Source organism: Alosa pseudoharengus, unplaced genomic scaffold (genome assembly GCF_046254945.1).
Source record: "Alosa pseudoharengus isolate Yale_2024_CS ecotype anadromous, Long Island Sound unplaced genomic scaffold, YU_APseudo_1.1 YU_APseudo_1.1_scf_4, whole genome shotgun sequence".
Lineage (NCBI taxonomy): Eukaryota > Metazoa > Chordata > Actinopteri > Clupeiformes > Clupeidae > Alosa > Alosa pseudoharengus.
In genome coordinates, this window is record NW_027468774.1 from 21,911,621 (window position 1) to 21,972,568 (window position 60,948).

General features: G+C 41.4%; 1 protein-coding gene across 1 annotated transcript; it reads left to right on the top strand.

The window, feature by feature from the left end:
- Positions 1-35,725: 35,725 nt before the first annotated feature.
- Positions 35,726-54,291, top strand: LOC143103054 (cation channel sperm-associated auxiliary subunit gamma-like). The gene is made up of 10 exons (XM_076266839.1): positions 35,726-36,111; positions 36,355-36,411; positions 42,875-43,031; positions 43,294-43,357; positions 43,459-43,557; positions 44,119-44,220; positions 45,079-45,171; positions 48,053-48,152; positions 48,403-48,529; positions 54,018-54,291. The coding sequence occupies exons 1-10, from the start codon at positions 36,079-36,081 to the stop codon at positions 54,074-54,076; spliced, it is 891 nt and encodes a 296-aa protein (XP_076122954.1). The 5' UTR covers positions 35,726-36,078; the 3' UTR covers positions 54,077-54,291.
- The last annotated feature ends 6,657 nt before the right edge of the window (positions 54,292-60,948 follow it).

The following is a 60,948-nucleotide window of genomic DNA, read 5'->3' on the forward strand; positions in this document are numbered from 1 at the left end:
CTCGTCTACCCGCAGGAGGAGCTGTACAGGACAGACACTCCTTCAGTGCAAAGCGCGTTGGATCTATTATCTTAAAACATTACATCCACATGGGTTAAATGATGACTTTGACTTGACTTGCTTCCTTTGAGCTGGTTTTATCTGAGAATGTTAAATCTGCTGATTATATATCTGAATATCCATCTATTTTTTAATATTCACTTGATTATTGTTAATCTTGTTTCCTTTTATTTTATTCATTATCTTGGGTCAGACTGTCTACTGTACTAATGAGCCTGAGGGCCATCTTAAATCATGATTCTTTGAGTCTACACTTCAACCTACCTAGCTAGGGGTCAGGTTTGATTGACAGAGCTGCCACCAAGTAGACGCAGACTATAAATAGGCGTCATGTCTTTGTGTATGGTTTGCACTGATGAGGACCGAAACGGTCTGAGGACCGAAACGTTTGTACATCACCTCACTTGGTAGCACCTTGGTTTGATGGATTAAACACTTTGTTTATTTATTTTTCAACGGCAAAAAATGGTGTGCGAGTTTTTTCCTTGATTGACTGTTACGTTGCCTAAAACTAACGCACCCGCATGGCCTTGATTAATTGGCGCGAGACCCTACCTGTCTAACCTAAATTGTTTAACAGTGAATTATTGTGGTGAGGAACTTTTATTTTGAAACAGTTGTGGACAGAGGAAGCAGTGGAACAGGATCTGTAGTCTTAACCCTCTAGGCGCCAGGGTCGAGTTTACTCGACAAGATGCGGCACTGAATAAAACGGCCGATTTTGTCAAATAGGGTTTCACATTTCGTTCGACCTCCACTAGATGGCAGACATGTCATACGTCATCCCCGAGTCCGAATAACGTCCAGCTTTAAACAAAACCTTCGAGCTACAGCGCATTGAATCAGTGCGTGCAATACCGGAGCTAGTGTGCGTGTGAGCCATTTTATCAGAGTGATATTGTCAACGTCAGCGAGTATTTGCATTAGATTATCGTCTAATGGCATCAAAAAAAGCAGGCGTGTTAGCAGGCGTGTTAGTGGTGTGGCGAACGAGGCTGGAGGTAATGTCCATGTAGCGCTAGATCTGGCCATGCTGCTCGCAGCAGGAGCAGAGGTGGTGTGACACAGGGCAGGGGAGCCATTAGGCTATGCATAGTCCAGGGTTTCCATTCCGGACATTGGCCGGAAAAAAAATGAAATGAAATTAAATCTCTCCGGTCAAATTGTCCGATTGAAATTGGCTAATAATCCCGTCCCCTAACGCAATCTGAATATGAGAATAAGCCGTAATATGTAAGCCTATATTATACGTCCTCTGGCTATGTTTTTAAATGAACAGGCTCTACCGTTTGAAAAGTAAGCTATTAAACAACACGCATAGCCTATGCTGCATTTCAAATAGGAAACGCACGCTTAAAACGTCCATGTTAAACAACGAACAAATGAGTGAGGCGGTTCAAACATGGCCAGGCCCAGGCAGACTAGCCTTAAAAGTTTTTTCAGAGGCCAGATGCGATGGATGATGATAAATTGGTAACGTCTGAAGCCTCAGATGTCCGGTCAACTTCACCACCACCAGATAAAAAGCAGAAGTGTCGGGCGTATCTGTCGGAATCAGTGACATTGGAAGTGGAGTTGCGGGGGGTGCGGCCGATCCAAGACACTGTCATTCTCCGTGTACACTGGACATGCAAAGTGTTCTTTACCCAAAGCATACAGTAGGCCTATGCGTTCTCTGTCTATGATCTGCAGGGTTAGGGCCTCCTCGACGAGGCGATTACTGGTCCGCGGATAATTTCTGGCACAATTAAACGGTATCATTGAACCGCGGCCGAAAGAAAAAGAAACTAAACATTTCCCAGAATAGGAAACATTTCTTAATTTATTGTTATCAAATAAAGAGGCATAGCATTAGGGGGTAGTGGTGTGAGCGCTCATTGTTGTGTGTGCGGATCTGTGTAAGTTAAACAGTCACCACTGGAGATAACGTGGGTAGCAGCAACAAACAACGTAGCCTTTTTAAAACCACGAACGAAGCGTACTGAGCGTACATGAAAAGATACTGGCTAGATCTTGTTAGGCATGTTTAAGTTAGGCTAATGAACATGTTGCATTCTATACAGCCTGATTATGTCATTCTTTAAGCTACATAGCCTGTCTCCAGTTTTCCTCAATTTGACTAATTAAGAAGGGATAATAGTGTAATAAGTATTTGCTCTAGGTATGTTTTAGGTGCTGCCACCACCTTTGTTAATCCGGTATGGTCCGGTGTAATGTAAATGGAGAGGCACAGGGATGCAGGATGTACAGTATCAAAGAGAATATTTATTAACCCCCAACCCACAACACTGCAAATAAGTTACTGCACGACACCGAATGAACAGGAGCATTCCCCTCTACATACTAAACATCTCCACATTCAGCATGCAAAACATGACACACAGCACACCACATAGGACCGGCTCCTACTGGAGTGGTCAAAACCAATAGAAGAGAGGGAAAATATTTGCTTAGTTCTAATGGCTATACTTGCAGATCGGGCAATCCGGTCACAGGCTTTAAAGGGGTGGTTCAGGATTTTGGACATAAGACCTCATTTCCAAGTAAGCAAGTGTGATATTTATCAGTGGAGACCGTTTTCAACACCTTTCATCCAGTCCTTCTAATTGCAGAGTTCGCAGGTGCTAGGCTAGCGCAAGTCAACGGTATGTGCTAGCCTGCCACTAAAGACAGTCTTACCCACTCCAAAGTACACCCGAGGCAAATTCCAGACAATCGATGTAAATGTCTGTGTTGATAGAATAGTGTGAGAAATACAACTACCCTCGCATCGCGTTGCAATAGTTATACTTTGATCCCTGAAGTTGGTAGTAGTCATTTTGCATCTCAGCGGCGGACTGATATTACCAAGGCTACTACTAGGTATCCCCATTGGAGTGCGCTTTACTGTTTACTTTTCGGCGCAGTACTACTAACCGGAGCAAGTATAATTCCGCCGCTGCTAAGAAACTAGTCCCTCAAAATGTAATGCGATCGTTGATACTTTGGAGTGGGTAAGACTGTTTTTAGTGGCAGGCTAGCACATACCGTTGACTTGCGCTAGCCTAGCACCTGCGAACTCTGCAATTAGAAGGACTGGATGAAACGTGTTGAAAACGGTCTCCACTGATAAATATCACACTTGCTTACTTGGAAATGAGGTCCTATGTCCAAAATCCTGAACCACCCCTTTAATCCAAAAATGAAGTAGAAAAGAGCTTTCATTCCCACACACACACACTCAATGTCTTTATAAAAATAGACTTCCCCCTTCTGATGACAAGACCCCCCTGTAGGGTCTGGCTTTGGTAGGTCCCGCCAAGGGAGTGTTCCGCTGAGCAGCCCGGAACGAGCAGACGTCCACCAGAGTCTCTTTGGTAGAGGAGTAGCCAATAGCAAGCGGAGCGCCACAGTCTTTGGCCCAGGAAGTAGCAGATAGCGAGCGGAGCAACAGTCTTTGGCCGGGGAAGTAGGCCTAGCAGATAACAAGCGGAGCAAAATAGTCCTTATAGCAGTAGCAAATATTCCTTGTAGCAATAGCAGATAACAAGCGGAGCAAAATAGTCCTTATAGCAGTAGCGAATATTCCTTGTAGCAATAGCAGATAACAAGCGGAGCAAAATAGTCCTTATAGCAGTAGCAAATATTCCTTGTAGCAATAGCAGATAGCAAGCGGAGCAACAGTCTTTGTCGGAGGAGGTAGCAGATAACAAACGGAGCAAAAGCTGAGAAAGTAGCAGATAGCCGCGGAGCAAAGGCCCAGTCTTTGGCCACGGAGACCAGAACCCAGTATGACCGTAAGGCACTTATTAAATCCCACGTCCCCTTGCTTCACTGCCGGTGACACTAAAAGCCACGAACAGCACCCACCCCGAGTGCCAGTCACAAACAGTCTCCCCGCGTGCCACTGTCCGCACGTCTTCCATCCCTTCTTGTCCCCTCGCTCACAGGTGAGCGCAATTACATCCAGCACATGTCAATCAAACAGTCAATCATTCCACAGCAGTCAATCATTCAATAATCCGATAATCCCTTCGGGTCAGTTTCACCACAATAGGATAATTGACCGGCATATCATCAAAATGTCCGGAAAACTAAAGCTCTTTTATTCCATTTTTTTCTAGCGGAAACTCTGGCATAGTCTATCACAAGATGATGGGAATGCCGGCCCTGTATGAACAGGGATAGGGAGTCATTATCTCTACAGCAAAAGGCCTGCTTATTTTTTGTTAGCCATTTATTAGTAATGATTTACACTGTTGATTTACTATCTATTTCCCTGACCATTTAGTACATACAATATGTGTTCTTTTTTGTGTGTTCATGTCCTTGTGATGTGTGTGTGTCTTTGTCAGCTAAGAAAAAAACAACCAAAAAACATCAACAAAAACAACAAAAAGAAAAAAAAATACTAACATTGTCTCTTGTCTTGTCTCGTCATCTCACTCCTGATCTGTGCCTTGCCGTGGCAAGTGAGCTTTTGAACTAAACAGGTCTTGTCTACTTGTGTTTGTGTGTCATATGAATAATATATATGTGCTAGGGCTGGGACAACGCGTCGACGTAAAAAAATACGTCGACGCAAAATATGCGCGTCGATTTGTCAGACCCAAAACGCGTGCTGCCAAATATTTTGAATTTTACACCTTCAGTGTTTCCCATACGTTGACTAATCTGTGGTGGGGCGCCTCGAAATCAAAACCGGCCGTCACACATTGATGTTCTATGTTGTACTATTTAAATTAAAGATAAGATAAAATCCTTTCATTGAGCTGCACTTTTTATGCACGCAGCCTTTCCCTGCCCCGCCCGCTCTCGTAACGAGCCCGCTGCCCCTCCTCTGCATGTGCATTCAACACAAAATATTCACGATTATTGAAGGATTGTTGTTGCCACATAGAAGCATTGCATAGAACACGGCTGGCTAAATTGATATTAAATCCGCTTAGCATCATGACCATGCTGTGCAAATTTGTTCAAAACTGCTGCAGTCAAGTTAACTCTGCTAAGGTCTTATCACAACATAGTACATTGAGGAGACTAAACTTAGTTAAAGGAGAATTCCGGTGTGATTTTGACCTAAAGTGTTTTGAAACATGATACCGAGTGTGAACGTATGTCTCATAGCCCATCTCGGCTTGTCCCCTGCACTCCGAAATCTGGCGCTAGTTAGCCGATGCTACCAACAAGGCGGTCAATGGTGGTGCCTCGGCATCGGCATAGCCATGCAAATAAATCACTGTTTTACACCATTTACGAGGCTCAATGTATCTCCACACTTCATTGGTAGACTTCCAAGGGCCCTGACATTTAAAACGAGACATTGAGAACTTTGAAAAAGCACTGGTAGTTTACTTACAAGACGATTTATACAGACAGTATCTTCTCGAAGTTTAGCGTTTGCGTTTGCAGCCATCTTGAATTTAGTCACGATAAGTCGAGCGACGAGTAAGAATGAACAGGTATGATAAGGGATCAGATTCCAAAAATAATTCCGTGGAAATGCATGGATTCCAGTTGCTGCTACTGGAGGAAACTGTAATCCATGCATTTCCACAGAATTATTTTTGGAATCTGATCCCTTATCATACCTGTTCATTCTTACTCGTCGCTCGACTTATCGTGACTAAATTCAAGATGGCTGCAAACGCTAAACTTCGAGAAGATACTGTCTGTATAAATCGTCTTGTAAGTAAACTACCAGTGCTTTTTCAAAGTTCTCAATGTCTCGTTTTAAATGTCAGGGCCCTTGGAAGTCTACCAATGAAGTGTGGAGATACATTGAGCCTCGTAAATGGTGTAAAACAGTGATTTATTTGCATGGCTATGCCGATGCCGAGGCACCACCATTGACCGCCTTGTTGGTAGCATCGGCTAACTAGCGCCAGATTTCGGAGTGCAGGGGACAAGCCGAGATGGGCTATGAGACATACGTTCACACTCGGTATCATGTTTCAAAACACTTTAGGTCAAAATCACACCGGAATTCTCCTTTAAGTTATGCAATGAAGCAGTATCTCAAAGCTAACGTTAGAATACTGTTTGGATGTTGAGTTTAGCATGCTTACTCGTTACCCAGGGCTCATTTTATTGACTCTGACACTGAATGTTTGCAAAATCCCGATGTAAATGGAGAAGTGTTTTCCAAGACTCAAAAGTGCTTGTCCCAAGGAGAAGTACAAACTGTTATTTGAACTAACTACTTTATGAATTGCTTCCACACATCAGCAGCCTTTTAACTGCGTTAGTGTTACAATTGCAAAGGAACGAACGTCTTAAAGTGACAGGCACTCAATTAGACCTATACACTACTGAACTACTGAACTGACTAAGAATGCATTACTTTGCACTTGTATAGTCTTTTATTTTGGAATTTTAAGAGCAATAAACATATATTGCAATGTTAAGGAATTCATGTTTTTTTTATTCAGATATATAAATCAACATGTATAAATTGCTATTAGTCAATTAATGGGGAGATAATCGAATCGAAATCGAATCGGACTGAAAAAATGAATCGTTAGATTAATCGATGCATCGAAAAAATAATCGCTAGATTAATCGTTTAAAAAATAATCGTTTATCCCAGCCCTAATATGTGCCTCATACATGGAATCAGAGTGCCTACTGTATGTAGTAAATGGAAAATCTCTACAGAAAAAGGCCAGCCTAACGCTACATGCATTCGGTTTGTTTCTGCCATTTATTAGTAATGACTTACACAGTTTGTTTACTACTTACTATTTACCTGAGCATTCAGTATTGTGCAATATACTGTAGTATACAAAAGGTGAGGGTCATTTTGGGGGGAAAGAAGTGGTGCATTTTATTATTCAAACATGCGACTTTTCATGAAAATTATATAATCCAATATGGCCGCCACCATGTGACATCATGATATGCAAATTAGATATGACAATTTAATCCCTACATAAACTTTAAGTCATCCTTAATATTTCTCTAATTTACAGAAAGCTGAGAACGGAATCTCATTGGCTGTCTTTTTTTTGGGGGGGGGGGGCAGCCGTGGCCTACTTGTTAGCACTTCGGACCTGTAACCGGAGGGTTGCCGGTTCAAACCCCGACCAGTAGGCATGGCTGAAGTGCCCTCGAGCAAGGCACCTAACCCCTCACTGCTCCCCGAGCACCGCTGTTGATGCAGGCAGCTCACTGCGCCGGGATTAGTGTGTGCTTCACCACACTGTGTGCTGTGTGTGTTTCACTAATTCACAGATTGGGATTAATGCAGAGACCAAATTTCCCTCACGGGATCAAAAGAGTATATACTTATATATTATTCCTAGCCTGACTTACATGACATTTTATGCCTAAAAACATAGCAAAAATCGTTTGTTTAAGGCTATTGACAGCATATCTGATTTACAGGATAACAAAAGCGCCGCTTTTGTTGCAGGCAGCTCACTGTGCCGGGATTAGTGTGTGCTTCACCTCACTGTGTGTTGTTACGACCCTGCCAGGTCTCCACTGGCCCCGCCCACTTGCGCTCATGTTTGTCTGTCTCTGTGTGAAGCAGGTTGCCCGAGATGTGCAGGTGTTTGGTGTTGCCCTGATGAGCACCTGTATTTGAAGGCCTGGGTTCCAAGTGCAGATGGGCTTCCTCTCCTTTCGACCGTCGTCTTTTTGTTTTGTTTGAACACATCCCTAGACATACACTCGCACTACACCTTGCTTTTATTCACTACACTGACTTTTTCGTATATTACTTTAATAAATATTCTTTATTTACACATTCTGGCGTGGAACTCCCTTATGTAGCTCATGCGTGAGCCAGCATGCGTTACATGTGGGGGCTCGTCCGGGATTTGAATTTGGAAATCGTGCCTAGGTCGGTAAGATTTTTTTTCCCTTCTTAGACGCACAATAACAAAAACATTTTTTTTCCAAAAACTCCGGTTTTGTGTGATTTACATGTGCCTTATGCACAGGGAATTTTTGGGGAGTTCCATGTTTTGTTTTGTTAACGAGCTTAATTGATTACCTGTTTTCCAGTGTACGACGGGAGAGGGAGTTCCGCTGGCATCCGCTGCTTACCTGCAGGATTAATCTTTCCGTGCGCTTTTATCTCGATGTTTCGAGTTCCGCAGGTATCCTGTGCTTAGCTGTAGGATTAATCTTTTCGTGCGCTTTTTCCTCGATGTTTCGAGTTCCGCTGGTATCCTGTGCTTAGTTGCAGGGTTAATCCTTTCGTGCGCTTTGTCCTCGCTGTTTCTTGGTGTCGGGAGACCTGGCGGAACCTAATAGGGTAAGTTATTTTTGAGCTACGTGCAAACCCGGTCTTAGGTGAGACGCCTAAAACTTTTTTGTGTTGGTTAACTTGTAGCTTAAGTGGTGTGTCGAACGTGGGGGAACTGCTTATCGGTTCAATCATAGGTGGGCACACTGAAGACGTAGGGGGTGGAAATATTCAGGGCTTTTGTGGCGAGATAGATGCCGGGCAGCTCACTCTCTGTATAAGTAGGCCAAAGTGTTCCGCTGTGCTTTCAGGCGCCGAGTGACTGGTGGGGGGGATGTGTACGATTGGGTATTGTTATTTGAATGGAGAATGTTAGTGTGTTTTTTGCTGCTCCGACGAAAAAGGAATTGTTTGGTCTAACGAAAGACCAGTTGCGTAAAGTCGCTGAACACTATTGTTTTGAATCTCAACTTCCGAAGTCGGCCAAAAAGGCAACATTGCAAAAATTGGTATTAGAGAGACTTAATGAGATGGACGTCGTTTCGATGAATGAGTTATCGGAGCAGCCTGCCCCTCTAAGTACATCGACTCCTCAGGCTGTTCATTTAACTTTTGAGCAACAAAAGGTACTTATTGAATTACAAATCGAACGTGATAGATTGGCAGCAAGAGAATTGGCCGAAAGGGCTAAAGAGAGGGAACGAGGACTGAAATTGGAAGCGGCTGAGCGAGAAATGGAGCGTAAATCAGAGGCCGAGGAAAAGGAAAAAGAGCGTCCTTTGGAATATGAGAGATTAAAAATACGGCAGCGCAAATTGGAAAAAGAAAGTGAGCTTGAGCGCATCAAGTTAGAGAATGAGACTGAGAGACTTCGGTTGATGGCAGCAGGTAAATGGCCAGCCCAACCAGCTAATACATCTGAGTCAAACTTGTCTACTATGATAACATTTCTGCCGAAATTCAACGAACGCGACCCCGATGTATTTTTTGCGTTATTTGAAAATGTTGCCAGTGAGCGAGGTTGGGGAGACGCTGAACGAACTCTGTTGTTACAGGCCGTGATAACAGGGCGCGCTCAGGAGGCCTTTATTGCGCTTGGTGCGTCGGAACGGAAGAATTATGAAGCTGTAAAGGGGGCTATTTTGAAGGCTTTTGAGCTTATTCCTGAAGCTTACAGACAGAAATGTAGAAATTGGAAGAAGGGGGAGAGACAAACACATACTGAACTTGCCCGTGAGCTGACTAGTTTGTTCATGCGTTGGCGTACGTCTGAAGGAGTGAAGACGTTTGAGGAACTGCAATTTGGTTGTACTAGAGCAGTTTAAAAACGTAATTCCAGACAGACTTGCTACTTACATAAACGAACATAAAATTAAAACAGCTGCAGAAGCCGCGGTTCTAGCGGATGGGTTTGTTTTGACCCATAAGAGTACATTCAGAGATCATGCGCCTCAGTGTTTTAGTCCTGACGATTGGCCTCGAGGTTTCAGTCGCGAAGATTCTCGCCCCAGAAGTTTTAATGCTTTTAAACGAGATCAGGGTGGCCAAAATAAAGCTGGTGAGAGCAGTTGCCATTATTGTATGGAAAAAGGTCATTGGAAAAAAGTGTCCTGTTTTGCGTGGTGGCGTCATTGCAGATGCGTTGTCCCGTTCAGTGGATGATGTCCTGTCATTTTGTCTCACGCATCTTCTCTCTCCTATGTCTTCTCTCCAGTATGTCCTTAATGTGCTTTTTCCAGGCGCCGGGAAATTGCTGGTTCTACTGGACATGGAGGTTTGGGGGGGGAACGGGGTGCTAGTGGGATAGTTTAGACTGGGGGATGGATGGTGATGTATTTAGAACCTACTTGTTACAACTGTTGGTGATGGTTGGTGGGTCTGTGACCTTTATGCCCTAGTAATTTTATATGGAGGAAAAGATTGATTGTTTTTGATGTTTGTTTACTCCTGTCAGACGGCTCACTTTGTGGTCGTCTGTCTTAAGAGGGGGGGTGTTACGACCCTGCCAGGTCTCCACTGGCCCCGCCCACTTGCGCTCATGTTTGTCTGTCTCTGTGTGAAGCAGGTTGCCCGAGATGTGCAGGTGTTTGGTGTTGCCCTGATGAGCACCTGTATTTGAAGGCCTGGGTTCCAAGTGCAGATGGGCTTCTTCTCCTCTCGACCGTCGTCTTTTTGTTTTGTTTGAACACATCCCTAGACATTACGGAGCCCTCCGGGTGACATGGGGGAAAAAAACATGGGTTAGAAAAAAAAAAAAAAAAGTTGTGGGGAAAAAAAAACATGAAGAAGAAAAAAAAAAACGATGCACTTTTGCGGGATCTCATTGCGAGATCTCGCAAAACTTTTTCGAGATCCCGCAAAACTTTTGCGAGATCCCGCAAAACTTTTGCGAGATCTCGCAAAACTTTTTTTCTACTTTTGGAACTTGCTGGGCTTCCTACTTGACCCCAATAGGCCCACAAATCACTACCGCCAGATGGCAATCGTATCATGATACTCTGATTGCTCTATCACTGTTGCGTGTTGTGGGTTTTCTGGACACATTACATAGGCCTATGACAAGGGAGGGAGAGGGAGACACCTGCGTGCAGACACGCACACACAGCAGGCTACAATAAATTGCCTAACAGACAGCAGCCTAATTTCGAGGCATCACCAGGGTGCGATTTGTAGGGGGGGATGGTGAGGATTTCCCCAACTCTGGTTTTCCTATCCCTACCTCTGCTAAATAATTTTTATCTCCGGTGGGGACAAGGATTAAACCCCTTGATATCGATGAATGCAACTTAACTGCTAGCCTACTTAAACTCTTGAAATCTAGCGATATTCAGTGTCAATACATCAGAGTAGGCTATTCAGTAGCCTTCTGGCAGACGGCGCATATTTCTGAACGTCATCGAACACAAAAACATTGTAACATTTTCAGTCCCTCTCAACATTTTAGTGCGGGAACTTCCGCAGGGAAAACAGCGCTGAACCAAACATGAAACGCGCTCAGAGCAGCATATCGTCTTACTTTAACCCATTTACTCCTAAAATGTCTGCTAAAAACGCCTATAGAATCCTATGGCATTCTAGACTAAATAACCTTATTTCCTGAGGGTTTTCTGAAAACATACTAAATATTGTCAACGTCTACCAAAATTTAATATCTAAGCCTCTGTAGCACCTAGAAACATGAAATAAAAAGCATGCTGCGCTACGCAGCATCCAGCGGGAGGGTCAATGTTGCGCTACGCAGCATCCAGCGGGAGGGTCCATGTTGCGTCATGCAGCATCCAGCACGAATGGGTTAAACACCTAGTAGTTTGCGGAGGACGAACGAGAAAGCACTCGTTTGATAAATCAGCCAGTAGGCTAGGCCTAGTAGACAAATAACTTACAGAAATAATCTGTACAGCAAAAACAAATGTTGGTGGCGGGTATTTAAACTATCTAGCGGGTGTTTTAACAGCTGCAAGAAATAGAAGCTTATGGCCCATATGTTCTGGTTCGTAAATTATTTTCATAAAACTTCAAGTTGCCCTATAACTTCTCTCCAAACTCTTCACTGCACTGTAGCCAATTAACTGACAGTATGATAGTAAGCTATTTATTTTCTGTAGGCTTCAATAAACACATTTATTTTTTCAACTTTTACAATATTACGCACTTGGCTACTGAACGCAAATCTGCAGGAGAGAGAATGCACGCAGCCTACGCGGCGTGTAGCGCAATGTGTAGGCTATTTGTATACCAACTAACACTGTTAGCCAATTCACTAACTCAAGACTTCAGTGTCATCATATACAACATTTTACATAACAAATACAGAAAGGATGGAGGCAGCAAAGGTAGAGGAGTCATTTCAGATGGGTCAAGAACAAGGTGAATTTGTATGTTTCTCAAAACGTAGTTCAACCCTGCATTAGAGGAGCTGAGCACACTCGCTGTTTAAAGTCACACACAATGGTAAACTAAAACTAAGCTAAAGGTAAATGTTACAAAGTTGGCAAAATTAATATAGGCTATTATTAGCTATGAAATTACTAGGCTATGAATCGTTTGTTCATTTTTGTTTTTTGGGGGGGGGGGGGTTAAACATATTCAAAATCCCCCCCCCTCTGTTTTTTACACAAATCGCACCCTGGGTATCACTAATACCTATTAAATAAATGTAAAGGACACAGAACATGTCTACCCAAACATATGCAAAGGGAATATATATAAATTGTGTTGCATATAGCCAGCTTAATTAATGTCAATTTAAAGATTATGATTAGCAGTTTCTATGCATTTTTTCCATTGATAGTTACAGGAAGCCACGTTGTTGTTTAAACTATTGTTGCTTCTAGCCCACGTTACCTCCAGTTTCACTTGCTGCAGGGACGCACACATTGCATGATCGATCATAAGCGTTCTATCTCCGATGTTGAACTCAAAATGTGTCTTGACGCCGCCGTTTGTAAGATCAGATCAAATAAAACGTTCTAAATGGAACGCGATGTAATTAAGCTGTTCCTTTCCAAGCGTCTTGGAGACGTACTGTGTGTGTGCTGACTGGATGTCTATATAGTTGATGACACCAAATGAATAAGTATTGTAATTATGTTATTGGTAGTCGGAGGAGAAGTTACACACACACACACACACAACTCGGGATTTACTTTTCACAGTTTATTCACAAGAATTAATTAATACACCACTACCTCCCACACACAACCACCCCGCATTCATACAACCCGCTTAAACTAGCCCTCTCTATGGCCGAGTTAAACTAGGGGAAGGGACTGGCCATTAACCACGGCCGGGGGCTAAACTCAAAGCGCGCACACACACACACGCGCGCACACACACACACAGTAGGCCACACTAGACTGCAATAACAAGGCAATGACTGAGCTAGATCACAGGGTCCTATGACCGGCTTTGAGAAAGTACTGGTTTAGTCCATACAGCAGCTCCAGCCTGGAGCGTTATGAGACTGACCGTAAGTGTCCAGAGATAATTCAGAGTCCGCAAGTAGCCTAATCCACAGTGTTCGCAAGTATCCACAGTGTTCACAAGTAATCCACAATGTTCGCAAGTAATCCACAACGTTCGCAAGTAATTCACAACGTCTGGCGTGCTGCGGAATGCCCCCCGTCCAGCCGCACTAATCAACACGCCGAGAGTCCTGTCGTGTCCAAATTCAGCCTCTCTTTATCTCCCCTTTACCAGCAACAATCACACGCCCCTAAGCCACAGGTGTCCCACCTCACCTGCAGCCTACTGCAATTAATCCACAAGGTGGGGGCGTAGCCGTCGTGGCCAATAAACGCCATTCACTACAGTATGCTGCAAATGAGCAGATGTGTGAAGCACCGGGCATAACTTAATTTCGCGGCTACGTGGAGCAGTAGTAGGTTCATTGTTGAGGAGGCCCATAGTTTGAGAAAAGCTGCAGATCATAGGCAGAGAAAGCATAATGCTCTGAGAACAGTAGCCAAAGGTTTTCCTGCAGAAACAGGTGCCTTGGTGCACGCACCCCGCTTTCACTTTGACTCATTGTGGCAAAAACTGTCAGTCAGACAGTGAATTTTGGTTTACTAAATTAGCATAATGCGGTAACAATTATCATTTCAATTCTATCTGAAATCTGCTCACTGCAGACGTTACAATGCAGACCTAAGCAACAGCCTTGAAAGACGTACACTTTGAATTTGATCAGAGCGGCTCTGGTTCTTCACCTAACTTGGTGTGATTGGCTGGATGACCGTTCAATCAAATCAACAGACCTATTTGTGTCTCTGTGTGTTCGTTATAGATACGGTTCCAACTCTTTACGGGAGCGTTTATTTCCATATTTTACTTTCAATTTAATCTGACAAAAAATGTGGGGGATATAATCGTGTTCCAGCAAAACTGTGTACATTATAACACCCACATCCCCCACGCTTGCTACGCGCCTGCGTGTGTGCGTGTCTGCACGCAGGTGTCTCCCTCTCCCTCCCGTGTCATAGGCCTATGTAATGTGTCCAGAAAACCCACAACACGCAACAGTGATAAAGCAATCATAGTATCATGATACGATTGCCATCTGGCGGTAGTGGTTTGTGGGCCTATTGGGGTCAAGTAAGAAGCCCAGCAAGTTCCAAAAGTAGAAAAAAAGTTTTGCGTTTTATCAAACGAGTGCTTTCTCGTTCGTCCTCCTCAAACTACTAGGTGTTTAAGTAAGACGATATGCTGCTCTGAGCGCGTTTCATGTTTGGTTCAGCGCTGTTTTCCCTGCGGAAGTTCCCGCACTAAAATGTTGAGAGGGACTGAAAATGTTACAATGTTTTTGTGTTCGATGACGTTCAGAAATATGCGCCGTCTGCCAGAAGGCTACTGAATAGCCTACTCTGATGTATTGACACTGAAGATCGCTAGATTTCAAGAGTTTAAGTAGGCTAGCAGTTAAGTTGCATTCATCGCTATCAAGGGGTTTAATCCTTGTCCCCACCGGAGATAAAAATAATTTAGTAGAGGTAGGGATAGGAAAACCAGAGTTGGGGAAATCCTCACCATCCCCCCCTACAAATCGCACCCTGGTGATACCTCGAAATTAGGCTGCTGTCTGTTAGGCGATTTATTGTAGCCTGCTGTGTGTGCGTGTCTGCACGCAGGTGTCTCCCTCTCCCTCCCTTGTCATAGGCCTATGTAATGTGTCCAGAAAACCCACAACACGCAACAGTGATAGAGCAATCAGAGTATCATGATACGATTGCCATCTGGCGGTAGTGATTTGTGGGCCTATTGGGGTCAAGTAGGAAGCCCAGCAAGTTCCAAAAGTAGAAAAAAAGTTTTGCGGGATCTCGCAAAACTTTTGCGGGATCTCGCAAAACTTTGCAATGAGATCCCGCAAAAGTCCATCGTTTTTTTTTTTCTTCCTCATGTTTTTTTTTTTCCCCCATCTAATATCTGAACACAATGAAAACATCATTTTGAACCTGGCTGTATCCAATGCTCAGTTTTCGTGTTTTAAAATGTATGCAAATTAGCGCATATTTAATTAGATAATGCCTAATTTGCACATGTAAACATTAAATTACAGAAAACTTGTAATACATTTTTTCTCATATTAATGTAAGTAATCAACTGGGGAAGTTTAATAGTGATATCTGCTTGTTGAAAATGTTACCCTATTCACCTGTAGTGTCTCCTTAATGGCCCTGTTGTTATGTCATCAGCCCAATGTTAAGTCTATAGGGAAATTTTGAATAGTTTTTAATTAATAGTTTAAAAAGTATAAAAGTTACAAAGATGAAGAATAATAATAAAATGTCTAGGAAGAACAGTACAGTGCATTTTCATGCACTGTAATAAAGAAAACTTAAAAAGAACAATAGTGGTCTTGCTGGATCAAACCCACTAATAAAGATATTACGCAATACATCTCACAATGCATTTGCAAATTGGCGGTTAAAAGTGATTAGTCGAGAGCACAGCTGAAGACGCACTATCACGAGATATAAGCAACTCCTCAGCAGGATAAACAGTTTTAAAAATTAATTTAAAAAATTAACAGTTAGGTCTGCTCAAACTATTTATTGATATGGGATTGGATTGGACTCTTTACCACTAGTAATTACTCCACATTTCGTATTAAATAGTCCATGTTTCGCTGGGATTGTTTTGGGCTTGGTGAGAGTCACCATGGTAAGATATTTATCTACTGACCCTGGACGGTGCACAAACAATAGATTGGTGAATTAGAATTGTAGAGTCTTTATTGTAGACATTAATCTGGCTGGCTTTTTTTTCTTTAGGGACATTGATCTTGTAAGGGAGACTCCCTCAGGAACTTTCAATTTATTACATGCATTAAATACACTTAATAATAAACTTTATTAAAGAGAAACGATGCAGTTTTGGCCATTTCTTCGCTGTTTTCTCGCTCCCCCTACAGCTTCAGAGCTTCATGATTTACAACACTCAATCAGTCAGTCAGACATTTTCCTCTTTCCCTGTTCCTCCAACAATGTTTTACTCGCTTTCTGCTTCTTTTTGCTGGCTCTGCCATGACGAATGTCTGAGAAACTCCATCTCTACCTTGTTCTAGCCGGTGCCTGGCGTGTATGTGTGTAGTGCAGTAAAGCAATTTGTTACATCGCGAGGCTGCGAGACTTTCTGTCTCTGAGGCCGTCAGCCTGCCAGCCCAAAGTTGCAAGGGTGGTTTTTCCACTCACAGGCGCTAGGGAGAAGCGAGTCGGCCACCATTCAACCCGAAAAAAGTCATATAACCATTCCAATGACTTTAAAGCTGTTCAGTTAAGGTAAATTAAGCTAAAAAACCTGCATAGTTCCCCTTTAAATACATTTGATGTATTTCTCATAGGACTATTTCTTCTACATGTCCAGCAATGGAATATCCTCATCTGGATACAGTGTTGAGATGGACAGTTTTTCACGGATGTACACAAATCCAGAGATCTACCTTCCAGATAAAGTGTACCTCGATCTCCACGCATCTTACTCTTTTTCAGTCTATATCAACGCTGGAAACCCGGCAGTATCACGAGGTGGGTAACATACTGGGGTTTCACTGAACTTCTTCACTTTCATTATTCAAAGAAATTGCTCTATCAACCCAAACTCTCATCCAAATCTCTTCAAATGATATCTGTTGTGTTTCCATTATGGCAAAATAATGACAAAAAGCTGCATGCCGTTTTAAAAATGTCTCGATGCAGATCTATACCCTTCATTGTCATAGCCTGGAAGGGTGGGGTGATACCTAGGTATTACACATGCTCCTGAAAATTTGTCTGTCTTGAACTGTAAAATGCTTCTGATGTGTGTGGTCAGTGAATACACGCAAACGTGGATAAATACAAGTGTCATGTGTTTTTTAGATGAGATTAAGAACATCTGGATTTCGGCAGAGGTTTCGGACAATGACTTTTTTCACGCAATTGTCACGAGGCATGAGTTCTTCAATCGAGCATCCATAGTTTATAAGGTAGCTCACATATTTACAGGCATTACATTGCCAACTCTCTTTTCTGTGTTGCTAAATGGTATCTGAAGGATGACAGTTAACACATGTGTAACAAACTCTCTCTAATACTTTCAAAAAGAGAGGGCTATGAGACGCATTAAAAGGGTCGGGGAGACTATTTAATCTATTATGCTGGCAATCAATGTAGTGGACATGAGTTAAATGGCAAATAAAGTAACATGCAAAATTCAGGCAATAAACCCAGGTTGTAGATCAAAATTACCAGCATCATCAGCAACAGTTGCGTTAAGCTCACATGGTTTATATAAGTAACAAGCTAGGCGAGCTCCAGTCATTCTTTCTTTTAAAAAAAAAAAAGTATGAGCTTCTCATTCAACCCAGCTTTCCCCAAAACAACACACAAAACAATTGCAAACAAACCACTCAATAATTCAATACGCTATGATAACTAAAAGTCCAAGCACCGCAGTGCAAATAATATACAGTAATTTCCTGTGAATTAAACACATTGTGTATAAGCCACAGGGCAGTGTTTTATGCAAGTTAAAAGAAACAAAACCATATTACTGTAATACCATATTAACTGTCCTCGTGTATTAACCTCATAGCTGAAGCTCATTTGCAAAATCAATGTATAAGCCGCAGCTAATAGTTGGGAAATTACGGTAATGTCCTTTAGGAAGTGAAAGCTCTTCCGCGAACGCAAAAGGGACTCGGCGGTCCTGTTTTAAAACCCCTGTGTCTCACCAGCCTGTCCTTTGTTGGCAAACATTCGTTCAGATTAGACTCCCAATTTATAACAAAAAATGTCCAACGTTATCCGTCCTAGGAAAAGGGTAATCCATAATAGTGTGACAATATTCCACACTCGCGTAGTCCAACTTGACAAACAATAGGCCCTACCTGTTCGCTGCCCCTACCTAACCTGATTGCAGAGCATAAGAAAACATTCCCCTGTCTCACAAATGCCTCCTGTCGATTCACAGGCCAATCAATGGGATTTCAGTCATTTTACCTGTGTGAATTCAGTCCTTTACCATCTTATGTTCATGCCCCGCCTTTCATCTACGTTTTTACATTATTCAAAATTATTATTATTATTATTATTAGGGTAGGGTAGGAATTTCACGACGGCCACGACCGTCGTTGCCCCTTCCGTTGGCCGTGATGCCGCTTTGAAAATCAGAGGTTTACAGGCCACTGTGGCCTTGGTGCCCCCTTCTTTCAATATTTTACGTTCGACTAATAGGGTATTTTATTAGTCTATGGCCTGTCAAAATAATCTTAGCATTCACAGCGCAAATTAATTTAGTCTTTTACGCAGTGGAGAAAGTGACAGCGCATGGCAAGAAAGAAAGTGCGTCCAAATTCACCCATGCTTCTCAGTTGAACTACTCGCCTACTCATCATACAGACATCACAAGCATCACATCACATGAAAGAACTTTTTCTCCGCTTTTAAACGATGTTAGTCGCTAATTGCTGTGGTGAACGGTTCGCTATAAATGATTAAATTGAATCATAAATTCTAGCTTCTGCGCGTATCTCCCTACCCATTCATCTCGGTTGAATACGTCACAAACCCTTCGTTCAACACATGACAAACCATATATCAAAATAAACAGCAGACCTTACCGAACACGAAGGTGTAAAGCAGTCCCCTGTACAGTTAGCCATTCCAGAGTAAAATAATTTCGACATGCATGTCTCCAAATTTGGGCTTTAAGTTTCACAATGTGTTTACATTTTTCTACATGATTTCATAACAGGCCGAATACAAAATAAATGTTACAAATATCGCCTAGATATTGGTAAATATTAAAATCAGAGGATACACAGCTGACTAAGATTTGTGAAAGTAGCCTTAAAGGGACACCAGGCAAGCCTGATGCTTTTTCTCTACGAAACTCCCCCTCGCTCGGTCTGAAGCTCTTTTCCTTTTCTTTGCGTCTTCCGTCAAGGGTTTTCGCTGCTTCTTCGCCGGCTCTGCCATTATACACACGTTGCAACAATCTCTAGCGTTTCGTTAGCCTGCCTCTGTGCTGGAAACTGATCCTGTTTCGGTTGGCGGGTAGGATACACCGAACTTGCAAGTGGGATATTCTTCCTACAGGCAGTAGAGGCGGGCGAGAGAGCCTTCATTCGCCCCGTAATGAGTCATTTAACCATATACCGACTTACGAAGATAATTAATTAACACGAAAACGTTGCCTGGTGTCCCTTTAATGATCACAAAATTCTAAGCATGCATCTAGGCTATTTGAGTTTCTTAAAGCTGAGCTGTGCTTAAATTGTTCAATACATGATTTCATAACAGGCCAAATATAAAATAAATGTTAAACATATCCTAGATATCTGTAAATATTATGATCAGATGATTTCCAGTTCTATGTAATATGTCATGTTTCTGTAATGTTTCATACAGTGATGCAGGTCTACTGCTGTGAATAGGCTAAATACAACTTTGATCATTTTTATAGCCTACTACTGTATAGTTAACTTTGGCCTTGGTGCCCTGACATGTGGCCTTTGTGCCCCCCACCAAATATGCCCAATTGAAGGCCAAGTGGCCTTGCCCCTAAAATGGTGAAATTCCAAGCCTGCACTTTACACTTAACAAATTACAGCCTGGATATGTAAATAAATCAATATGTGGAAAGTGCAGAGTAACACAGAAGAACATCATAAGAAGGACAAATGTTTTGTTTTGTTTTGTTTTTTTACTAACTAAAAACTACCTAATGCCGAGTGATATTTTGAGTGACAGATCCTTACTTCACCCACTCGGTTAGGTGACCGTCTCTGACAGAGGGGCATTTCCAGGGCAGGCTCTGGCAGGATATGGACTCCGTCCCTTCACCCTGCTTCTGAAGGTGACATCCACAAACATACAGAACAAAAACATATTCACATGCTGCTCTCTTGAGACACATTGGTTTCCTCAAACTGTGTGGATTATTTGATAAATTACTTATATTTTTAAGTATGACAGATACATTATCTATGTACTGTGAATATGCAGCCGTGGCCTACTGGTTAGCGCTTTGGACTTGTAACCGGAGGGTTGCCGGTGTTACATGGCAACTGGCATCCATGTTAACTGGCTGCGTTGATGACGTTTCAGGAGTGATGACGTTTCTTTGACAGATGTGGCCGCTTGCAGATTTGTCACTTTCTGATGGAAACTGGAGACGAACAAATACAAATATGCATGACATATTTAAATGTCAAAATTGTCTGTAGTACGCTACATACACTGGACCATGAATATGCCACCAAAAAAATAAATACCCAAATAATAACTCCACGTGGGTATCAAACCTGCTTCCTAAATGAAACCTCCTACGTGATAACCATTCATCTACGTACTTGCGCCACGATCCAGCTGATAAATCATAGGGAAATTTACTTGACTTAGTCTATACAATTAGAAGAAGTCAGCTGATGATTGTAGCAAGTTAACACGGCTGATGGTGTTGTCTTGCTACAGCAGTTTCCCAAGCCAGTAGGTCTTTAATGTATCATGGTTAAGTTCACATTAACTGACTGCTGGTCAGGCTCTCTGTGGCCACCTAGTATCTGTAGCCTAAATTGAGGAAGCGTTGCTGGTCTAAAAATAAATAAATAATAATAAAAAAAAACGTGTGATGAGGAGGATTGAACCCATGTCGACTGCGTGAAAAAGCAATGTAAAGCCATTAACCTGTTGCGCCACAGGAGAAGCACCAACTCGTGAATTGGGAAATAAAGTATCAAAAAAACATCAAACCCATGTTTACATGTCAGCAACATTAACGTTAATAGCCTATAAGCCTAAGAGTTTTCACTTTCCTGTGCTCAAAGTTTGTGTAAAATATGGACACGTTATAGACTTCTCCTGCCCATTGCAATGTGCGTTTCAATGCCTGTGTTTCATGAACTGAATTCTTAAAAGAATAGGCTGGACAAAAGGATACAGAATTAGGCAACACATTTTAATTTAATTTATTTGCTGACGTTCATGTGGCTCTACAGACACTTCAGGTAGGGGCGGCCACAGCCTAACCTCAGTGAAACGTTTGTAAAACTTAACCATGATACTTTGAAGGCCTACTAAATGGCTTGGGCAACGGTAGCATGATAACATGGTAGCCAGATAACATGAACAGCTATGTTAACTTGTTACAATTATAATAACGTTAGCTGACTTCTTTTAATCATACAACTGAAGTCAATTTCTATGAGCACCGTCAGCTGGTTCGTGGCGCAAGTGGATAGACGCTATTACTAAGAAAACAGGTCAATTTATTCGTGGTTCGATACCCACGTGGAGTTAATTTAGGTGTTTGTTTTTTGGGTGGCATATTCATGGTCCAATGCATGTAGTACTACATACAATTTTGACTTTTAAACATGTCATGCATATTTGTGTGCGTCTCTAGTATATCAGAAAGTGACAAATCTGCAAGCCGGCCACATCTGTCAAAGACTCGTCATCAATCATGAAACGTCATCAACGCAGCCAGTTAACATGGGAGCCAGTTGCCATGTAACACCGGTTCAAACCACGACCAGTAGGCACGGCTAAAGTGCCCTTGAGCAAAGCACCTAACCCCTCACTGCTCTAAATACGCACATACAGATCAAAAGAGTATATACTTATAAATACTTACTTATACTTATATATATTATATATATATATATATATATAGTAGATTGTTAACGTTAGCTTTACTGAACTCAACTGGTTTTTTTCTGGAGCTGCGTCCGCACTTGCTGTAAGTTTTAATTGTATGGGAGTCTCGTGTTGTTAAGGGATTTGTTTATGTAGTTGTCATAGTTACAAGTTGGTAAACTAGTTATTAGCCGTAGTGGGTAGTGGTAGTTGATATTGTTTTCATTACGGCTGTCTGTTTAATTGCGCTTAGACTGGCCTTGGTGTCGTGAGTTTTTAGAGGGGGTGGTGTTTTTAAGTGTAGCTGGACTAAGTAGATTGTTAACGTTAGCTTTACTGAACTCAACTGGTTTTTTTCTGGAGCTGCGTCCGCACTTGCTGTAAGTTTTAATTGTATGGGAGTCTCGTGTTGTTAAGGGATTTGTTTATGTAGTTGTCATAGTTACAAGTTGGTAAACTAGTTATTAGCCGTAGTGGGTAGTGGTAGTTGATATTGTTTTCATTACGGCTGTCTGTTTAATTGCGCTTAGACTGGCCTTGGTGTCGTGAGTTTTTAGAGGGGGTGGTTTTCCGCGTGATCAATTAGGACTAGCATTTAAAGTGGTTATTGTGCTGGAGCGTCAGCGGAGGCGTCAGCGCTCGTGTGCAGCCGTCCTCGTGTGAAGACTTACTCGTGTCAAGACGAATCGAGTCTACCTGCGACGAGTCCACCGAGCAAGGACACAAGCAAGGCACCTCTCAGATAAGTTTCACTCTTGTCTCACCTTGTCTTGTTAGCTGACAATCCTTCTAATAATGTGCCTTCAACATATCCCTGTATCCGGTCAGGTTAATAAGCGTACTGGTGTTGAAAGGCAACAATCAGTTCAGCAGGCTTGTCCTACTTTTTCTGTAGGGTTGTGGAATTGCCAATCTGCAGTGAATAAAGCGGACTTCATTCCTGCTCTGGCCTCACAGTTATCTCTTCAATTGCTTGCGCTTACAGAGACGTGGATTAGGCCGGAGAATACTGCCACGCCTGCAGCGTTGTCGACCAGTTATGCTTTTTCGCATACCAGTCGTTCGTCTGGTAGAGGAGGCGGGACAGGCTTTCTCGTCTCTGATGATTGGAGGTTTACACAGTTGCTGCCTGCTCAGGTCCACAACTCGTTTGAATATCATGCCATCATGATAACTGAACCATACAAATTATACTTGGTGGTTATTTATCGCCCTCCAGGACAACTTGGGAACTTTGTGAACGAGTTGGACATTCTACTGTCTGCTATTCCAATGGATGCATGCCCATTATTAATCCTTGGCGATTTTAATATTCATTTGGATAACTCGTCTGCAATTGACTTCCTGTCCTTACTCTCCTCATTTAATATCACACGTGTCCACAGTTCTCCTACTCACAAGGCTGGTAAAGATCTTGATTTAATTCTGGTACGTAACTGTAATACAGACAACGTTTTGGTTAATCCATTACATGTATCGGATCATCACTTTATCAGATTCTCTGTGCGTCTCCTGGATAACCCAGCAGCTCCTCCTCCGATAATTTCGTTCCGGCGTAATCTCAGAAGCCTCTCAAGTGACCATTTTGCAACATTAGTAACATCTGCTTTACCTACTCCTAGCTCATTCTTGACACTTGAGGTTAATGACGCTACAAAGACTCTCTGCTCTACACTGGCATCTTGTCTGAATGCAGCATGTCCTCTTTCCTCAAGACCTACTCGTTCTAAACCTCGCCATCCATGGCTGACGAACAGTATAGTCTCAGTACGAAAGGAACTTAGAGCTGCTGAGAGGAAATGGCGTAAATCCAAAGATGGAAATGATCTTAGTAACTACCAGTCTTTGCTGTCATCCTTTTCATCCACTGTTACACTTGCAAAAAAGGCATTCTATCAAAGCAAGATTGAGAGCGCCACTGACAGTAGACAACTTTTTTCTACTTTCAAATCTCTCCTCAATCCTCCACCACCACCATCAACTACTTCACTGTCAGCAAATGACTTTGCAACATTTTTCACTGAAAAAGTTGCTAAAATAAGTGCTCAGTTTGATGCTCCTATAAGGAGGGCTTTGCCTTGTGTTAGTACGACCCCATCATTTGACTCTTTCTCTCCTCTTGATGAGGAAGCAGTCTCTCAATTGCTTCAGCGATGTCGTCCAACAACATGCCCATTAGATCCTGTCCCGTCCACTCTTCTACAGTCTATCTCACCCGCTGTTCTACCAGCAGTCACACATGTATTTAATGCTTCTCTCAGTTCTGGAATAGTTCCTTATTCTTTTAAACAGGCTAGGGTTACACCTCTGCTAAAGAAAAGTACACTTAATCCAACTGAGGTGAAGAACTACAGACCTGTCTCCCTTCTTCCTTTCTTGTCAAAGGTTTTGGAGAAAGTGGTCTTCAAGCAAGTTTGTGACTTTCTTCATCAGAATAATCTACTAGACCCTATGCAGTCTGGTTTCAAGAGTGGTCATTCTACTGAAACTGCTCTTCTGTCTGTGACTGAAGCATTGAGAGTAGCTAAGTCCTCTGCTCAGTCATCAGTATTAATTCTACTAGATTTATCTGCAGCCTTTGATACTGTTAACCATGACATTCTCCTATCTATACTATCTGAACTGGGAATTTCTGGAAAAGCTCTTGACTGGTTTGAATCTTACCTTAAAGCGCGTTCTTTCAACGTGTCTTGGCAGGGACAGGTATCTAAGTCTCATGCCCTCACCACAGGTGTGCCTCAGGGATCAGTATTAGGACCCTTGCTTTTCTCTATTTACACCACTTCCTTAGGTGATACCATTCGCTCCCATGGATTTGACTATCACTGTTATGCAGACGACACTCAACTTTACCTGTCTTTCCCACCTGATGACTAGTGTTTCCCACCGGATTTCTGCATGCCTTAAGGATATTTCAGCCTGGATGAAAGATCGGCACCTTCAGCTTAATCTCTCAAAAACAGAGTTTTTGGTGTTTCCAGCTAAAACAGCTATTCCCCAACAGATTAACATCCAGCTTGACTCAACTTCACTGACCCCAACTAGATCGGCACGAAACTTGGGCGTTGTAATTGATGACCGACTTAACTTCTCTGAGCATATAGCTTCTATTGCAAAATCATGCCGGTTTATGCTTTACAACATTAGGAAGATCAGACCTTATCTGACACAAGATTCCACACAACTTCTTGTTCAGACCATGGTCATCTCTAAGCTGGACTATTGTAATTCACTATTAGCTGGCTTACCCGCTTGTGTAACAAGATCATTACAGCTGATTCAAAATGCTGGAGCACGCCTGGTCTTCAATCAGCCAAAGAGGACACATGTAACTCCTCTCCTAGTTACTCTCCATTGGCTCCCTATAGTAGCCAGAATTAAATTTAAATCTCTCACTTTGGCCTATAGGACACTAACTAGATCTGCTCCTAGTTATTTTAATTCAATAATCAAGCCTTACATGCCCAACCGCCCACTGCGGTCTTCTGGTGAGCGTATGTTGTGTCGACCAGTCATAAAAAACTGGGTCTAATTCCAGACTCTTTTCTTCAGTGGTTCCATGTTGGTGGAATGAACTGCCCAGTGCTCTCCGTTCCTGTGGTAGTTTTGGGTCGTTTAAGAGGGGTCTAAAGACATTCCTATTCAACATATACTTAGTTGTTTAAGCGCTTATGTGTTATGGTTTATATAATGTTGTTTTTATTTTAATTGGGCTGTTAATTAATTTGACATTATTGTTTATTATTGATATTCTCCTTAATGTAGTCTTAGCATGTTATTGTTTTTATATTATTGATTGAATTGACATTATTGTTTTATTATTGCCTTTCCCCTTTTTTACATTGCTTTTTTTATTAGGCTATTGATTGAATTGATATTATTGTGTACTACAACTATTCTCCTTACTATATTTGACCTAGATTTTAATCTGTTCCCTGTTCATTTTTAAATATTATTATGTTGTTTTGTATTTATATGTCGCTTTGGACAAAGGCGTCTGCTAAATCCATAACCATAACCATAACCATATTATATATGTGACCAGGCATGGGAAAACCAGGCTCAAGTCGCAGAGACTCAAGTCGCGAAAAACAACTTTGAAGGTTTTTTTTTTTTTTTTCAAAATTCGTTATTTTCGTTTTTTTGCAGAATGTGCAAGTTGAAGTCCTAAAGAAGCAATTCCACGTTTCAGATAACAGCATTGGTTGCTTTAAAAGTGTATATTTTGTCTTTGAAAATTGTTAAGTTTCAGGAAGTAAACCAGTGTTTGAATTGGGCGTGACTATTAGTGCTCTTTTGTTCTGTCGGCCAATCAGCTGTATGCTAGAAGTAACCTCATGGCTACTTACTGAACCAGCATGCTGTTTGTTTACAATTGAGAGACAAAGCACAGCAGATTGCAGATGAGCTGAATCTGATGATGAAAGTGACTGCATTACATTGGAGAACATCCCTAATCTAGAGCTGACCTTAGCCGAAGATAATTACAACGAGGAAGAATCTCTCGGTCTGGCAGATGCTATCTCAGATGCTATCTCCACAGTTACATTTGACGGGGATAAAGTGTGTGTGTTAGAAACTTTATCCATTGCTACTAGCTAACGTAGGCCTACTATCGTTAGCTATTGGCACCATAGGCTACTAGCCAAAACCCATTACAGATAGTTTCGGTGGGCAATTAATTTGAATAATGCGAGAATGTCTTGTTTTGACTGATGGCAGGGTGACTTGCATCGTGTGTGCATTCAAATTAACAGGGTTTGCAAACGTGATCTCATGTTTGTTTAGTTCGCGTTTTAGACTACTTTATCTATTGCTAAACCTGATGAATCCATTGCCAACCTGGTGCCTTGCACTGGGTGTTCATTCAAAATAACATGGTTTGCAAATGTGATCTCATGTTTGTTTTAGACTACTTTATCCATTGCTACTAGCTGGTTCTGTAACCTATTACAGATAGTTTCGATGGGTCATTAGCATCATATGCCGACTAGTTTCGATGGGCAATTAATTTGAATAATGTGTGAATGTCTTGTATTGACTGATGGCAGGTACCTGGTACCTGATAAGAGGTTTAATGTACACTGTGGGTCTAGAGAGCGCTTCAGACCACTACAACATATATAAGTATAAGTAATATACTCTTTTGATCCCGTGAGGGAAATTTGGTCTCTGCATTTATCCCAATCTGTGAATTAGTGAAACACACTCAGCACACAGTGAACACACAGTGAGGTGAAGCACACACTAATCCCGGTGCAGTGAGCTGCCTGCAACAACAGCAGCGCTCGGGGAGCAGTAGGTGAGTAGGTGCCTTGCTCAAGGGCACTTCAGCCGTGCCTACTGGTCGGGGTTCGAACCGAAGCGCTAACCAGTAGGCCACGGCTGTCCAAGTATGTAGCAAAATCGTCACGTTTGGTCTGGATGATCCTGTATGGTCATAGCTGTCCCTCAAAGTTGATCAAAATTGTATTGGAGTTTTTGGCTGGGCTCTGTTTAGGCCCTCAAAAGACATATTTGTACTCCATAGGCTCTTAATTTATTTTCCTTTTTGAGATAAGTAGAAATACTCTCACAAAAAGCAATGAACAGAAAAGAAATCCCCTTCAGGGTCTGAACAGCAGACCTCACAAGTCTGAAAAATCACTTTGTTTCTCATTTTCAGAGCACCCAAACACCTTGTGGGAATATACAAAGATTTTTTAAATATATATTATAAACATATATTCTTTAATCTCCATGATCTTTTCTTTTTAAAAACACCAATTTGACTTGTCTTATGCAAATCTTTATTTTTTTTTTCCCTCCCTGAACATGGGCAAAATGCACCATTGAGATCAATATGTTTTGTATAGAGTTACCACAGGTTACTCTATACAACCACAGGTGGCACTGTGGTAACTCTATAGTCCCTTTGAATGAGTCCCTTTTGGACGACCTACTAAAACTGTATAACACCATAGAGCCAATCACATGGCTCCAGGCATGCGCGCCTTAGTCCCGCCCCCCGCGACTATGAGTACACGCGACGTGCCTGTATTGATCTATTATCTTGATTCCTTCAGTGCGACTGATACCAGTGTGGCACCATCATTTCAGCCCCAGACACGCACGACACATGCGTGGGAAGCTTGGGTCCGGAACACGCAGTGCTAGCACGCTCGTCAGAAGCGGATTGCTCACACTGTGCTATCCTGACTGGAAAAACTCTTCAGGACTGAAGAGCACTGTTCCATTCAGAGCCCCCTCTGGACGACAACTCTGAAGTTGGACCCAGGCTGCGATCACGCTCTCCCCTTGAGGGCGGCGGGCGCAGACCCTCCCGAATTCATCAAACCCCCCATGTTTTTTCTCGATGGCGGTGAAATGCCCAATGAGGACTCGGATGGGGTGTTCATGTTCGAACATGGAGAAACGTTATACCCCTTCCACTCCGAAGAGGAGTTGGAGGGGGAGACGGACGAGCAGTCTTCAGAGCGTAAGCCTCCTGCGTCACAGCTGACCATGAGGCCGAACCCGAAAGCGGAATTCTATGAAGTGCTCAAACGAGCAGCCTCCTTTTTGGACCTGGTTTGGCCAGAGGCAGCCCCGCCACCTCCATCTCAGATAGATAACCGTTTTCTGGATTGGAAGCAAGCTGAGGCAGAAGCCAAAGCCCCCTTTTTCCCCAAGATGCATCAGGAACTGAGGCGTTCATGGAAAGCCCCGTACACCTCTCGCATCTCCATTCAGGGAATATCGTCGTACACAAACATTGACGGCATCGCCGACCTCGGCTATCAGTGGCCGAATGCATCACTTTATGCATACAAGTGGTGCTGGACAGATTCAGAACCGAACGAATGTCAGTGCTGTTAGTAGCCTCCTAGTAGGAGAATCCAACTTGGTTTGCAGACCTGATGTCACTGAACAAAGGCTTCCCATGGGAAATCCCAGTGTGCAGAGACTTACTAATGCAATTGAGGGGAACGGTGTGGCTCCCGTCCCCGCAGCGTTGGAAAACTGTGGGTCTGGCCCCTGAGAGGGAATACTTTTTGAACACGGGGCTATCTCAAGCGGTTGTAGCTACGATTCAAAGGTCACGGGCAATATCTACGTGCTCCTTGTATGGAGATAAGTGGCGTGTATTTGAGTGCTGATGTAGGCAGCAGGGTGAAGCCCCCACACACTGCGGTGTGGAGGTGATATTGGAATTCCTTTAATGGCTATTCGATAAGGGATTATCCCCATCCACTTTAAAAGTTTATGTGGCAGCAATTGCTGCTTGTCGTGTCACCAGACCAGACGTCTGTACGAAAAACAGGCATTGGTGTCTAGGTTTATGAATGGTGTTGGAGGCTCCGTCCGACAGTGCCATCGCTGGCCCCGACATGTTAATGGTGCTGCGAGCTCTGACCGGTCCACCTTTTGAGCCTACTGTATATAGCATTTTGTCTATTAAGACGGCGTTGATAGTAGCCTTGGTCTCAGCCAAGCAAGTGGGTGAGTTGCATTCTATGTCGGTGCATCCGTCATGAACTTGGAAAACGCTACAATAGTCACTCTTCTCCCAAAACCACGTTTCATGCCTAAAGTTCTCTCGTCTTCTACCAATAGGCAGAAACTAGAGCTGAGGTACCCCCCAAGCCCCCCTCCCGGACGCAATTTTTTTTTTTGTAGGGTGGTAGGGGAAGAGTCCCGCCCTACTCGCCCTGTGATTGGCCAGCTGAGGCTAGAAGGCTACTACCACGTCCGTTTCTATGGAGATGGGTAGTAATCAAATCATCATGATTCTGGTCGTGGACGTTGAACAATTTTAACGCAACTGAAGTTGCCAACTAGACTGTAAAATAGGTTGTTTGTATTAAGGGGGTTTGGGGGGTTTCACCCAATATATCAACTTATTTTTTAAAATTCCCTACTGATAGGTGTTTAATATATATCTAACAAGGATTGCATTGAGGCCATCCTTAAAAATATTTTCGTTTGCCGTAACCCGACCGAGCCCGTCAATTTAGATCCGACCCAAATATTTTTTTTTTCCCCTTTTAGTCCGACCGACTTGCCGGTTGTAAACTTGCGTTAAGACCGACCGATTTTTTTTTTTAACTCAACCAAACAACCAATACAAATAAAATACTATTTATTTTAGTAGGCCTAAGTATTGTTTGTGAATATAAATTGCCTACATACAAACATAGGCTCTCTTAATAAAACCCTGTGGCGTCATCTCTACACCATTGGTTTACGCATGTCACACTATGGCCTATACGCTTCGTTTCATTCACACAAACATCTCGACAGCGCTTTTACTTGGCACGAAGTTCTGGAAAAAAAGTGCCCAGATCTTTTCCCACCCCTTCTCCCCTCTAGTGTAAACGGTGACCGTGTTGAAGATTTGAAATTGGTTGTTGTGGTCTATTCAGCATTTCTCAAAATATGGGTACGCAACGTGGAGACTGCAGGTCCGCGGAGTCGTGGATTGAAATTAGGCTGCGCAGTTGATCAACATACCGCGGACCGACAAAAAAAGAAAACAAACGTTTCTGCTATCGATGTCATTAAACATGGAGCCATACAATAAAGTGGTGGTATGAGCGTTCATTCAATGCAGGCGTCTGCGCGAGAGAAACTGAAACTAATCTATAACGTTGGTATCAAAGCTCCGCTTCAACCTGTTGAATGCTATTTAATTTTTTAACGACACTTAATAGAACGACGTTGATTTTTGGAACTTCCATAGAAACAGAGCAGAGACTGTATAATACAATGTAGCACTGAGTATTGTATAGTCAAATTTGAATATAACGTGGCCAAAAGCTATTGTAGCAGTTCTTTCTATCTGTTAAAGATCAACAGATCAATGATTTACGCCTATCTGCTCGCCAAAAAAGCTGCTATTGTGTTTCCTGAATCCTTACATTCAGGCATTCAAATTAAACTTCATTAAAAAACAGTTATTTTTGTTCTCCATTTCCTACCAGTGTGATGCTTGCATGAGGGAAACATCCCAAAACAATAGCACTCATAAAATTGTTGCTGTTTTGAGAAGTATTTCTTTTCTTATGTAAGCATCATGCAACCATGCAAAAGCAATGAAACTAATTATACCTTACATTAGTAAAGCAGTCCTCTGATGTGCATGTCACAAAACATTTAAGTGAAAGTGCATGTATAACAATATAGGCATAATAATGATTGTGATAATTATGATGACAATTTGATTGGGGGGGAGTGGGTTGGGTACGTGTAGATGAGCCCTATGACCCCAAAGTCTGCCATGACTGGGCCTCAGGTCAAAGAAGTTAGAGAAAGGCTGATCTATATAACCTGCATCAGATTGAGGTTTGCAATGATGCGCCTGAAGGCATGGGTTGAGGACCCAGTCAGTTACGTCACAATATGCACATTTGTTTAAATTCATACCTACGTAATCACCATGACCAAAATTGTACTTTTTTTTTTTTTACTTTGAATCTTGAAAAAAAAAATATTGACCTACCTACCGACCCATTTTTTTATTTTTTTGGCTGTTACTGCAAACAAGAATATTTTTAAGGATGGCCTGATTAAGGTTAGGGTTGAAGTTGTCCACCAAAGACTGTACAATAGCTTGTTTACAGTCTATGTTGTCAACATGATGAATAAGTGTTACGGTATTTAAGGGGGTTTGGGGGGTTTCCCCCCAACTTATTTTTTATAAATTCTCTACTGATAGGTAGCACTAGCTACTAGCTAGTGGATCCTTTGTGATCCAGAACCAAACTGACAGCTAGCATAGCAACCTGTAGTGCTAGATAGTAGTGCTGCCGCGATTAGTCGACTTAGTCGACCTAATCGACCATGAAAATTAGTCGACGGCAATTTTTTTAGTCGAAGAGTCGTTTTACTATTGACCGCCTATTTATTTTTGGTCTCACACGGCTGTAATGTTATATTAACTCTATGTTATTAACTCTTGAAAAGTACAATGACTGTCTTTGGATGTTAAACAGGCTACTAAGACTTTGGCATGTTTTAAGCCCCACTATGCACGCAAGTGTTAACGCCAGCAGCAAAGCTGCGTGCCTGCTTGCTTTCAGCGCAATTAATTATTAGGCAGAGCTATTAGTGGGGGGAGCTAAGCTAGTAGGTTACGCTAGTCCAGACTCTGACTAATATAGTAGCCTATTGTGGAAATTGAAATAAATGAAGTGAAGTGTCTCACGTTGACAACGCAACGGCGTGTCATTACTGTAATTCATTCATACAAAAAAACTTTAAACCAAACATGCCGCCGCTCGTGATATCAACAATCAAGGTGCGCGTCATTTCCCATGGTCAATAAGTCACGACGCATATTTTTTTAGCGTTCAAGCCAACTGATAAAGTGAAGTAACCTATGTGGTAAGACGCACAAAGTGCCTGTAGCCTACTTGTTTTGAACATGCTGATGTTAGGCTCATTTGCAAAGTCCTCAACTCCTGTCGCCTTTCAAAGTCCAGCGTTTCTCAAACTATGGGCCGCGCGGACCAGCACCGGCCGTAACGTGGACATTGCTGGTCCGGAGCCGCGGAGTGAAATTATTCCCGGGGCTTCGTCTGATAATTTGCTGCGCAATTGATCAAGGAACCGCGGACCGACAGAAAAAGAAAACAAACTTTTCTGCAATCAGTATGAATTACTTGCTAATTTGGTGTCATCAAACATAGAGGCATACAATTAAATGGTGGTATGAGCGTTCATTCAATGCGCGAGAGAAACTGAAACCACTTGATAACGTTGGTAGCAAATCTCCAATTCAACCTATTGGAAAGCTATTTAATTATGAAACTACATTTAATAGAACAATGTGGATTTATGCAACTTCCATAAACAGAGCACAGACTATAATACACTATCTAGAGCAGGGGTGTCAAACTCATTTTGGTTCAGGGGCCACATACAGCCCATCTGATCTCAAGTGGGCCGGACCAGTGAAATAATTGCAAAACATTCTTTGACAACTCCAAATCTCCAGCTTAGTTTTTTTCAGTAGGCTATGCTTTACCCTTCAGCCTACATTTGTAGCCTACATAATCACAAGGGATATATTAGATTATTACACATTTATTCAGAGAGGCCAATGAAATTGAAATAAAATGCATTTCACTCATAAACAACTGGTTTATTTTTATAGTTGAGTGGATAGGCCTACATTTTTACATCTGACCACCTGAACCAACTCACCACACTAAACTCAAGTGGGAGCTATGAAGAAAGTTAACATCCTGCCTTAAAAATGTAAATGTGCAAATGTATGAAAAATAAAATGAATTTAACAAACATAAGTTAGCAGTGCATGAGCAATACGATCAACTGATACGATTAGGTTACATCAGATCAAATAATTTTGTAGGCTAGGTGGCGGTGCTGTGTAATAGGCTATCCACCATAAAGGCCAGATCCTGCACCCATTCCGGGCATTTAAATTGCTACTGGTCTGCCTTTTTTCTCCAAGAACTGTCCAATTTCCTCTCGTAGTTCAAAGAAACGCTTGAGTACGGCACCTCGGCTTAACCACCGTACTACAGCGTGGTATGGTAAGCCAGACAGAATGCCATTATCACTAAGAAAACAGTCAAACTGACGGTGAGTCAGACCTCGCGACCTGATTAAATTTACAGTTTGCACAACCACACTTTAACATGATCCAAGTTTAGTGTTTTACAACACAACACTTCCTGGTGCAAAATACAATAAAATGCCCAAACATCTTGTCCTCCGTTTGCAGGCTGCACTTTGTCTCTGAATTTTGTCGCAACGCCTGCTTTTCTCCCGACAATGTAGCCAAACTGACAGCACAGGACCAGTCAACTTCGGTTATTTCTTTGAAAATTCATAACTCCTCACAGGAATGGGCTAGAGATTTTTTTTTTTGACATCGTCAGAAATTTATTCTCTACAAGTCTGGGCCGGATTAAACCATCTAGCGGGCCGCATCCGGCCCGCGGGCCGTATGTTTGACACCCCTGATCTAGAGTATTGTATAGTCAAATTTGAATAACGTGGCCAAAAGCTTGTGGCATAATTAAATATGTAAATATTCTTTCCATTTGCCTACCAGTATATGATGCTTGCATGAGGGAAACATCCCAAAACGATGACACCCATATAATTGCTGTTGTTTTGAGAAGTATTTATCATGCAACCATGCAAAAGCAATGGAACTATTCTAATTATATTTTACATTAGTAAAGCAGTCCTCTGATGTGCATGTTTTCAAACTTTTTGTGAACAATGTTAGCACTTTAAACACTGGCTGCTTTGAAGTGCATGTATAACAATATAGCATAACAATAATAATTGTGATGTGATATAATGATAATTTGATGGGGGGTGGGTTCATGTAGGTGGGCCCTATGACCCCAAAGTATGCCATGACCGGGCCTCAGGTCAAAGAAGTTGTCTATGTCGATGGCAACACTGGCATACAAATAAAGTCTATCAAAGGTCTGACATTACTGTAGATCTGAAGGTAGCATTTTAAATGGGTGTTTTTTTTTAATACATAATGTTTTTGAAGTTTACTTACAGTAATACAGCTTCTAACAAAAGTAGAGTGATATATATTTTACGTTTTCCCTTTAGTTGAGTTCAAAATAAAACGTACACAACAAAATAACAAACACTTGATTTTAAAAAAAAATAGTCGTTTAAATTAGTCGACTACGCGAAAAATTTGTCGAAAGATTAGTCGTTAGAAAATTAGTCGTTAGTGGCAGCACTACTAGATAGCAGGGATAGCATTAAGGTAACTAGGTTATCAGGGTAATATAAAATTGAACTGACATAATTTATTAACAGGAGTTTAGGACTGTATATTTGCTGCAGGCTTAAAACATGTCATAGTCAGACATTTAGGTGGGATATTTTATAATTTCCCATGGCTGATACTAGTGATAGAAGCCCATCAGTTTTGTCTTTTGATTTTTTAACGTTCTCGTCCGATGTAGCCAGAGAGGCAGCAACTGTCAATCATGCATAACCCCAGCCAATCACAGACAGAGTAGGGCGTATTCTCATGCATATCACAGACAGTAGGGCGGTATTGGCCAATCACAGACAGTCTTCCGCTACCACCCTACAAAAAAAAAATTGCCTCCCGGCCCCCCGCCATTTGATTAAGAGGAAGCGGAAAGATTGCACTGTCTATGCCCGGTGAGGGCACTGAGGATATATGTGTCGCACACGCAAGCATTGCACGCCACTGATAAATTATTTGTGTGTTACGGAGAAAGACAGAAAGGTAGTGCGCTATCCAAGGAACGCTTGTCCCATTGGATTGTGGACACCATACGGATGACTTATGAGAGTGCAGGAAAGGCCCCCCCCCCCCTCAACGGTAAAGGCTCACTCGACTCAGGGCATGGCCATGTCCTGGGCTTTCATGCGTGGCATGTCACTGGAATCGATTTGCACTAGTGCTAGCTGGAATTCCCCTAACACTTTCGTACGGTTTTATAATCTGGATGTATCGAAGGCTCTGCTTGCTCATAGTGTGCTCAGTGTGGCTTCGACAGGGATTTAGCTGGGTTGTTTGGCCCATGTAAAAGTAGTGGACTGTGTTGCCTCCGGAGAGAGGATGTACACGGCGCAGTGCTACAACATTCCCATAGCGTCCTCGACGCAGTGTCTCGTGACCGATATGAAGGGGAACGTTTAGTTTACCGGGTAACAACGGTTCCCCGAATGAGGAAACGAGATGCTGCGACGCTTTGCCATGCGCTTCCCTTTTTGGTCACGCTGAAACAATGGTTGAGCAAGTATGAAGTACACATCGCATGTACTTATAGCTGTGTGGGAGCAATACATTGGAGGTAGTCTGGCTTTCACCAGACCAAGCTCAGTCTTTTAAGATTGAACATTGGTCTGAGGAGTCCGCTATGTATTTTCTACTGCACAAGAGGCGTGATCAACGGGCATAGTTCAAATGACTCTCTACGCAATTGGATAGTCATTCACCAATCTGACCAACGAACCGGGTGACGTTTGCAGAGCGGTGCGAAAACTCCAGGCTCTCCCGCTATCGTCATCGTTTTAAACCAGCCAATAGCGCACCAAGTGAATAAGCCAGCTTGTGATTGGTCCCGGCAAAATTGTAACGGAAGCAGCAGAAAAAGATTTTCAGCCTGAGCTACAGGGCGAAAAAGAAATCGCCGGCAGATCAGGCTGGGTTCACCCAGCCTACATTGGAGGACTAGTAAACAAAAATTTAGCACGAGTAAAGACATGTGGCATGAGGGAGTGAGGTGTGTCAATCGCGTGAGTCTCACACTCAATATGTTTTGATTTTAGCAGGCAGCTTCTTTCCTCTCTTTCCAGTACTGTGTACTGCCAGTGAATCTTGTAGTGGTACGCAGTACTGTACGCCCTACTGGACCATACCCAAATATCAATGTGTCTGTAGCACCAGTAGTGAGGTTGTCTGTATGACTGTTTGCATCCTCCATTGTGCATATTGTTACAAATTATCTTGTGTGAATATTCAGGTTTATGTAATTTCAGGTGCTTCGCTCGGAGGAAAGATGTTTTCAGGACACTGACCGAGCGATTGTTTCTCAGGTTAGTGCTCTCTTAGTGACTCAGGAGGTAGAGGAGTTGTTCAGCAACTGGAGGATCGCAGGTTTGGGCCTGGCTCCTCTTAACCTTGTCTCTCCTTTTTTGCAAGACCAGGTGCATTATCAAAAATGTTTTGGCACTAAAAACGCCACTGACCACTAGGGGTCGACCAATTATCGGCCTGGACGATTATTAGGGCCGATATTTAGCATTTTTATAATAATCGGTATCGGTAATTTTTTCCACCGATAAGCCGATATTGAAATGGATAAAAAATGAAACGCGCTATTTTGTCTGTAAAGCGTCTCTCACTCCCTGCATTTGCTACTCTGTGGTCAAGAGCATTGTCCCGCCCACTACACCGTCTGATTTGTTAGTTAGCACAAATGCAGCCAATCAGGATCGAAGACTGAACACAGACAAAGTTTAGGATTCTCACTGAGGCAGACTGGGCTTCAGCTGTAGCCTACGGAGCTATTTTTCGAAGTAAGGAAGGTAGCCTACATTGCTGAAGTTGCAGTGAATCACAATCATCTACACTGAAGTTACAAAAACACCACTTAAGCTATTGTCTTTTTGATCCGGATCAATAAGTAAAGCACCCACTTCCTTCATTTAGCGAATTCCCGATTGATGCACGTTACTGATGCTGTTTACTAGTTAGCCCACAAACTCGGGTGCTGCGCTTTGGGAGTTCTCTGCCTCCGCCTCGTTCGTTAATTGTGAATAACGGGACACCTCGGCGGACATAGTACAGACAAGTCCTAAATTATGCGATAGCGAACGTCAAAAAGTGTAATTGCTCCTTTTTGAAACGGACTGTCAGAAAAGACTACATGCACCCTGGACCAACCGTAATTTAATCCGACCTGAACAAAATTTCGTCATGAGCTGGCTATTAACGTGCCTTTTAGGCTCTCAAAAGTGTAGCTTATAGCCTACACATGGATACAAATTGCATGCTTAAATAGCCTAAGAACTATTTTAAAACTGTTTTGTTAAACTATTCAACCGTAACACTTGCCATCACGCATGCACCTCTTCCTCTCCCTCTCCCTCTCCCTCTCTCGTGCACTCACACACACGATGGCAAAGCATCCTCTTTGTGACAGGTCCCTTAACAAGTACATAGCCCATTGTGCAGGCCTACTCTATGAAAATAATTGCTATCACTCAGCTCTTGGATTAACATGACACACAGGATTTACACTTGCAAAGTGATGCAAGTTGATAGACAATTGTGTATCAAAAGAAGAAAGAAAAGTTTGCATAATTAAATTATTTTTAATTAAATTTTTGCAGCATATAGCCTTTACTATCTACCCCCCTTTTTGACAACTGACATATCGGTTTTACATATCGGTTATCGGCCTCCTGTTTTGGTAATAATTGATATCGGTATCGGCCCTGAAAAAAACATATCGGTCGATCCCTACTGACCACAAAAAACCTGGTCTAAAGTCAAAGGTGCATGTAATGTAAAGGCACACGGAATGTAATCAAGACTTAAGCAACAAGTCCCATGCTTGGGTCTGCTTGGATTAATGTCCTTAGGATTTTTATTTAGTCATGTGAAAATTACATTGCAAAATTGCAAAAATACAGTGTTGCTGTTTCCAGGCTGTTTTTGATTGTAAACCCTTGTCAATCAATAGAGAAAGCCGATGATTAAGTGTAAGACTTTTTGTTGTTGCCTACGAGTTCAAATACTAGGCGAGTGCAGATGCATGTAGGCTATACTCTGATAGTCACAATGGAATCCCGAGGGATGTTCCATCAACCTCGCTAAAGGTTAAACCTGGCTTATTTTGATTTTGGCTAATTTTAGTGAGAGTTCCGTCCCATTAGTGTGGTTTACGTGAATCCCAGCTTGGTAACTCCATCCATCGTTAATTATTGGCACAGCAGTCAACCAGTCAGCAAGATAACTAGCTACGGTAACTAGGCCTACAGCAAAATAAAATATAGCCTAGCCTAGATCCTAGGCCTACTGATTACAGGGCCTACATTTCAGTACAGGATTGCAGTATAGCGCATAATTCAAGTCCCGCAACTCTAGCCATCATAATGCAAGTAATTCCTGCACACATTTTAGCCTACAGCGCTGTCTGATAATGTTAATCTATTAATGGAGCGGCGTGAATGCGGGACCAGACGGACAAACTTCTGACTTGATTCGAACGTAACCCCATGCAGAGACACACACACACACACATAGAACCACTTTGCAGGTGCGCTCTTTCTCTAGATCTCGCAGCAGGACTTGTCACCGCTAAAGTCAAATTATGCATGCTTCGATCTACATTAACTGCTTCTCAGGAAAAGAAAACAAAGGTTTAGCGATCAGGAACTGTCAAGAATTTTGCAAACACAGAAGGATTACATAGAGTGGCCATGAGACGCGAGGGAACAATTCGAAAATCGAAACCAAAATCATGTAAGTGTAAATGTTGTTCTCTCATTGACACCTGTAGGCCTATAAGGAAAATGCGATTTCAGTTTGTAAAATGTATCCCCCCAACTGAATTAATCCCCCTATGTGAAGCACTGAATGGGGGAATTCCCCCCATTTTGAAAAATGAATTTTAAGCCCTGGATTAAACGTAGCTTCATGTGTTCCACTGAACATTATAATCAGTGGGTTCACAATATGTGGGGTTGTGCTAAACCTGACCATAATGTACTTTGGCCAGAGTTTAAAGTAAAAATGTATTTATGTTTTCAAATCAACTGAACTCCATTTATCCTTTCAAATAAATGAAAGATTGATTGTGGAATGAAACTTATCCTCATTGATTCTTTGGCATGCCAGGGCTGCTTCCACATGTTTTTCCGATGTGGTTATGTCTGCATTTAGGCTACATTTATTCATTTGGCAGCCTTTATCCAACGCGGCTAGCAGCAATAGAATAACATTTAAGCTACATAGGCGACTGTAGGCTACTAGGTTATTAACAAACAAAACAATCCCTGTCATTTCCATGCGGTTTTCAACAGCTATTAAGAAGAGAGGTTATGCCATGGATTTTTGTGAATGTTTCTTCTTCTACATATACTGATTCCCACATTGCAACTACTGAGTGCATGGTCAGGGACCACCAGCAATGTCCTCGTGGACCACAAGTGGGTCGCAGACCACTGGTTGAAAACCCCTGGCTTACAGTGTCAAGCTGCCACCTCTTGGCGAAAAGTTGTAATACATTTCACGCAGCTGCGTGAATCACAGAAAGCGCGAATGAAGTGGCCACTTCTAAACCACTGTAGGCTACAGTAGCTGACGGTCTGTGGCTAAAGCAGCCATAATGAAAGTGTTATCATTGTTTGGATACTTCACACACACATGCTTTTTAATCGCATAGACTACAACTACCAAGCTGGAATCAAAGCACATCGATTCCCCTCACACCATAAACACGCACTTCAAACAAACAAACAAGCGTCTTAGTCTCACGCATGCCATAGGCAAAACTGTATCACATGCAACATTTTACAAAGCACTGACAGGGCCACCAAGGACTGTGAACTAATCAACAGCAGAAAAACCTATTTAGCAAGCAGATATGTCCCAGCCTGTTTAGGATGCTTCATAGACAGGTTATCTTTCAGGTATATTTTCCATTAGAAAACCATTGCGTTAGCGAATGCGTTGTGGCTAACTCACTTAGGTCCTGTTAGTAGGCTATGGTCAAAAAGAATGAGATGACAGTGGAAAGATACAATTGCATCGCTGATATCAATTTGCTTGGTAACCGCATTTATGGTTTTCTACAAATAAAACAATAATCAAATTGGCCTCCATCACTCAACCAATGCTACGGTAGGAGGCCTAACATTATTTTACCTAGGTCCTAGGCTATTGATATAACTTGTATAAGATTAACGTACCTGCAGTAAAAACCAATGTGTATATGTGTACAGTATGTGGATGTGTGTGTCTGTGCGTGTGTGTGTTGATGTATGTATGTGTGTTTGCGAAAAAGAGTGCGTGTGAGACAATATTCTCTTCCAGCAACCCTTCGCTCAACATCACCATCTACAGGCCAATGAGTGTACAGTCACTAAATGTACACATAACTTAATTTTTTTAGACCCCCCCCATGGATGAAATTCTACGAAACTTGGCATACCCCCAGAGAATGTCAGGTTAATCATACACATATAATTTGGTAGCCTGGGTGCCATTCCGAACTTAGTCCCGCCCCACGGGAAGTTCGGTCTGGCATTGCTCCATTGTGGGGCAAGTATGCTCGCCCTAAATCGGGCGGACCAATCAAATCAGGCTTTACGATGATGGACAGGTGAGCAACAGCGCCTGTTCAATCACGTCATCTGAGCACGCTTAGATTAGGCTTATGTTTGAAACAAAAACGCTGTGGCTAGAAGGATACATGGCTTTTAAGACCCCATATGGAAAATTCATATTATTTAATGAGTTTGTATCACTGAAAATTATTATTTCTGAAAACTTTGGCCAAAGTTGAGATGTGGGGAAACTGATGGTTTCACTTTCATCAAGGGAAAACAGCGCTGTTGCATTGCGACATGTTCCCTAGTTCATTTGATTGACCACCTGTTCAAGGGATTTGCGACAGCGTTTCCCAGCTGTTTAACATGTTTGTAGCATATCACTGTTCAGCAGAATTATTTTTAAAAACGGAGGGGATATAGGAGCAGAAGGATGGTTTGTGTGTTTTCTTTCTACCTCACGGTAAGCTATTTTGTTGCTCTGATTGGTTAGGTCTATCCAATTGAGTGCAGAGGCATTCCCCCCCTGTATCGGTTGAAACACGCCCCATAATTACGTCCCAATGGAGCAGTATCAGACTCATATTCTGACTAGAATTTGAGTATGACAACGTCAGGCTAACAATTTGGTGCAGTTCTGAACATCTTAACTGAAGAGAGGGGCGATTAAAGCAGAATGATATTGCATTTTCATTTTTTACCGGGGGGGTGCAAATCACAAATGAGTGATTATGGGCTAGGTTGATGTGGGCCCTTGAGACCAACATACCATAAAAATGTCTTCATCCTCGGTGCCACGGTTCAGGTAGTTATTTAGGAAAAACTGCATTTTTTGGGTTTCGGGGGGCCCAGCACGGGGGGGGGGGGGGGGGAGTGGCCCCCGGGGACCAAACGAAATTTTTCCGTAAAAGTCTAGTGGGGCTACATACCCACCAAATTTCATGTGTTTCGGTGTCCCGGGTATCGTTGACCAAAATTTCAGGAAATAGATGAAGGGGGGAAAAAAAGAATAAAAAAAAATCTTTGATTGAGCGAAAACAGAGATTTAGCTGTTAATTCTATAATTTAGTTAACTATCAAGCACTTACCTCCATGTGCAAACTGATGATCTCACGACTGATCACGACTGTGATCTCACGACTGATCTGACTGTGTTTATTGCAAATGTCTTTATTCATCGAAAATAACCCCTTGTGCGTTTAAATGAACAAAGTTAAAAGGTGGATTGTTACAAAAGCTGAGCAAAATTTTGACATACTGTTCTCTTAAATACTAATTTTGAGTAAAATACACATTGTTATGCTGTTTTTATCGATGAAGACGTCAATTTCAATTGGTTATTACATAATGCACCATATTGTTACAAAAATAAATCGCAACACCCGCATTTTGTAGTAACACCCGCAAAATGTAATAACTTATTACATAATGCGGAATAATGTATTACATATTGCGTTCATGCAGTTTATTACATAATGCTGTGTTATTACATAATGCTGTGTTATTACATAATGCGTTGTTACACAGTGAATCTTTAATCTTTAATTTTATGCGTTGTTACTCAGTGAATCTTTAAGACCTGAAAACGTACCTGTATATGAGAGCTTTTAGTTAACTCATTTTTATCTAGTAGCATATTTTTTCACATTATTTTACATTCTACTGCTGCTATTTACAGGGTCTTCCTATTTCACTGCACTGGTTTTACTATATGTGTTGTTGTATCTGTCTTCTTACCATCCTGTGAATTCTCATCTTTACTTAATTCTAATTACCTGATCTTTTATTTATTGGTTTGTTTTAACATCTACATTATCAGCAACCATTCATCCAATGTTCCAAAGGCACATTCTGTTTTCTAATCTGATATTATTTAAAAGGCTAACTGAGAAAACATTGGAGAACCCTTTTGCAATTATGTAAGAACATAATGTACTGTAATCTGAAAACTGCTGCCCTGATTAAAAAAGACAACTGATCTCAGCTGGTATTCTGTCTATAGTGGAGTGGAATGGAAATTCCAAACGTTTGACCGGCAGTATACAAAATCAGGAAAACTACTCCAACATCTTAATTATGCATTTATTTGATGAACAAAAAAAAAACACAATTTCAGAAAATGTAATGTCCTATTTTTCATTTTTAAATAGAAAATCGAACTGAAGTGTTAAACGGATCATAATTGTGATGTAGTCATTTGCTCTTCTACTTCTTCTAACAGGGTCAGCAGAGAATAACCGTCTATATTGGCTGTCCTCCTGGTAAGCGCTTGGCATTTGATATCACAAAAACATTGGAAGAGTGTTCCCGTCTCAACAAGCATTACTTCGACTGTCCTTACCCTAGCCCAAAAGTCCCTTGTTTCTACTACAGCGACTGTGAGTCTTGCTTTTACAGAGTTTTAAATAAATTGATTTAAAAGAGAGAAAGATGTCAAAAACACATCTACAATGTATTCCTGAATAATTTAAATGAGAGATGATGAATGCTTGGTGTTTGGTTCTGGCTCAGGGTTTTTTAAAGCAAGAATAGTGTTTTTTTTTTGTTTTAACTTCAAAGTTGTATGTTCTACAAGTGTAATAACAATTTATCACATCTCTCTCTCTCTCTCTCTCTCTCTCTCTCTCTCTCCCTGTACAGTGTTTTATCCCTTCTTTCTCATCCAGGACATGGTGTCAGGAGAATCCGGGCCTTTCTTGGGCAGGTATGATGTGTAGATGAACTGATATGTTACACGAGTGCGTATGTATGTGTGTGTGTGGTGTCGCACCATGGAGGTAATGTGTTTTTCCTGTGACTCTTCAGCTATACTTTCAAAGTAGTAGGTGGCGGTGCATACTCCAGAAAGAACATCCGCTATTTTACTTCAGAGGAAATATTACTGTACAACAGTTATAACCATAGGTAAGTGATCAACTAGGAACAACTCTGCTGCTGATTATAACAGCAAGCCCCTGCATTTCAAATCTACATTAAATTACATTATCAAAATAACCTACGCTCAGTTACTGTCTATTATTATGTGATAGTGTAACAGTACATATGAAATCTTAATAAAATGTTTGGTGGGTCTATCTATCAATCAGTCAATCAATGTATTATTTATGGTGCAATATCATGGTCCCAATACACTTTACAAATAAGCAAAAGAAAATGCATGAGACAAAAACAGAACAACCAACAAGTAAAAGTCAATCAATCAATGTTGAAGTGATAAACAATGATATTTAAAGACCAATGATAAAAGAGTGATCGAATTGGTAAATGCTTATTAGCAAACTCCACCAGAGTTCATGGACCCTGTTGTCTTGTTGGAGTAAAAATGGCCCTGTGATCTTTTTTCAGATATATTTTACTCACAACAATTTTTTTGTATCTCTCTAAAATGTCACTGGTTGAAGTTGTTAGTTGAAATCGCAAGCCATATGATTGAGGTATCATTGTCTGATTTTGATTTTGGCTCAGCTCCAAGCAGACTCTGACTCTGATGTGGACTTATGAGGGCACGTCGGTCAACAAAACCCAAGAAGGGTTTGAAGTGTTAAGTGGAACCAACAACAAGATTCGGTAAATATTGTGTACAAAATAAATTTATTTATATATTTATTACATTTATTTATGATACATTATTCATTTACAAAGGAAATTGGTGTCCTTAAAGGTTGGATTTTCCCTCATTTTTAAATTAACAATTGGAATGCTGCGCTGTTTTCGGAAGCTTTGGCCCAGAGTGCCAGCAATCTAGATCATTGTTTTTTTGTTTTTTTTTTAAGTATATTTTTTGGGCTTTTTATACCTTTAATTAGATAGGATAGTGGAGATTGACAGGAAGTGAGTGGGAGAGAGAGTCGGGGTGGGATCCGGAAAGGACCACAGGGCGGGAATCAAAGCCGGCGTACGGTGTACAGAGACTTTAAGCTCTAAGTGGGTACAAACCGTTTATTTTTACATGCCTCTGTTCCTGAGAAATCCCAAGCTAAACAGTGGCTAGTTTTCATCAAAATCCCTGTTTTTTTCCTAGAAATGGAGATATAGCGTCTTTCATGAAATATGAAGTGTTGTCTGTAAAGTTTCCGGGAAGTGACCTAGCGAGACCTGGCGAGACTGCCACCTAGTGATAAACCCACAAAAATAAATGGCCTGGTTTTGACCTGACGTGCTTTACTGTTTCGAACCAAAGCGGCAACCATCAAAAGTCGAGTTATAATAAAATGTCCAGATAAAATGTCCAGATTGTGCGTTTTCATGAGTTTTCGATCGTCATCTTTTCAGTTCTATTCATCATAGAGTTCCCAAAATCGCACATAAGTTGTGTTAGAGTGTCTATTTTCGTAATTTAAAGAAAAAAGCTAAAAACGTGTGTAAACTTGTTCTCACAACTGTAGCCCAGCTGCCCAGTCTGAGTGATGTGTTTGCTTTCTGTAGATGGCTGTGCGAGAAGAACTCCCCATGTGGCGACCTGTCAGCACAGGGACTGATGGCTCCGGATTTCTTCTTCATCATTGAGGTTTCTAACAAGTGAGTGATAGACTGTTTACACCAGAACTACACTACTGGTCAAAAGTTTGGGGTCACTTAGAAATATCCATTCCAGTGCATTATAGACAGAATCATATTCTATCTATAATGGAGTGGAATGGACATTTCAAGTCCCCAAGTGACCCTAAACTTTTGACTGGTAGTGTATACTTGAAGCATGTATCAGTCGCCTGTTCAGGGTTCCCACGGGTCATGGAATTTCTGGAATATGATGGAATTTTACAAAGTCTATTCCAGGCATGGAAAGTCAGGGAATTTGATAATTCTTGGGGCAAAGTCAGGGAATATCATGGAATGTTGTTGTAGCAGTTTAAAATGTACTTGCCAAAATACATTAATACAGATATATTTCCCTGCAGAATTGATGTATATCTGGTTATTAGCTTTACTGCTTGTTTGAGTAGTTGTGGTTAGCCCAACTTTGATTATTCAATACCCATTTATTCGTCTCCCACTCTAAAAAAAGTAAAAGATTCTTGAACGCTCTGCGGCTGCTCTGAAATCTTTGGTATATTGTACCATTCATTATACAGTAGGTCATGGAATTTCAGTTTTTTTGTTAGGGAAAGTCAGGGAAGTGTCATGGATTTTACATTTGACTTAGACTGTGAACCCTGCCTATCAGACGTCTGTCTATTGTTAAAGATAAAAATGCATCTTGGGTAATGTTCATGTTTACTTAGTACAGCATTCAAAATATTAAATATTTATATGTGAAAATGCTTTAAAAATGCCTGTAAGAATAGGAAGAGAAAGTTACACAAATGTTTGTGAATTTCTGAAAGTTTTGTGAATGAGCCAATCACATTCAAGTTCAAAGAACAAGGAAGTGAGTGGAGCGATAGAAACGTGAACATTTGAAGGGTATTTTCAATTCAGGCTAGTTTATTGCCGGCTATTTTATTTTCTTGGGCCCTTATGTTTGAATGTGACTGTGAATGCCTTTATGATTTGAAAAGTGATTTTGATTTCTAAGGGACTGTACGATATTTACCAGGGGGGGAGGGCCGGTCGTCAGGGGGGGGAGGGCCTAAGAGAATTTTTTAAGCCTTAGGGGAAGGCCCAGGAGAATTTTTTTGGCCTGGGGGGAGGGCCGAGGAAAAATATTTTTTCCTGATCCATGTTATTTTTTTCCCCTGATCAATGATCCGTTTTCGATATTTTAAAAGGTTTGTAGGTCAAAACATGATTCACGTCTCTTTGACAGAGTGGGCGAGTCCAAAAAGTCGCCACCCTACCTGAATCTCCCACAACTCCCCTCGTAAGCTTGCAGGTCACCCGCGGTTATGAGTCATAAACAAAATATTTTAATGATATTCGGGTCATATGCGGGCGGGTCAGTTAAAATTAATTAAATATATATTTTCTACAAATATGCCTACTTAAAATATCACGAGAAGGCTAGCATCAATGCAGTAAAGCATCAATACAGTAAGTCAACAGTAAAGAAGCTGAAGACGCGAGTTAAAATAAAGACACCCCTTCAGGAAAAGCGATATAGCCTAGGCTATGGGAAATATTGGGAAAAGTTCTTAAAGAAGATGACAGTAGTACAAGTTATGGTCTATGTAGGCCTAGGCTACTTCTTGCAAAGCCATTTAAAAGTATGACAGCCGAAACGGGCAGCCTGCAGGAATAAATCTTATGGCACAGACTACACAGCCATATCTACCGGTATGTATAGGTTCGCGCATGCATAAAAGTTACCTTAGTTCGTTGTGTTTGTGACTTTAAACAGTGGATGTGCTTTAGTAAAGCTTTGTGCTTCATTCAGCATTTTAAACCAGTTATTACGTTAACGTTTTGACCAGCAATGTATCTCTCTTGCCTACCTTGCCTCCCATTTCTATTTTCGAAAGAAGTATGTCCATGGCCAAATCTTATCCTAGTGTTCTAATCCTTGGTGGTTGCGTGCGTGCTTGCGCTCTTATTCTCATTCTCTCTCCTGCGCAAACATTATGTCCTGCATGCCTGCGTGTAGTTCTACTGCATAAAGTTTCGCAAATAAATTAGTTTGTTTTACAGAAATAGACTACTGCATGCAGGCTATAACAAAAAGCACACATTTTGTACATAAGCGGGTCGGATCGAGGGTCGGGTATAATTTTGTCGTAGCCTAGGCTAATTAATATTCGCGGTCCGAGTTGCGGGTTGATTAAAATATCGGGCGACCGCTTGTGACCAAACCCGCGCAACACTGGTTTGTAGCCCCGTGTGTGTGTGTGTATGTGTGCTTATGACATTTGCTGGCCGTTTTAACCTTGTAAACGTCATTTTTCGACCAGTTTTATTTGATTCACGTAGGGGGGAGGGCCTAGGAGATTTTTTTTTAGCCGGGGGGAGGCCCCTGGAAAAAAAAATTTGACCAGGGGGCCAGGCAGAACATTTTTAACCCGATGGTCTGGCGACCGGCACTCCCCCCCCCCCCCCGCTAAATATCGTACAGTCCCTAAGTATATCTTTTATACATTTTGTATAAAACAGTTGTGGTGAATGTCTAATAATATTTTAAGTTAAGAGAATTTATTGTTTAAAAGTGGAAGTGCTTAAAGGATAAAAGTAATTCCAAGACATTTAATTTTATATTCAATATATTATATAAATGTTAATGCTTAACTAGTGATTTAAAGGGGAATAGTATATAATATAATAAGTTAGTAATTACACGCACATAAGTGTATTAGTGAAACCCCACTTATTTGATTGATTGGATAGATGTTTAAAGAACTCAGGATAGCCACCTCTCACTATAGCCAAACACGCTAGAGACGCTCTACAAGTTCATCATTTTTTTCTCATATTTTCATCAAATAATGGCTGTTTCTAAAAAAGAACGGTGACCAGTAATATCTCTTAACAGGGGTGTGGATATGAACACATATTGTGACTATGCACTGCGGTTTGAAATTCATGTTCATGGATTTCCACTTGATCCAACAAGAGCTCTTTATTTCATGCTGGTAGGCCTTCCTCACTCATCACACCATCCATCTTTCCAGTTAGAATTTATCTGTGTAATGCTGTGTAAAATAATTATTTAAATATAACTTTAGCTAGTTGCTAGCATTGCACATTACTGATCACTTGTAGGTTTATACAAATAAACTATACATTTGGAAATAACAGTCTTGGTAGTAAATCCATATATAATGTCTCAAAAATAGTTTGGTCTGACATGTTTTTTTTATCCACTGTGACACTTCACCTTAGATGACCTTGGCCACCATAGGCGTGATTCTGTTCTGTTACATTGTGTTCCACTGCTGTGGCCCTGGACTCAAAACACTGGGGAAGGCTGCTTATCAGGCAGCCAAGGAGCAGCCCCATATTGAGAGTGGTAAGATCCGTTCATTCAACATAGTTCAGTTAGAGTTAGTTCAGGTACAGGTATCCCACCCTTCGTCTCACTCGTCACATGTTTTTTTTTAAGTAGCCTCAAGTATGCGTATGTGAATTTCATGAGCAGTAAATACATTAAAAATATAGCCGCAAGTGGCCATGAGGGGCCCAAGCATGTGTGGCTCTGCGACCAGTGCCGTTTCGGATACCAACGATGCACTCACATGTGGTGGGAGTGTCAATGCAGATCAATTAGTATTCTTTTTTGTGTCAGTCTTTTCTGACTTTGGTCAGCTGGTCGTGTTACGCCAGACAGGTATATTGAGCGTTTTGATGTCATATACAGCTAATATGATTAATCTGATGAATCTGCTTGTGACATCCAAAAAAAAACATGTTCCTTTTCTTGCCAATTGGTGGCGCTATGCCAGGCATATTAATAGAACATTAATATCATTCACAATATCTAATATTTTTAAAAGTTTCAGATCAATCAGTTAAGACATTGCCAATTTCTAGCACGTTTTCCTGCTTGGCCAGGTGGTGGCGCAATGGCTGGCAGGCCCATTGGGTGTCTGGATATCATCATAATCATAATATCTATTAACCTAGAGAAGTTTCAGACCATTCATTCAAAGCATAAAACATTTCTGGCACATTTCCTGCTTGGCCAGATGGTGGCGCTATGCTAGACTTGTGAATTACACTTGTGAATATCGTCGCAATAATGATATCCAATATTTTATAATGTTTCAGATCAATCAGTTAAGGCATTGTTCATCTCTGGCACATGTTCTGCTTGGCCAGGTGGTGGCGCTATGCCAGGCTGGCCCATTGGGTGTCTGGATATCATCATAATCATGATATCTATTAACCTGAGAAGTTTCAGACCGTTCATTCAATGCACTGTGACTTTATGACACATTTCCTGTTTATGTGGTGAAATATTAAAATCATAACATATTACAACATATCAAAAATCCCTTCTCAAGGAATCTGACCAACCGTCTTGGAGGAGTATGTCAAAATGTATCATTTGGCATTAGTGTAATTGCCATTCATTCTGTTGCCAGTTGGTGGCGCTATGCCAAATATGAATTATGGGCATATGAATATCATCATTACCATGGTTTCAAGTGATACATGGTGAATTATGACACATTTACTGTTTATGCGGAAAGGTATTAAAATTCATAGTTTCGCCATTACGGCAAATTACAACAAATCAAAAAAAGCTTTGCAATTTAGAATCAACAGCATCTTGGAATCATATATACCAACTTTGACATGAATTGCATCAATCGTCTTGGAAAAGTGCATAAAAATTGATCATTATGAAAACACTCAATTACCTCACTTCTTGTGGGCGTGACTAATGCCATGTATATAAGTGAAGAAATACAGCCACATTACACCAGTCCTAGCTTCTCTTCACTGGCTGCCAATACAAGCCAGATCCGATTTTAAAATCCTTCTTTTAACATACAAAGCCTTGCGTAATCTTGCACCTGTTTACCTGAGCGAGCTCCTGAAGCCCTACACACCATCACGTGCTCTGCGCTCTATGAGTGCTGGCCATCTGATTGTTCCTTCCGTAAAGAAGAAATCAGCTGGACACAGGTCATTTGCGTACCGTGCACCTACCCTCTGGAATAGCCTCCCTCTACATATCAGAGAATCGGGCTCTGTGGACTGTTTTAAATCCAGACTAAAAACCTTTCTTTTTTCCCAACATTTTGGTCAACCACTAGCCCTTTGATCACCCTTGTCTCACGGACTCTGCTGCTTTATTGCTCCAGCGGATATGTCCTGTCTTTACTGTCTCTTACAGTTTTTATTGTTATTTATTGTATGTTTTGTTTTACTTATTTATTCGTTCATGTTTTTAATGCAATTGTTTTATTCCACTATACAATTTTAATTTTATAATTTTGTTTTCTCTTAATTGTTTTTAATTGTTTAAGTGTTTTGAGACCATGGCAATGGTGATATTACACTATAAACATCAATAAATTGAAATTGAAATTATATACAAAAGTTGTTTGTCTTGGGGAGGTACATACACCTACCAAATTTGGTCTGTGTAGCTAAACCAATATGCCAACCACGGGATGAGTCACATAGGGGGGCGCTAGCGAGTCCCTGGGCCACGCCCGGGGCCAAGCCTTTGTCCTTGAGTAGCGGGTGCAATGACTAATGTGTGTACTAAATTTCATGCATTTTCGACCATGGGAACCACCTCAAAAAAGGCAAAGTCACGCCTCTGAAAAAAAGATGATGATGATGAAGAATCCATACAAAAGTAATAGGGCTTCGCACCTCTCGGTGCGCAAGGCCATCCAGGCCCTGCACTGTCGGTGCTCGGGCCCAAATTACAATAAATAAAAGGATATATATGTATACAAATTAATACTGATTTGATACATTCATATCACATCCATTTTGTAAAAAACTAGATGTACCGCGTAGCGGTACAAAATATGACCGCCGCTCAGTCCTGCACATCCATTCCGCGAAAATAAATCATATTAATGAATTTGTCTCCATCTTCTACTCCATCCCCCACTCTTGAAACTTTTGTGTATGCTTGTTTGGAATGTTTGTTTGCACACATTCCGCACACAAAGTAGCCTACTGGCGCTGCAAAGGTGAATAGATTTGTTTCTGGGCCAAAAAATCTGTAACATTGTTATAAAACCTTTAAAATCTCTAAACAATCACAAGTAGGGCAGTTCATCATCCATCCATTGCAACTGGACTGATGAAAGGTACACCTGTAGGCTACATTGTATTTGGGAAAAGCAGAAGGTAGCAGCATAATGTATTTATTTATTTATTATTAAACTAAAACAATCCCTGTCAGTTCCATGCAGTTTTCAACAGCTATCAAGAAGAGAGGTCATGTCATGGATTTTTGTGAATGTTTCTTCTTCTACATATGCATAGGTTTAGTCATCTAGTTCAAATTATATTCAGCTTTATTGTCAATGCACAAATTAAATACCAGTAGTCTAAAACAAAATGCCGTTTTACCCAGTGGTGCAAATAACTGACATGTCCAAAAGGGCCTTCATGAAATGCGTTGCGAGACTGTTCATACACATTTTAACGGGCAAAGTTGAAGAGCTACTCTCCGTTATTGTTTGTGCAAATAATATGCTGATTCATGTTCCCTTGCATTTTGCAACCATGAGGTCCATGGTTAAGCTCAATCTTTTGACGCAATCTTTTGATTTTCACCCAGCCTAGTCCATGGTAGGCGCCCGATAGAAATATTGTTTAATTTTGCGATTGAGATATCCACGCACTGGCGCCCCCCCTGCGACGTGTTCGCCCCCCGGTTTTAGAGCTATTCTAAATGCAAAAATGCATAGACATTGCATGACAAAACCGTGACTGTTAACAAACTATAAGCTATATAAGGTAGGCCCTATGCTAGGCCTATTACACAACACAAATTGTCACCAGGCTATGCTGGCGATCCAAATAAAATCTCCGTTGGAACCAATGGCTTACACCTTACAGTATCAAGCTGCCACCTCTTGGCGAAAAGTTAATAGTTTTGCATATCAGTAGTAATACATTTCACGTAGCTGTGAATCACGGAAAGGGCGAATGAAGTGGACACTTCTAAATGGAACCCAACCCACTGTACAGTAACTCAAGGTCTGTGGCTAAAGCAGCCATAATGAAAGCGTTATCATTGTTTGGATACTTCACACACACGTGTTTTTTAATCGCATAGACTACAACTACCAAGCTGGAATCAAAGCACATCGACTCCCCTCTCACACCCTAAACACGCACTTCGAACAAACAAAAAGCGCCTCAGTCTCACGGAATAGCCATAGGCAAAACTGTATCTGACCGGTGTAACGTTGGTACTAAATCATCCATCGCAAAGAATGATTTTTGTAGCACGTGCAACAAATATGTGTAGGTACAGCCCTGCCCTGAATACATCTCAACGTGCGCTCTAAAACATCTGGTTTAAATGGAGATGTAGATCATCACGGGATCATAGACAGGTTATCTTTCAGGTAGCCTAGGCCTATATATTTTCCATTAAAAAACCATCACGTAGCGAACGTGTTGTGGCTAACTCACTTAGCTCCTGTTAGTAGCCTAGGTTATGGTCATAAGCAAATGAGATGACAGTCGAAAGATACAATTAGTGCTGTTATCGATTTGCTTGGTAGCCTATAAACGCATTTATGGTTTTCTACAAATACATCAATAATCAAATTGGCCTCCATCACTCAACTATGCTAACGGTAACATTATTTTACCTACGTTCTGCTATTGATAGGATTAACGTAGCCTACCTGCAGTAAAAAACAAGCATGTCCGATAAACATTCTCAGATTTATTTCGGCTTCAAGAGGAAATGGGAATTACATTTCATGCAGAAATCATCCTACCCTTAGACGTTCTCTGCGGTAAACTACTGTAGCCTACAGTCTTGTCCTTGTAGGAAGCATAGTGTCTTTCTAACCCACTTTAGATTAACTTCCAACAAAATTACGTCTCACTGCAACGATGCGCCATCTAGTGGACAAACGACTACTTATCGCCAATACTGGAAATGCAGCCATGATGATGATGATGAATATTTATTTTGGCTTTCTTTTAATCCTACTGAATTTGTAATTATGTATCAGCCGTTCTAATACCGATAGTATGTGGGTGCCTGTGTGTGTGTGTGCATGTGTATATGTGTGCACCACCATCTACAGGCCAATGAGTGTACAGTCACTAAATGTACACATAACTTAATTTTTTAGACCCCCCCATGGATGAAATTCTACGAAACTTGGCATACCCCCAGAGAATGTCAGGTTAATCATACACATAAAATTTGGTGCAGTTCTGAACGTCTTTACTGAAGAGAGGGGCGATTAAAGCAGAATGATATTGCATTTTCATTTTTTACCGGGGGGGTGCAAATCACAAATGAGTGATTATGGGCTAAGTTGATGTGGGCCCTTGAGACCAACATACCATAAAAAATTCTTCATCCTCGGTGCCACGGTTCAGGTAGTTATTTAGGAAAAACTGCATTTTTTGGGTTTCGGGGGGCCCAGCGTGGAGGGGGAGTGGCCCCCGGGGACCAAACGAAATTTTTCCGTAAAAGTCTAGTGGGGCTACATACCCACCAAATTTCATGTGCCCCGGTGTTTCGGTGCCCCGGGTATCGTTGACCAAAATTTCAGGAAGTAGATGACGGGAAAAAAAAAAAAAAAAAAACTTTGACAATCCCTATATGACCGCTTCGCTAGCTTCGCTAGCGGCGGTCATAATAAGCATTCATGTGCTGTTAAATAATTTCTGACAATGACAGGGCAATTACAATTAAAAATATATATATATAAAATATAATTCGTATGGAAAAAATATATATATAAGTTTTCATATTCCTAAATTCTAACAAGCAACATCACATCTACAAGTTAATCACATCTTGTACTTTTACACGTGTTTTTCAGAGTCTTCTTTGCTGATGGATGAGCCTGAGCCTATGACATATGCAAGGGTTCGAAGATGACATTGATAGCTGGCTCTGAATCGGATCTGGCGACGATTAGTCAGATTTTACCATATAACTGGGCTGACCCAGTCCAAAGTTGGCCATTGTTGGGATCAGTTCTTACTGCACCAAAATCATCTTTGTTTGGAGATTTCAAAATGTGTTTGTATTGTTCCATCAATAGTAAAAAAGAAAAAGACATAGTATTTGATGTAAATTGTTGGGTGATGTGAATTGGGTACTTGATTACACTGATCAATACATTTATATATTGACTGACTCTGGATTGTCTTTGTATTCGCTTCACTGTTGATCATTACTACAGAATTGATTGTTGTTAATGAGTTGTTGGCTCTCCATGATGTCAGACCACTCACAGTCACTGTCACTATATGATCCGTGAATACTGTAAGTACAGAGTACACTACCGGTCAAAAGTTTGGAGTCACGTAGAAATTTAAATTCCACTCCATTATAGACAGAATACCAGCTGAGATCAGTTGCATTGGTTTTAATCAGGGCAGCCGTTTTCATGTGCTTACATAATTGCAAAAGGGTTCTCGACTGTTGTACAAAGAAATGGCTGATCTTTAATGCAATATCTACATTGCCCATTATCAACAACCATTCATCCAATGTTCCAAAGGCACATTCTGTTTACTAATCTGATATCATTTTAAAAGGCTGACTGAGAAAACATTGGACTAAAAAAACTAAAACTAGCAGTGAAAAAAACTACAGTTTTCCAAAAAAACGAAATAAAAACGACACTGAACAATGCAAAACGAACTAAAAATATACACCAATCCGCCGCGAACTTTATGGGCGCTGCCATCTTGCCTGCCGCCATTAATGCGTGCCTGCGGAGTGTGACGGTGTGACACTTGCTAATGGCTTTTCAATGAAAGCATCCTGTCAGAGAATATCAAATAGGAGATCCTGCTCATGAAAAAATGTCAGGTGAAAGGGAACATTGGGTAGATGATGTCAGGCAGTGGCCAAAACTTACCGATTAAGGTAATTTATTGACAACATAATGTATTAAGACGTGTATTAATTAATGACAACAATAAACCGAATGCTATCATTAGTAGCTGTGTTGCTAATATGTTCACAAGCTTCAGAAGTTGCAAATAACTATTAGCCACGACCACTTGTAGCAGTAAAATACATGTTCTTACAGGTATTCAGGATTATTTTATTAATCGTATGTATTTCATCCACTTTTAACGCACATCTTGGTCCTCCACTGGACAAGGAACTCTGTGTAATTCGTAAGCCTGTAAACATGGGCACTCAATGTGCAACAAAGGTTTGTGAATTTCACAAACGGTTTAATTCTAGGTCTGTATATTCCTACTGTTGTTAAAACAGCCGACCACACAACACGCTTTTCCCGGCATCACTGAACAGCATACGTACTAAATAAAAATTAAGAAAAAGAAGATTTCGCATCTACAGCTAACGTCTGCTACAGCCGCCTACGGGACCAACACATTATTTTGCTACTTCCTTAGCAGCAAGGCAACGCAGTAATGGCGGCGCTGCTTTACTTCCGTGTTTCGCCGGATTTGTGTATAGCTGCAAGCAGCAATGAGGGAGCCAAGCAGACAAGCTGGAGTTGCCATGGCAACTCAATGTTGTTACATCGGACATACAGTGGCCTTTATTTTGAAATGGCCACTTCATTCACGCATTATGTGACGTGGAGCTGTGTGAAACTGCGTCGCTCGCGCTTAGCCAGCCAATTTAAAGTAATGCCCACTGTATAGCTATAAGCAGTTACATCAAGTTTCTTGTCAAACAACCCAAAATTGCAGTAGGGGTTAAGTCATTTAGAGACCTCAGACCACGTAATGATCAGTCACGTCACGTAATGCATGAATCAGAGGTCGGAAACCTCGAGGAGAAGGAGTTCATAAAGTCATTTAGAGACGAGTGACAGTCGCAGGAAGTGCATCATAACAAAGGGACTGTGCGTCGCTCTGTTAGTAGCCTGCCTGCCGCCCCTTCTGAAAAAGCAGGAGGCTACCTTTAAACATAATTGTTGCCGAGAGGAATCCCAACCTACGAATTCAATAACAAAATAAATCATACATAATTAAAAATGACCTCGATTTAGGCTACTTGGGTATGGCATAAGGCTTGGCTACACAGTGGTTAACGAAAATAGAAATCTGCTTACTGTTAGCGCAGGCTTTATATAAAATTCTTCAACAGAAGCCTTATGAAATAAAGGCCTTCCTAGAATGCAGGCTTGCCCAAAATAAAGGCCTGTGTTTTGCGCAGCCTACAGTAAGTTGGCTAAATAACAGACCCGCCACAATATGTGGTATGATGATTTTTTACGAGCAAGATGTTTTTGGTGCCCTACGGGCATTGCATTTTCTTAAATAACAATGAAATATCATCAGTAGTTCAACCATTATTTTGTGATTTGGGAATAATGTATATTTTCATTAAGCACAGAGAATCGCATGTCAGTCCCCTCATATTTGGCTGACTTCTGCAGACACGCAAAAAAACACTGCCACTTCCCTCCCCATATTCCACTGATCACACATCAGATATCAGATCAGCTTGTAGGCCATTAGCAATCTGTTTATTTTATGAAGCCTATACAGTAGATCACCTGCCACATTCTTACTTGCAATAGACAGATGCAATATCATGGACACTTACAGTAGCCTACTGCTTCAACAGTATCAGAAGGGGATAGTAGCCTATACAAAAAGTACTTCATACCATCATAACAAAACACTGGATTAAATATCGTAGGCACAGGAGAAAACTTGTACATCCATTGGCCCGTGGGGAGATCACATGCCAGTTGCCTCTCCCTTCAGTGCTATGACTCTGTTGATGACTTTGTCCAGATGGTCATATTTATTGCAACGTTCGGCTGTGAGTTTGTTTCGCCAAAAAAGCTCTATTGCAGATATCAATGCGTCTTTGTTCATGGGTTTGGCCTCACAGCAAATATATTGTGTCAGGGAAGGCGAATAGGACCTTAACGCAAGACTCCTCCAGGCAGAATTACGGACAAACACACTTTATTTTTAAATACAAACTGAACATTTAAAGACTTACTTACATATGGGACTTTAGACAAAACAGAAACGATCCGACAAAGGACCGAGAAACAGGGGTAAAAATACACAGACCAATTAACAGAAAGACAGAGGACTGGAGGAAACCAACGAGACAATAACGGGGAACAGGTGTGGAAGCAGAAACGGAGGGAAAACTAACAAGACAGGAAGCACAGACCAAATAAGGAGATGGGGCGGAGACAAGGACAGGTGATAGGCAGGTAACACAAAGCACATGGGGAACCAGGCAAACACAGAACACACGGGACACTACACAAAGTGGCCACCAAGGTGGCACAGTCACTCCATCCAGGCAGGATCCTGACAATATTGTTTCATTTCAGCCCACACTAACTCGATTGGGTTCAGATCTGGCGACCACAACAGCATGTTGGCAATGACGCCGTATAGTCTGCAACGATGGTCTTATTCCAATCATGGCTAGTTGTTTGGCGATAGAGCTAGTCAGACAGCCTTTTTTCCGCAGGGTCCTGATGCGCTCACTGACTTCTGCATTGACGACAACCATCTCTGAACTGTATAAATGGGCTATGCATTGGGTTAGACACCAGGCCTTTTTATCAGACCTCAGGCCCCTCCTCCTCCTGGACATTATAGCCCAGAGGTGGAAAGGTGCGATTTGTTGGGGGCAGGGCCGGATTAACAATTCATAGACCCCTGGGCACAAATGTCTGATGGGCCCCCTTGCCCCCCAGCCAACGTGAATCGGGCGGTCAGAATTTTTTTTAAAAAATGTTTATTATTGTTTATTATTTATTATGCATATTGCAGTGTTGTAACCCACCCTCTGAAGCCTTTCCTGACACATAGAAAATACTTTTTAATCAACCTGACGTGTTCTTCATTCTCTGATTCTAAAAATGTCATTTTTGAGTCATTAAAACTTAATACAAAGTCGTTTTGAGCCATTTTTCGCTGAGCTGCAGCGTCAAGCGTTCGTAGACTGTGCGCTCCTCCTCCGTCTACTGACAGCCAGGGTGGGCGGATACATTTCTTCTACGGCTGCAAACGGGATTCACTCGCAGTTAACCAAATATTTCTTTATTAGGGCAGGGCAGGCATATTTCTGGCTATTAAATTATTTCTATAATTATTTCTAAACCATACTGATACCGTAGCTCTATTGGGAAGGACACAGGTCCATTTCTTTTTACGAGACACCCTGCTCACAAGAGCCATCTGGTGGTTGTTTGGGTTGTTGTTGCAGCGTCATTGGGAAAATACAAATGAAAGTCGCGTGATCGCGCGTAGCCGGCCAATTTGAAGTAATGCCCACTGTATAGCTATAAGCAGTTACATCAAGTTTCATGTCAAACTACCCAAAATTTCAGTAGGGGTGAAGTCATTTAGAGACCTCAGACCAGCCTCAGACATAATTCCGCATCATTCACGTCACGTACTGCGTGAGTCAGAGGTCGGAAACCTCGAGGAGAGGCAGTTCATAAAGTCATATAGAGACGAGTGACCGGCGCAGGAAGTGCATCATAACAAAGAGACGTCAGACTCATGTAACAGCTGATACTGCAGACTCGTAAAATGAGTTAGAAAATAAGGCAGAAAAAAACAGTTTCCTCATGCTGCTTCCTTATGTTGGAATTTGCAGTCAAAAGGATACCTTCTTGTATGTGATTTCTGCAACAGTGATACTGAAAATGTGTTGATAGCCTATACGATTTTTTTGCTGTAGTGTAAAGCATGTCACACAGTAGCCTAGCCTACAGAAAACACTTAATTGATGTGATATAATGATGACTTGTTAAATGCATGCCTATAATGGTTTATTTAACATCATTAATTTATTTCGTCAGTCATCATGTTCATGTTAACGAATAGGAAGGGCATTTAAACCATAGCCGTAAACCAAAATTCCGCGCAATATCTGCCGTGAGTCCCTATGCGTGAGTCACGAGCTCCTCCCAGCTGACCGGCAGCTCACGTGGACAGACAGTCGCAATCGATTATTTAATAAATAAATGTGAGTTATGGATAATAATAAAAAGCTTCTACCTAATGTGACTATTTTGTATATAAACTGTAAAAGAAAATTAAAAAAAGAGTAAAATAAACTAGATGTACCGCATAGCGGTACAAAATATGACCGCCGCTCAGTCCTGTACATCAGTTCCGCGAAAATAAATCACACTAATCAATTTGTCTCCATCTTTTACTCCATCCCCCACTCTTGAAACTTTTGTGTAGGCCTATGCTTGTTTGGCATGCCTGTGTGTGTGTGTGTGTGTGTGCGGCTGCACAGATAGCCTGGCGCTGCAAAAGTGAATAGATTGTAGAATAGCCAAAAAAGTTGTAGCATTGTTATAAAACCTTTAAAATCTCTAAACAATCACAAGTAGGGCAGTTAATCACAGTTCATCCATTGCAACTGGATTGATGAAAGGTCACTTACACCTGTAGGCTACATTGTATTTGGGAAAAGCAGAAGGTAGCAGCATAATGTATTTATTTATTTTTTATTAAACAAAACAATCCCTGTCAGTTCCATGCAGTTTTCAACAGCTATCAAGAAGAGAGATCATGTCATGGATTTTTGTGAATGTTTCTTCTACATATGCATAAGTTTAGTCATCTAGTTCATATGATATTCAGCTTTATTGTCAATGCACAAATTAAATACCAGTAGTCTAAAACAAAATGCAGTTTTACCCAGTGGTGCAAATAACTGACATGTCCAAAAGGGCCTTCATGAAATGCGTTGCTAGACTGTTCATGCACATTTCCATCAACGGGCCAAGTTGAAAAGCTACCGTCCGTTATTGTTCGTGCAAATAATAGGCTGATTCATGTTCCCTTGCATTTTGCAACTATGAGGTCCATGGTTAGTCTGGCTTTCGCCAGACCAAACTCAATCTTTTAAGAAATCGAAAAAGAAATCCCCGGCAGATCAGGCTGAGTTCACCCAGCCTAGTCCATGGTAGGCACCCGATAGAAATATTGTTTAATTTTGCGATTGAGATATCCACGCACTGGCGCCCCCCCCCTGCGACGTGTTCGCCCCCCGGTTTCAGAGCTATTCTAAATGCAAAAATGCATAGAGGAGTTATGACAAAACCGTGACTGTTAACAAACTATATAAGGTAGGCCCTATGCTAGGCCTATTACACAACATAAATGGCCACTAGGCTATGCTGGCGACCCAAATAAAATCTCCTTTGGGAACCAATGGCTTACAGTAGGCTATCAAGTGGACTTAAGCTGCCACCTCTTGGCGAAAAGTTTTGCATATCAGTAGTAATACATTTCACGCAGCTGTGTTAATCACGGAAAGCGCGAATGAAGTGGACACTTCTAAATGGAACCCAACCCACTGTACAGTAGCTCAAGGTCTGTGGCTAAAGCAGCCATAATGAAAGCGTTATCATTGTTTGGATACTTCACACACACATGTTTTTTAATCGCATAGACTACAAATACCAAGCTGGAATCAAAGCACATCGACTCCCCTCTCACACCCTAAACACGAACTTCGAACAAACAAAAAGCATCTCAGTCTCACGGTATAGGCAAAACTGTATCGGACCGGTGTAACGTTGGTACTAAATCATCCATCGCAAAGAATGATTTTTGTAGCACGTGCAACAAATATGTGTAGGTACAGCCCTGCCCTGAAAACATCTCTCAACGTGCACTCTAAAACATTTGGTTTAAATGGAGATCACGGGTGCATTAATAAATCTACATTGCGGCGTGTTGAAACAAATTATTCACTTTGACGAATTTATGTAGTTTCAGTCCTAGTTACTTTACTTTGGGCCATGCTCT

Bases quoted from the DNA above. Each gene is read 5' to 3' on its own strand.
- LOC143103054 (XM_076266839.1), top strand. From the start codon at position 36,079: ATGTGGCATGAGGGAGTGAGGTGTGTCAATCGC. The intron at 36,412-42,874 runs GTTAGTGCTCTC...TTCTTCTAACAG, and splicing joins ACCGAGCGATTGTTTCTCAG to GGTCAGCAGAGAATAACCGT. The intron at 48,153-48,402 runs GTAGGCCTTCCT...ACTTCACCTTAG, and splicing joins GAGCTCTTTATTTCATGCTG to ATGACCTTGGCCACCATAGG.